Below are 72,089 nucleotides of genomic sequence, written 5' to 3' on the forward strand. Positions count from 1 at the left end.
GTGCGCGCGTTCTCTGCGTGCGTGTATCCGTTCTGCGTGCTTTCACCGTGTAGTCAAATCATGCACTGAGCTCTCGATTGTTTTTTTCCCGTGTCCACCACTAAACGAGCTACATGTGACTGCACAAAAAAGATGTCAAAGCCAAAGCGACAGTGCAAAGAGAAGACTTGCTTTGTGCCAATGTGTAAAAGCGGTTACCTCTCGAACAAGGAACGTGTTTCCATGTTTACTGCACCATCTGATGCTACGCGGCTTGCAGAATGGGAAAGAAACATCAAAAGAGAGGACAGAAGGCTGACGCCAGCTGCTGTGGTTTGCGAGAAACATTTTGAGAGCAGTTGTATCGAGCGCACATTCAGTGTCAGCGTAAATGGTGTTACCAGCGAGCTTCCCCCCGATAAACCGCGTCTGAAACCCGACGCCGTACCTTCGATATTCACGAATTACCCAGAACACATTCTTCCTAAAGTGTCAGCTAAAAGAAAAACTAGAAATCTGTGTCAGCAAGAGCCTCCAGCAAAGCGTCACAGGCGTGCTGCGTCGGAAGCCTCCGGGTTGTGCTCAGGCATTGATAATGCTGAATCGGTGAGCATGGAAGCATCTGACACCAACAGCGGAGCTGCCGTAACTGAAAAGTGCACCACCCCATGCTGTGTTTCTGCAGAAGGAAGCGCTGGCGAAGCGCAAAATGCTGGTGACGAACGACCACGAACAACCAACGATCGTCTCCATCCATTCTCCAACGTCGCTATTCCAGTGACATGGATGAAAGCGCCATCCGTGACAGTCGATTCATTAGCGTACGCCTATTGTGAGGCTGAAAAAAATAACTTCGCTAACCTCTTCATTGAAAAGATGGTAGCATTTGCAAAGCCATTACTTGATGGACAATCAGTGGTAGCCACGGTTTACCTCAGAGGAAGGGAAAAGTCAAAACAAATCGTCACAACTTGCGAAGAGGCCGAAACTTTGATCAAGGAAGTTGCCTTGACAAATCTTTGTGATGGATGCGGCATAAAGCCGGCCTCAGGAATGCACACCTCCTAAAAAGGCATGATTTTTTTCTGAGAAGTGTTCATTATCTATGAGGTCTGAAGGTGAATCCTGCGCTTTCTGCAAGTACCAAAGGATTCTGGCTCAAAACCAAGTGTGCAGAAAAAAGCAAAGCACAAGTGAAATTGCCAGAAAATCTGATGAAAAGAAACAGTGCAGGAACATTGCTCGAAGCCTGTCAAGAACCAAGAAAAGATTGGCAAATGCAAGGATACAGATGGCTCACATGAAAGAGCGAAATGAGGCTCTTAGTGAAGAGACATTCAACCGCAAAATTAAATCTCTTCCCTCAAAGCAGCAGCTGGTTGTAAAGAGTTGTTTCCTTGCTGCAAGGCGAAAATCACACAAGGGAATGCGATACGATGATTAGTGGATTTTAGAATGTATGCTGATGATGACGCGGAGCCCGAAGTTGTATGAACATCTCCGCAGACAGTCTATTATGGTTCTGCCAGGGCGAACTTGCCTGAAAAAATACCTACAGCGCTTCAAAAGTGGTTTTGGCCTCAGTACAAAGGTCTTCGATGCCCTAAATGAAAAAAACAAAGACCATGGATGCTTACAGTCGTCACGGTGGCCTCGTCATTGACGAAATAAAGCTTTCAGAGCACATAAATGTGAAATCAGCTGGTGAGTATAGCTGCAATGAATTCTTGGACCGTTCTGTGTATACGGTAAAAGCTCTTTGATTCAAACCCCGCAATGCGAAAATCCGCATAATTCGAACTGCCGGCGCGGTCCCGGCCAACGCTATGCAAGTCTATGGCATTGCACGCTCGCTGTTTCGGAAGCTACGGGTCTCGCACCGGTTAATTCGAACGGGCTCCCAAAGGAGGTTGTGTACATACAGGTATCGGTTCGGCAAGGGGTCGTCCAAATAGCCCCCCTCAAAGCTGAATTCTGTGCTTGAGAATCACTCGCGCACCTCTGACTTGCGCTGAACGGCAGGCGTGATGGCGGATGGGCGGCCTCATCTACAAGAGCGGACACACTGATAGTTTCGATTTTGCTTTTCTGAAACGTACGCCCAACCGCACTAGCCAGCCAGCCAAACCCAGCTACGCGCCGTTTATAGCGTTGGTTGGCTGTTTCGCTAATCTTCCCTATCCACATTTTTTTCTTGCCGCTTCGGAGCTGCTGAGAAATGCCGTATTCATCACCCGAGAATCTTCCGCGCTTGCGGCGTGCGATTCACTAGCGGCAGAGCTCCACCGCTAAAAATAGTGATTGTTGCGCCGTTCTCATCTAAAATAACAAGCAACTACTGCCAAGTCTTTCACCAAATAAATTTACCGCGATGCAAGCGGGTCTTGTCAGTTTTTTTTTTCGGGGTCGTTCGATAGTTCGAACTTAATTTCAGACTATGCGAACATTTTTTCCGGTCCATTGAAGCACGAATCAGCGAGCTTTTACAGTATGAGAAAAATGCGCTGTTCTGCTAAGCACTACAATATTGCTCGAGCCGTGCAGTGCTCTGGGAATACTCGATCGTCAAGTCTTTTAGCACGTGTTTCTTTTTATGCTGGTTTAGCACCTTTGCCATATTCTGATCTGTGTTGAGAGATGTCTGCGCATAAAACAAGGTGTTTTTCCTGTGATTTTTTTTTTACAATTCAGGTGATATTGAAGGCTTTGTTGACCTTGGAGGTCATACACCTGCTGACCAGAAGAATGTGCTGGCAGACCATGAGATGATTGTGCTGTTTCAGCCATTTACTGGTAAACTTTCTTTTCTCTTGGTTAAAGTTCGCAACTTTATACGTAAAACGCACATACATTTGTGAGAGATTACCTTTCCGCAGAAAAATGGATGCAAATCCTCGGTGTTTTTGCCTCAAAGGGCAATGTGAAGGCCCCACACTGGCGAAAATCATTTTGGAAACCACAGTCCTTGCGGAAAAGGCTGGTCTGTTCGTGGATTGCATAACATGCGACGGCGCCAGCTGGAATAGGAGCATGTGGCGACTGTTTGTAATACAGGGTAAGGCTGTAATTTCACGCAAAATGCAAGATTGTTTAGAGTGTGCATGGTGATAGTGCAGATTTCATGTTTCTAATGTTTAAATTTTGTGATGAAGAAATTGATCGCAAGCAAGTTGTTTTTTTTCAAAGGTTCTCCAAGCCACGTTCGGAGCAGCCCCAAACACCCAGTGGATCCTAAAAGGCAGCTCTATTTTTTGTCAGATTTTCCACACCTTTTGAAGAATGTGAGAAATGGATTTGTTGGAAAAGGATACCTGACACCAGCTGGGCATGTTCACATTGGTATTGTACTAGCAGCCTTTGAAGCGGATCGAGAAAATGTTACACTGAAAGTTATGCCAAGCCTGACAAATGCACACCTTAAGCCAAACTGCTTTGAAAAAATGAAAGTGGACAAAGCATTGCAGCTCTTCAGCGAGCAGGTCATCAAAGGACATTTCATTTATAGAGAACACATTGAAGCCTCACATAGGACCGTGCAGCCGACCGTAGATTTCGTAAAAGAAATGAATCGCCTGATTCGTGTTATGACATCGCGAACAAGCGAGAAGGCACTCAAGCCTGACAGTCCAAATGTGCAATTTCTGAAAGGCTTCATAGAGTACCTGCAGGAATGGGAGGAAACTTCAAAACCAGCTGGTGGTGGTTTTCTTACAGAAAGCACGTCTGCTGGGCTAAGGGTTACCATCAAGAGTACACTTGGCTTGTTGTCCTACCTGACGTCGACTGTGGGTTTCAAGTATCTTTTAACATCCAGATTAAGCCAGGATAAGCTTGAAAACCTTTTTGGTATAATTAGACAGCCGTCTGGCTATAACGACCATCCGACAGTGTCACAGTTTCTGATGACTGTGAATTAACTCGCATTCTACAACCTGGCAAAGCCACCTAGAGGAGTGAACTGCACCCCTGACGTAATCAAAGCACTGCTGAGCCCAAAGGAGGTGTGTGAAACTACGAGTAAGTTCCTTTCAGACAAAAGAGATGACCTTCTTGACCACGGAAACGTCAGTGAAGCTGAAAATGTAGTTCAACCTGTCGTGTCTAGCAGTGACCATGCATCGTGCATAGAGAAGAAGAGCCACAGTGCTTTGATCTACTACACTACAGGCTACGTGGCAAGAAAGATCATTGCTAAGAACTGTTGTCCACAGTGTGCAGGCTGCTTATGTGTAAGCAAAGCTGAAGCAAGTGCCGACGCCGCTTCGTACTTTACTCGCCATTTTGACAATGGGGGCCTAGTGTACCCCAGCCAGAGCTTGTCAACTGCTGTAAAGGCCATGGAAGACACCTTTACTGTGTTTTTAGTAAAAACAAGCTCCATGAAATGAGTTTAGTTGAATTTTTGAGTCAGCTACAGACACTGTCTTTTCCTCAACTTGGCTGCTCATAGCATGAAAAGGCAGTTTTATCTACCGTTGTAAAGTTTTATGTTCTCTTAAGGTTTCGTTTTTTTTGTCAAGGGCCTCAACAAAGAGAGGGAAGCGCAAAGGCAGCGGCATAAGTTTCTAAATCTGCGTCGCTGCCAATAAATGCTTCTCATGTGCACATATGGGCCCTGCTTGCTGTACTTCTGTAACATGTCCGCGATTGATATTGCACGCGAATAAAAACGAGTGTTGCACGACTGTGTTTCCTGTGTTATTCACATTGCATGTGTTTACTCGTTCGCAAATGTAGTACGTACACAGCGAGAACACCTAAATATAATCCATTAAAATTAACCGAAGCGTTTCGCCTACTTTATTAGAGAAAATGTTACCGAAAAAGTACTTCATATATATATATATATATATATATATATATATATATATATATATATATATATATATATATATATATATATATATATATATATATATATATATATATATATATATATATATAAAGATATCTATGTACAGCACAAGTTTCGTGTTTCGAAACACCAAGTTGTGCTGAATTTCACAGCAGCTTTCGCTCAAGAGACAAGTGCTAAATGTGCAGCTCCTCGACAGAGACTCAAAACAAACCCTGAAACCTATAGTCAGCTGCCTCCATGACAGCTTTGGTCGATTACAGCTGAACGAAAGCAAAAATGCACTAGTCCTCTTGCCGATGTTGCGAAAGCGTTGCGGCTCGGCGGCACCCTCCCGAGTTGCAGCGCTCATGAGGCGATCGCTCGCGGTGCCACCAGGAAGGCCACGGTCGGCACACTAGCAAGTATATTCTAGGCACTATAGCCAAACGAAACGACGTCCATGTAGCCCTATCCGATACCATAAGATTACGAAGAATATGCCCTCTGGAATAAAAAAAGGAGGCAAATGTAGACCGATGATTCCGATTCTTTCAATCAAAACACAAAGTAAAGTTTGCGAGTTGTGAGTCGGTTGTCGTTTTCAAGATTCCCTTCCTATGCAGAGTGGGGTACATTGGCCAGGCTATGCCATGTTTGAACTATTCTCTGAAAGAATACAAACACGATACCTTTTCCTAAGCCCATGAACACTACCGCAAATGCAGGAACTTCCGGCCTACTTCGAAAAAAATGCGTGCTTTTCGTCATTCGCATCAGAACACCAGAGCGGTGATGGAAGCATTCCACATCACCTTGTGACATAATTGCTTTGGCATGCCATCGCCCTCACTGGTAGAGAAAAAAGTGCAATATTTTAGGATATTTAAATTTGTTTTGTTTTTTCCTTTGAGTAGACAACTTGCGCTCTTTTCGTAGTTCTTGTATCATAGTTAAGCACCTGTTCACTTTCCTAGAAACCAGTTGTGAGAACGGTGCGTGTCTTGTATATTCTCTCTTCCTCCCCGTTATGTTTGCTCCCACAAAACATCACGAACGGCTCCCATCTCGCCCAGCTTCTTTTTCTCTTGAGCCCCGACGATATCGCGAGTTGGTGTTTGTGGGCTTATTAGGAGAAGTGACAGTGATGGAGGCAGGTTCACGTCATTGAAAATCTGCTAACCACCATCGCAATTTGGTCCATCCTGTGCATACATGTTTATGAACGAAAAACGCGAGGAGGGCACGTCCGCGACAAAAAAAGACACGCTGCGCTGGCTCACAAGAAGACATAAAAGAGGTGATAGCTAGCGCAGTGAAGAGCACGTACATTTACACCGCTGTGACATGTCGACTCGACATAATCGTAGACGACCTTAACCCTGCACATCGCTGGCGGCTCTTATCGCTGGAGACGGCCGTCTTATCTCAAACCTAGAAATCTGCGGGCATTGACCAGGGTTCTTGCGAATTTACGGCTTACCTTAACAGCCCGCTGGCGACCAGCCTCCTGCGCACTCTCCGAATCCGATGTCCTTGAAGAAAATGTCGCAGTGAGCGGACCGCCGGGCAGTCGAGGAAGGCATTTTCCGCGAGAAAGCATCGCTGAAGGCTGCTCTGTTCCAGGTTAGTTTTGTTTTTCCTCGTGTGAAACCGGTCATAGCTTTGCATGGTTACAGGCGAGCTTTCTGGTGCTCGTATATGTGATTAGTTTCTGATGGTAGTGAGGTTGTGGTAATGTAGGCCTAGATATATCCCTATATGTAATGATTTTATTATAAACATACTGCATGGAGTGACACGTCAATAAGATTACAGGTGCGTGTTTTTTGTTTCAGTCTCATAATCACTGCCGTGCTTGATCTGAGCACTTTATATATTAAACAAGAGCTCTACAAAGGCTGCACCGCGCCGTATGCCAGCAAAATACAATCCAAGGGCGAATGGGTATAGATGTTTTTGTGTTTGTGCAGTGCATCTTTGCATGAAGGAGAGGTATAGAGGCAGTTGAGTGTGCGACGCAGCAGTCTCTGATGATTATGTATGAATATGTTAGGCTCTGGAGATCAGAAGGTAATTTTTGAGCCGCCCCTTTTAATTTAAGGCGACTAGCAGCCACAAAAGTTCTAGAAGCGCACCACAGCAGATACTAGTTGTGAACGCTTTGACCAGCTATATTATTTACCACTGTTTTCCGCTACATGCAACCTCAGCAGCATATTCGGCTTTATTTCTCAATTCACTTTCTGCGTTTGTAGACGCGACGACATCTTACACCTGGCTTCGAATAGAGTAATATTTTAACGTCGAATTTAGAGAGCATAATTGTGATAAAACGGTGGACCTATAACCCACTTACAAGGTGATATTTGTGCGAAGCCTTGACAGGGTCGTCAGTATTATCATGAGCCTTAGTCTTCCATTGCAGAGCAAGCGCTTCGTCGATATCGCTCGATAGAGGTTCCGTAAAAGTGATTTATTTAATATACTCCGTCATCGAAATCGATGTATTCCACGAGCAAAGATGTTTTTTTTTTCATTGGATATGTAGGTTTTCCAAGTTTACTCGGTTTCTTTGTGTTGTGCGGGCAAGCAGTGCCTTGAGCCCCGGCTGCGATTTGGATTTGGGTCTTCTGCAACGGTTTGCCTTATTCTCTGTAGCGGTTCCGTGTTGCCTCCCTTGCCAATGCTTTTGCAGTATTTCTTTACGAAGTGCAGTCTGTTCAAAATATGTGCAACTACGTTGCATACAAATGCTTTACACATCACTCATCTGGCATTTCGCAAAACTTTCTCATGCACTTCCAGAGACAAGATTCTTTGTCGCTTTGACTTCCAGGGCTTCGGCTTATTGACATCTTCACCCTTAACATAGGCGGGGCTAGAAACAGCCCAACTACATCACAATGCTCATCTGGCACAGCGCAGGCCTAGTTACAGGTGAACGGGAGAGTCATTTGTACCACAGTGGACATACTTAGGCAAGGTGATAATGATAATGTCATCATTCCTTGCCCCTCCTAATTAACTCAGTGAGCTAACTGGCATACGGTCATTGCAAGCCAAAAGTCTTCGAAATTGCGCTCTTTCCACCTCGAATTTATTTTAAAATTAATGGAAATAACGCACCTTGCGTAGCGTAAGCGTAAAATGTTTTTGGTTGAAAAAAATAATTCTTAGGGTTTGCTCTTTTTCGAACGCTTCCAAATGGCGTGAAATCATGCCCCGCTCAATGATTTATAAAAAAATCTAAAAACCACAGAAAAAATTCGAGATGCCGTTCGTTATCTGTCACCTTGCTTTTTCTTTACGTCGCGCTTCGTTTTCGAACGCTTCAAGGACCCCTTAGCCACGAACGTTATGCTCTCACTCGGCTGGTGATTTCCGTTAGGCTCATGACTTCAAAAGCGATTCTGTTTTGTCTTCAATCACAGCACGACTTACTGGTGAGCTGCGGCATTTAAGAGCGTGGAATACCATGACCATGGAGCGCTGGTATTAAAAGATATTGTGAGGCGTGTGTGTCACATATAATATGGAGTCTGAAATAAAAGTATGAAGGAAGTAGTTTTGAAGAAAACAAAGAGGATAGCGATAAGGCTGACGAGGATTAACCGAAGAATAAAGAAGATGAAGAAGAGTTCGGTAAGGTGGCTGGAGATAATTGGTGTAGAAGAGAAAAAGAAGAGGCCGACGACAAGGCTTACGTGGACTATCGCCAAGGCTACAAAAGACGAGGGAGAGCGAGGCATGGGGGGGGGGGGGGGAGAGATAACAGAGAAGCGGAGGCTCCGGCGGGTCAGGGACGCTTCGGCTGGAAGAGAGCGACGCCGTCGACTGCTCCCATGAGCTCACGTTCTAAGGCTTCGCATCGTGGACTTCCTGCCGTTCCTGAGCCCGTTCCGGGGAGTCAACGGAGGGAGGACGCTACCACATGCTACGGGCAGGGGTGTCTCCAGCGCTGTTGCCATCTATCCGGGTGGTGCCCCCAACGCCAACATCACCGGCAACACCTCCACAGGCGCTTTGACCGGGAGCTTGTACGACGCAGCCAGCGACGCCGCCTTCGACGCCAGCCGCAGCACGTCGAACGCGATCTCGACGCCGGCTACTGGACCCAGACAATGCCGCAGCCACACCGAACCAACCGTGAGAACGAACGCCGACCGCGGTTTTTACGCCGTTTTTACGCATACACGGCGTAAAAACCATCTTTTGCTCCTGTGCACGCTCTTCTAGGTTTTTAGCGGCAGGTTCTTCTCTGCTGTCCCAGAGCTGAGCTGATTTGGCGGACAACTAGTATCACACAGTCACTTGAGGGCGGTAGAAAAACGCCAGACAAATAACAGCTGATATTCAACTTGATACACACGCTAAAACGGTGACACAGGCAGGACGTGTGCTCGAAAGTAACAGACACATATTTAACACCGAAGAACTCAGCTACGAAAGCTGACTGAAATCTTACAACCTCCACAGCTAAGATTATTTTAAACTCAGCTACCAACGCCAAAATGACTTCCCAAAAAGCCGCGGCTCGTCTTCTTTCACCTCGCAAAGCCTGTCTGAGAATCAATGAATACAGCGCTACACGCTCATTTATCGCAACGCAAGAAACTTCCAGAAGCGAGCACAGACGCTCGGAGATAGAGTACCCATTGCAGAAGCCCTTGCAAAACTGCGCCTCTCTTCTCGAGAATATCCCGTTGTGCTCGGACCTTCTGAGCTCTACAGGAGAGCAGGACACGACCGCGTTCGAGAGCATTCAATTATTTACCTTCAGTTTCTTGCTTTTGTAGAAGCGCTAAAAACGCTTTACTTTGATAATAGCGGTCTTTCAGACTCCACCATGAGAGTCTATTGCATCCGTGTACGTGTCTCCGCAGAAGAAGGTAACATTAGATTTGTTTCTACAGCAGCTCTGCGACCGCTGCCCAGCACCTAGAATCATCTGCGGTGATTTCAATGCCCCTCATGCCGTTTGGGATGACAGGAACACGGATTCCCGTGGACGCACACTTGTAGAGGTTATTGACAGTTTGGACCTGTGTGTTGCCAATGACGGAAGCCCCACTTTTTTCCGGCCTCCAGCCTCAGCTACAGCTATAGACCTGACACTGCATTCACCTGACGTCCGCGTGAGTTGGTCAACAGCGCCTGACCGCATGGGAAGTGATCACTATTCATTTTTGTGTTTGCTGCCGACTTTCGTATGCATGGTCCTAAAATTAGCAACGTGGTCAACTAGGACAAGTACAGAAAGCACCTAGAACGTGTTTCTGGTGATGTTGACAAAATGCTTTCTAGTAAGCTAGCAGCAACTACGGCGGTCAAGTTACCTGATCATTTTCCGGCCCCGGTTTTAAAACTCGGGAACCGTTGCGCAGCGAGAAGGGCGGAGCGCCAACTCGTGCGGAAGAAGGACGACAGGCAACTGAAGACGACCTTCAATAGGCTGAATTCTGCTATTAGAGGGCACACGAACAAGCTGTACAGGTCGCAATGGGCCTCATTTTGTGCTAGTATGACTGTGTTCTCATCGATAACGAGAATATGGCGAGTTATTGGCAGCCTTGCTGGAGAATCTCGCCCTTCGAAGCCTTTTGAAGCTCTTGCAATACTCAAGGAAAAACCTATTGCGTGCTTTGGAGAGGAATTTGCAGACGCACTCGTACGCGCTGATTCTGGAATAGATATATATATACACCACCTGCTTCCTCCAGGTCTATCATGGACGTCTCGTTCACGCTTCGTGAGCTTCAGACTGCGCTCAGTGTCCTGCGGCGCCGGTGTTCACCAGGTCCCGACGGCATCACCAATCAAATGCTGAATAATCTGTCCTTGCAACTCAGAAAGAGCTCCTCAACTTCATCAATCGAGTTTGGGAGACTGGCGGTGTTCCTCCGACATGGAAGCTGGCACATGTAGTTCCAGTACTGAAGCCTGGCAAAGACATGAAAGACCTTGCCTCGTATCGCCCTGTGTCATTGACCTCCTGTGTAGCTAAGTTGATGGAGAAGCTGGTAAATGAACGCTTATCATGGTGGCTTGAGGACAGCAAGGCACTGCCATCATGTATGACAGGATTCCGCCGAGGTCTTAGTGCCCAAGATAGCTTCTTAGACTTGATCAGTCACATTGAACACAAGAGAGCTTTCGGCCTTTCCACCTTAGCCATTTTTCTTGATGTTGCGAAAGCTTACGACCGCGTGCTTCAGAGCTCAATTCTAAACAGTTTGCAAGGCATGGGCATACAGGGCCTAATGTTAAGATTCATTTACAAGTTTATAAGTGATCGCGTGGTTCTTGTACGGTTAGGGAGTACGTTAAGCACCGAAAGGGTTCTATCACGAGGTGTGCCTCAAGGAAGTGTTCTTTCCCCCACGCTCTTTAACGCCGTAATGGCTGGCCTACCCGATTCGTTGAAAAAAGTTGCAGGCAAGTGCGTATGTCACTTTATGCTGACGACATCTGTATTTGGATTACTGGCTACCAGCACAAGCGATTAGCCCTTATAGCTCGACACGCTATACATTGGGCACAAGCTTACCTTCAAGGTGTGGGGTTGTCTCTGTCAGTGGAAAAATCCGGCTTTATTCTGTTTCCGCGGTTGAAGATAGACCTCGGTCACTCTTTCATTCGTCAATTCGACCACGCGCGTTTCCTGGGCGTCATTATTGACTCCCTCTACAGTGGCGAAAAGCTGTAGACGCGATTGTTTCATCTATATCTTATCTTCTCAATGTGATCCGTAGAATTGCACGTGAGCAACGGGGAAACCATCCTTCTTCAATGGTCAAACATCATGAAGAGCTGGTGGTCAGCCGGATAATGTATCAATTACCTTTAATTTCACCTCGGCATCACAACTTGAGCGTCTCGAAGTTGTCCACAGAAAGGGCCTAAGAAGAGCCATTGGAGTTCTCCAGGCGGCTGCGAATGAGGCAGTAATTCATGAGTCCCTATCGAAACCTCTTATCCTTATCGCTTCTCAGAGACTATTAATGCATCTTGACCGCTTAGGAGAGACGGTAGCCGAGCGATCCCTTCTCCAGCGGCTCTGCAAGAGATGGGAGTCGAAGGCTTACTTGGCACACAATACTCTTAGTTCTTTAGGCATTAATGTCTGAAGGCAAAGGACACGGTTGAAACCCCCCTGGTCTTTTCCCACCCTCGACTGTAAGGTCACAATTCCCCATGTGAGCACAAAGCGCAGCTCTCCTTGGGCAGCAACGCGTTCGCTTCTACTGGAATACTTGGAAACAGAGTACGCCTGCCATCTTCAAATTTTCACGGATGGCTCTGTGGACAAGGTCAAACAAGCTAGCGCAGCGGCTTTTTACATTCCTTCTTTTGACTGTAAGTGGTCCGTACGCTGTACTGCTGTCGTATCCTCCACAACGGCTGAAAGTGTTGCTATTGAGGCGGCTTTACGGAAGTTAGGGTCATGTCCGGCTCAACCTGTTCTCATTTTGATTCAAAATCTGCCCTTCAGAGGTTAGAGTGCGGATTCCCTACTGACGCCTTGTCTTTAAGCTCTCTGCGCTTGGTGCAGAATCTGCACAGCAGAGGCTTTACTCTACTTTTCCAGTGGGTGCCCTCTCACATAGGAGTCAACGGTAATGAGGTGGCAGACAGACTCTCCCATAGAGCTCTCTCAAGGATTCCATCAAAAAAAGTACCTCAGGATGGGAAACGTCTCTGCAGGAAAACGGTGCTCGATCACTTCAGTACCCCGTGGAGTGCGTCCCACAAGCCATGTGTGACCAAATACTGAGAAGATCTCAGGCGACCCTTCTACATCGAATTCGCACGGCCTCTGCTCGTACTCCTGCATGGATGCATAAGACCGGCATAGCATCGTCTCCGCTCTGCTCTTAATTTGGTGTGTGCGGGGATATCAAACATTATATTATGTACTGCCCAGAGTACAACGCGGAAAGGCATGTGATGTTCGCTTCCTTCAAGAAGACAGGAACCCGTCACAGCACAGCGCAGGACATTTTCTACCCGAGTGGAAACCAGACATGCAGAAGGGAGGCTGCACGCATTCTTTTAACATTTCTGCAGAACACGGATCTTGTTTTAAATGGTGACAGCAGGAACGGACTATGGCCTACTGTGATTGAATGTGTGCGTAGATGGTGTCTTCCGGAGTGGACTACTTTATACTGTGAGTGAATGTGTATATGGAGTGTGGCACTACAATGGCCTATGTTCTACTGTGACTGAATATGTGCATAGATGGTGACTTCTGGAGTGGACTGGGATGTGAACTGTGTGGATTGATTGTGTGCATAGATGGTGACTGCGGGAGAGAATGTGTGCTATTATAAGGGACTGTGCGCTTAGCGGGGTAGATGTGGCATTGTTAATATTGAAGGGACGCTGCGATGGAGCAATTGCCGGCAGATAAAGCAAGGCTAACCCCACCTGTAGCATTCAATACCTCAATCTCAACCTCAACCTCAACTGCTGGGCAGTTTTTGCAAAATATCAGGACACTTACGGATAGTTGCCCGACGTCTCCACACGCTTGGTTCACCTGCTCAAATCTCATGATTTGTTCTCTCGTGACATTCAGAACAATTGCGGATATCACAGTTCTTGCATTCCACTGCACTTCGGAGAGTGAACTTGTTGTTCTAGTTCTCGCTAAAGGGGCGCTTTTCGATAGCGGGCATATTTTGGCGGGAGATGGCCCAAATCTGCAGAGAAAAAGCGCCCAGTGTAACAGCACTCCTGAAATTATAAAAAAACATAAACAGCTATTACTAATGGTCCGCTACGAGTAACGAAGATCAACCATTCACCTGAAGGTAAGTTCAAGAGATTACTATAAAAACTTGGTTAATTGCTCTACTATCAAGCAAGAATCAACTTTCCCTGATGTCCTCTATCACCGGAAGTATAACGCTGCAGTTGCCGGCAGAGAAAGCAAGGCTAAGCCCACCTGTAGCATTCAACACCTCAACTCAACTCAACTCAATTAACAACATTATTTAAAAATTATTGGCGGGCTTCCCTGAAACACCTGGTAGAAGTGACGGCGCAAACTTGTTCCCATTACTGCACTCTTCGCTCCCCTATAAGAGGGCACACACTAGTGCTGCACACACACACACACACACACACACACACACACACACACACACACACACACACACACACACACACACACACACACACACACACACACACACACACACACACACACACACACACACACACACACACACACACACACACACACACGCACGCACACGCACGCACGCACGCACGCGCACACGCACGCACGCACACATATATATAATGTAACGTGAAGATGTGCACACCAAAAGGGAAAAATATATTTACAGGGAAACAGCTTACAGCCACGCAGCCGAACAACCCGGCACGCGAAGCCCAGCCGCAGAAACGCACTTCGACCTCTTCGCGTTCCAAGCGCGAGCGCACCAAGCACGAGCGTTCCAAGCACAAGCACAACCGTAGCATAACTCCCGGCGGCAAAAGCACCGTCCCGGTGCTAAGTGGATGATGTAGCAGGCGTGTGGTACGGTTTGAGACGGACTACATGAACGACGTCAGTCAAAGGGCTAGTGGACGACGTCGGAGCATGAAGAGGTGTAATCTCGTAGGTCACGTCGGTCACCTGACGGAGAACTCGATAAGGGCCACTGTACTGACGTAGAAGTTTCTCAGAGAGACCTACACGGCGAGAAGGAGACCAAAGGAGGACGAGTGAGCCCGGCGGATAGTGTACTGGGCGATGCCGGCGGTCGTAAACTGACTTCTGGTAGGTCTGAGATGCGGTGAGCCGGTCTCGGGCGATTTCACGGGCCATAGTTGCTCGGGAGATGGCGTCACGTGCATACTCTGAGGTCGAGGCAGTAGAACTCGGTAGTAATGTATCCAATGGCAGCGCAGGATGCCGACCAAACAGAAGGTAGAAAGGAGAATAGCCGGTGGTATCATGCCGCGACGAATTATAAGCAAATGTTACATAAGGCAAGGCAACGTCCCAATCGCGGTGGTCGGGCGAGACATACATGGATAGCATATCGGTCAGAGTCCTGTTGAAGCGCTCGGTAAGCCCGTTCGTCTGGGGATGGTAAGCTGTAGTGAGCTTATGCTGCGTGCCACAGGACCGGAGGATATCGTCAACTACTCGGGACAAAAAGTAGCGGCCGCGGTCCGTCAGCAATTGGTGTGGAGCGCCGTGGTGAAGGATTACGTTCTGCAATAGGAAGTCGGCGACATCGGTTGCGCAACTTGTTGGTAACGCACGCGTGATAGCGTACCGGGTCGCATAGTCGGTCGCGACAGCAATCCAACGGTTGCCGGAGCAAGACGTCGGAAAAGGTCCGAGAAGGTCGAGTCCAACACGGTAGAATGGTTCGAGAGGTACGTCAATAGGCTGTAGAAGGCCAGCAGGCAACGTTGATGGTCTCTTCCTGCGTTGACAGAGGTCGCAGGAGGCAACGTAACGCCGAACAGAGCGGTAGAGACCAGGCCAAAAGAAGCGGCGTCGGACCCGATCGTATGTGCGGGAGACGCCGAGGTGGCCTGCGGTCGGTAGGTCGTGTAGTTCCGCTAGGACAGATGAACGGAGACGGTGGGGAACGACTAGCAGGAGCGGAGGTCCGTCAGGACGAAGGTTGCGGCGGTATAGGACGCCATCCTGAATGACGAACAGTTGCAATGAAGGATCTCGGCTGGCACAGTTGAGGCGATCGATGAGAATACGCAAGGAAGAGTCTTGTCGCTGCTCGTCCGCGATGTTAACCAGATCGGAGATAGCGAAGAGGCACGGGCCGAGGTCGTTGTCTTCAGGATCAGGCGGCTCTACAGGGTGCCGAGGCAGGCAGTCGGCGTCTTGATGGAGACGCCGTGACTTGTAATGAACAGTGTAAGAATACTCTTGGAGGCGCAACGTCCAACGTCCGAGCCGGCCTGTGGGGTCTTTCAGTGAAGACAGCCAACAAAGGGCGTGGTGATCGGTCACTACGGAGAATGGACGGCCAAACAGGTACGGTCGGAACTTAGCTACAGCCCAAACAAGAGCTAGACACTCGCGCTCTGTAATTGAGTAATTTCGCTCAGCTGTAGAAAGGAGGCGGCTGGCATATGCAATAACGCGTTCTTGCCCTTGGTGACGTTGGGCTAGCACGGCGCCAATCCCATAACCGCAGGCGTCTGTGCGAACTTCAGTCGGAGCCGACGGATCAAAATGGGCCAGAATAGGTGGGGAGGTGAGTAAGTCGACTAGCGAAGAAAAGGCCTCCTCTTGGGCAGGGCCCCAGGTAAAAAGGGTGTCTTTCTTTAGAAGGTCGGTCAGGGGGCGAGCGGTGCCGGCAAAATTTTTGATGAAACGGCGGAAGTACGAGCAGAGGCCGACGAAGCTGCGCACATCCGTAGACGACTGGGGAATAGGGAAGTCCTTGACGGCTTTAACTTTAACAGGATCCGGGCGGACACCAGAAGCGTCGACTAGATGTCCGAGAATGGTGAGTTGGCGGCGACCGAATTGACATTTCGACGAATTGAGCTGTAGCCCGGCTCTACGGAAGACAGAAAGAATGCTCGCCAGTCTTTCGAGGTGCGTGGTAAACGTGGGCGAAAAAACCACAACATCGTCGAGGTAACATAGACATGTGGACCATTTAAAGCCGCGAAGCAAGGAGTCCATCATTCTTTCGAAGGTAGCTGGCGCATTACAGAGACCGAATGGCATAACTTTAAACTGATATAAGCCGTCCGGTGTGACGAATGCCGTCTTTTCGCGGTCATTGTCATCAACAGAGATTTGCCAATACCCGGACCGAAGGTCAATTAAAGAGAAAAATTTGCCTCCGTGAAGGCAGTCCAAAGCATCGTCTATTCTTGGGAGTGGATAGACGTCTTTTTTTGTTATGTTGTTTAGGTGCCGGTAATCAACACAAAAGCGCCAGCTGCCGTCCTTCTTTTTAACCAGCACAACTGGTGAGGCCCAAGGGCTCGACGAGGGCTCTATGATGTCTTTACTGAGCATCTTGTCCACCTCTTGCTGTATGATGGTGCGTTCTGTACTGGACACTCTGTAGGGTCGTCTGTGAATAGGAACTGCGTCACCGGTGTTGATGCGATGCGTGACCACAGATGTTCGAGCCAAAGGGCGGTCATCGAAGTCAAAGATGTCGCGAAAAGACGACAGAAGATACCGAAGGTCGTGAGCTTGCCCTGGTAAGAGGTCAGCAGCAATCATTTTTGCATATTCATCAGGTGGTGGGACGTCAGAGTCGCGGCAGTTCGACGAGGGTGGGACGCTTCTCACCGCCGATACGACGCATTCGGCAGCAGGGCACAGCGTGGCGAGCGACATACCTTGTGGGAGCGGCTGAACGTAAGAGGCAAAGTTGAGAACCGGAAGGGACGCTTGATTTGCCGACATGGTGACAACTGTATGCGCAAGGGCAACACTGCGTGTAAAGGGCACATCAGGAACCGGAGTAATGATGTAGTCACCATCGGGAACTGGCGGGACAGAGGAGAAACGGACATAAGTGGCGGCATCGGGGTCCAGGCGGACAAAGTCGGCGGTGCACAGTCGCTGAACAATTGGATCCGGTGGCTCTGAAGGAACAGGTAGAGCGAGTTGAACGATGCTTGTGGCGCAATCTATAAGGGCGGAATGGTCGGTGAGAAAGTCAAGGCCGAGAATGATGTCATGAGGGCAGTGTTCGAGGACAGTGAAGAGCACAGAAGTATGGCGGCCGGCTATTGAAACACGAGCAGTACACATTCCGACGACAATAGATATACCGCCATCTGCAACACGGACCACAGTTGAGGGGGCAGGAGTGAGCACTTTCCTTAGGCGACGGCGAAGACGAGCATTCATGACTGAGACGTGCGCTCCAGTGTCGATCAGAGCGGTAACAGGGACCCCGTCCACGTCGACGTTAAGAATGTTCCGATGAGCATGAAGAGTTAAAGGAGGGTTTTCTGGTCGGGTCGTCAGAGCAGCATCACCCCCAGACGCTGCAGCCATCAGTTTTCCGACCGGGAGCGGGCATATGGGGCCGGCGACGAAGGGCGGCGAGGTCGGGGCGATGGAGATCGACGGCGCTGAGGTGACGACGAACGGTTGGTAAGCGGGGTCTGAGCGTGGTGGCCAGAAGAGGTCGTTTCCGAGGGCGAGGGAGAGCGGCGGGAATATGCAGAACCCGGCGGGTAGCGGCTGTAGGTCGAGGACGGACGGCTTCGGCAGTGTCGAGATATGTGGCCAACTCGGGAGCAGTTAAAGCAGATGGGCCTGTCATCAGGTGTTCTCCATTCATCTGGATTGCGGCTGCGTCGAGGGTAGTATGCACGTTCAGAACCGAGCTCCGGGGACATGCGGCGAGCATATGGGGCACTAACTGAGCAAACAGGTTGAATCCCAAGATTGGCAAATTCTTTGCGAACGACAGCCTGTATAAGGGATACTGCTGGAGTACTGTCTGTTGCGGGTGGATGAAACGCAACGGGGAACATTGCCTCTACTTCTTGGCGCACAAGTCGTGTCAGGCTCTCAGATGTCGGCAGACGGCTCGGTGGAGTCGAGTCTACACAGGACGACGTCGCAGTCGTATTCGGCAACCGCGTGAACTGCGGAGAAATTCGGCGGCTCTTCGCTTGTTCGAACCGGCAGCATTCCTTGATGATTGCGTCAACCGTTCCGCAGTCCTTGTATACAAGAAGGTTAAAGGCGTCATCTGCGATGCCTTTGAGCACGTGACCTACTTTGTCGCACTCTGACATAGTGGCGTCGACTTTCATGCAGAGAGCTAATATGTCCTGAATGTATGATACATAGGACTCTGTGGACGTTTGTGCACGGCATGCGAGCTCCTTCTTCGCAGCGAGCTGACGCCCGAATGGCTTACCAAACAGGTCACAAAGCTTGCGCTTGCAGAGATCCCAGCTGGTGAGTTCATCCTCGTGGGTCTCGAACCATACCCTGGCAGTGCCCGTCAGGTAGAAGATGACGTTGGCCAACTTTAGGGTCGGGTCCCACCTGTTGTGTGTGCTCACGCGCTCGTACATTGCGAGCCAGTCCTCCACGTCGACGCCGTCCGTTCCGTTGAAGGTCCCAGGATCTCTCGGATGGGCAACGATGAACGCCGGGTTGGCGGACGCCGACGGAGCGGCCCCTTCGCTGGTCATGGTTGAAGAGCCGGCGAGCTGACGACCGCTGCGGAGTTCCGTTCTTGCTGTGGCTGTACCCCGCACCTCCACCAATAATGTTACGTGAAGATGTGCACAACAAAAGGGAAAAATATATTTACAGGGAAACAGCTTACAGCCACGCAGCCGAACAACCGGGCACGCGAAGCCCAGCCGCAGAAACGCACTTCGTCCTCTTCGCGTTCCAAGCGCGAGCGCACCAAGCACGAGCGTTCCAAGCACAAGCACAACCGTAGCAATATATATATATATATATATATATATATATATATATATATATATATATATATATATATATATATATATATATATAGCACCTTATTAAACTTTAAAGTATAAAAAAAATATAATGATAATATTCTTTTTTCCCAAGGGGATGATGGAGCAGGTTGTAGGTAAAAGCTACTCGTAAACGGCAGCTTGACAAAGGCCCACAGCCCCCCTCCACAGGGCAACAATGGCAAAGCAGGCACTCACAAATATACATAACGTCTCTTCGCAATCTCGCAGAGCCAAAAATAAGGGGATAAAAAAAAGAACTAGAAACAACGAAAATAGGACAACAACGAATACAATAAATACAGAGGGTACAAAGCAGTACAATAAACTCAGGATTAAATATAGACATTATAGGAATACAGGTGCAGATTTTAAGAATGAATGCAGTGAAGCGGTCGTAATTCATGTTTGGATATTTTAAGCAGGTCAGACCTAGATTTTTTATAGCTGTTTGTTAGTGTTGAAAGTGTGAAGGAAAATGTTTCCATTGCATAGTTGGTTCTAGTAGTTCGTACAATCCACTCTACTTTATGACGGGTACGGTAACACACAGTGCTCTTTTCCAGTTATGACAACTCTTGCAGAGATTCAAGATGATATTTTAGTTCTCGCTGGAATGCAAGTGGTAGCTTATAATTGTAAAGATTGAATACTGGTATTATGTTTGCTTTGGGGAAAAGGCCTTGCGTGTGACTGTTGCATGGTGAATTAAAAGTATTCTGATAAGCTTTTTTTGAAGTATAAAGATCTTTTGCAAATTTGTATACGTGGTTGTGCCCCAGACAGGAAACAGTAATTATGATGAGAGTAAAACAGGGAATTATAAACTTGACGCGGGAGATATGATCTGTAATGAGAAATAATGCCAACTGCTCGAGCTTAGTTAAAACAGCATCAATGTTACTCTTCCATAGCATGCTCTTAGAAAATGTAACTCCCAGAATTTTAATATAATTTGTGATTTCTATTGATGCACCACCATAAATTAAGCTTACATGAGCATTTAACTGCCTGGATTTAGGTCCAAATATCACAAGTTTTGTCTTATTAACATTTATGTTTAAATGGTTCACGATTGACCACGTTTTAATCTTGGTAAGGAGAGAATTCGCGCGATTGTGTAAGATATGGCAATCTGAAGCAGATAAAGTTATACTACCGTCGTCGGCATACAAAACGTATTTACGCTCAGCAGAGCGGTTAGTAAGATCATTGATGTAGATGTTCAAAAGAAACGAACCAAGAATTATGCCCTGAGGAACACCGTAATCTATCGATGTTAAATCAGTATGGTAGGTTGAACGAACTGCTGTCGAAAAACTGAGACATGATTTGATAAGTTCAAGAAAATGTCCTAGGATTCCATAAATTTCCAGTTTCTTCAGCAAAGTGGAGTGATGAATACAATCGAATGGTTTAGAAAAGTCGACATTAATGCCTAGTACTATGTTCTTTTTTTTCAAATTTGGACAAAATAAATTCTTTCTGTTCCAGCAAAGCTAATTTTGTCGATTTGTTCTCACGAAATTCAAGTTGAGTCTCTGAAAGAAGTTTGTGTATATCAAAGAACGAGCAAAGCTGATAATAGATAAGCTCCTCCAAGCCTTTTAAAAATGAGGGTAAGACAGATACGGGTCGGAAATTACTCACATCATTAGGATCACTCTTTTTGAAGAGCATAGATACTTTAGCGGTTTGCATTCGTTTTGGAAAACATGCACTCGTTAGGAAATGATTGGTTTGGTTTGGTTTATGGGGGTTTAACGTCCCAAAGCGACTCAGGCTATGAGAGACGCCGTAGTGAAGGGCTCCGAAATTTCGACCACCTGGGGTTCTTTAACGTGCACTTACATCACACCGTACACGGGCCTCTAGAATTTCGCCTCCATCGAAATTCGACCGCCGCGGCCGGGATCGAACCCGCGTCTTTCGGGCCAGCAGCCGAGCGCAATAACCACTCAGCAACCACGGCGGCTCAAAGATTAAAAATATTGGTTAAATATGGACATAAGAGATTCAACACATATTTCACCGGACGTGTCTGAACTCCTTCAGCGTCGCAACTTGAACTATTATTTAAAGAAGAAAAAACTGCTGTAACTTGGTCCTCTGTTACAGGGCTTAGAAAAGCAGATGAATTATTTCTAACGGGCATAAAATTGTAAAAATCATCAAGTATCCTATGATCAGAACAATGAAGTAAATACTCAATAAAGCAATCTGCAAGGGCGCAGCCAGACACTTCACAGTCATTTATTCAAAACTTCTCGATTCCAGATTAAAGTTTCGTGCGTATAAAAACTGTTCAACTTTTTCATACGAGGTCACTTTTCTTTAGGCAACTCTGGAATTCAGAATAATTGTATCTAGACCTGCTTAGTTTAACCTGCTTGTTTTATTTTTTTCGGAACTGCTTAAGTTGCTTTAAGGTATCAGGATCTTTTCCTTTTGTGAAATGATAGTAAAGCATATCTTTAGCGTTGATTTTTCGGCGTAGTTCTGGAGTTATACAAGGCTTGCGGATTTTTTTAGTATCTTAAAAGTTTTTATTGGAAAATGTCGCTTGTAAACCTGAAGGAACTGGTTCATAAACTTTTGGTATCCTTAATCGGCATTTTTTATCTCCATTACCGAGGTAAAATCTGACTTCAGTAGATCAGTCTGGAAGCTGTCTAAATTTTACATACTAATAGATTGAAAAAATTGGTGGTCGGCTTTTGTATCGTTCTAAATTCTGCTTCCTTACCATAACAAATATCGGAAGATGATCGCTAAGACCACATGATATAGCTCCCGCTGTAATGTCTGTATTATCAAGATTGGTCACAAACAGGTCTAGCAGTGTTATATCGTCTTTCGTAATACGGTAGGTAATGTCATTGCATTACCGCAACCGTTTGATGAAATAAGCATTGCCATGTTTTTTGTTCGTTAGTGTTTGCTAACGTATCTATATTAATGTCGCCGGCCGACGTGACAGAGTAACTGTTTGCAGAAACAAAATCGAGAAATGGCCTGTAAAATAAGAAAAAAGTTTGACACATTTCCATCTGGGGGCCGGTAACAAACAGAAAACACATGCTTATTTACACGAACTGATAATATTTCAAAATTTTCTCGTAGCACACAAAAAGAAGGAAGCAGTTCACAGATTACACTAAGCTTCATCAATAACATGACTCCACCATCACGACGATATTTACGATTTAAGCAGGACTGACAACATGAAAACCGAAAGTTATTCTGATCGTCTTTAAAACAAGTTTAAGTTACCATGAAAGCGTCGAACAAAAAAGAAATACTAGAGATTAGACAATCCATTTCTGTCCCTTGTTGCAAAGTGATCGACCGTTTAAAGGAAGGCATCTGTTTCAATGCTAGCTACAGTTTCCTTAAGCGGCATGAGCTCGTCTAATTTTTCATTTAGAGTAACAAGTAGGGATTTAATGTCAGCTATCTCGTGAACAGCCAGCTTTTTACATTGATTGTCTCCTTTTTGCATGTGGGACTTGCACATTTCTGCTTCGCTGACTCAGATTTACTTTTGTACTGCTTTATGGTCAGCCGAGCCGAGGTTCTGAGATGGTACACTTTGTTACATACAATACATGTGGCAAATTTCATCGGGCATAAATTTGTTATTTCATGAGAAACAAAAGTCTGTCGACATCGGGCGCTACAGACAGCAGTTTCAAGCGAAACAAAAAAAAAACCGATAGCAGAATACTAGTGCGGCGGCAGTGGCAGGAAGCAGCACATACTCATAAAAGCAATCGCAAGGGACGACACCAACCTGCGAAAAAGCAGAGCAGCGTTCAAGCAGTGGTCTTTCATGCTGCCGCTGCCGCAGAGTGCTGGGCGATCCGAGCAGTCCGTAATTTATCTTGAAAGGTGGTCGCCTGTCGCGTTGCTGGTGGTTGCAGGCAGTTCGCAGATCCGGGTAGTTCAGCCGCACCTGCGCAGTCGTGTTTTTTCGTCAGCTTCAGTGTGGGCCGCGATGGAGGCGAAACTGCAAGAAAGCAGAGCAGCGTTCAAGCGGTGGTCTTTCGTGCTGCCGCTGCCGCCGATTCGGGCTGAGATCCCTCAAAGCCGTTGCTTTGGACTTCCTGGTGAATAAAATCTGTAAGAATGTCTGCATTTGTATTTCCCAAGAGTGATTGATTGATTCATTCATTTATTGAATGAATGAATGAATGAATGAATGAATGAATGAATGAATGAATGAATGAATGAATGAATGAATGAATGAATGAATGTGTGTGTGTAAAGTCCCTTTGCTGCATGTCAGTACAAAACCTCTAAGATCTTTAAGCATTACCGCGCTATGGCGCGTGAGAGCGTGGACTTGTTCGATCTTTTTCGCAGGAACCCCTAGTTCCGCACTGGAATGGAAGGCAGGGTGCCCAAGAAGGGGCAGCGGAGTCTCTGGAAATGGGGCACCGGAGTGCGCCAGCACGGTCCAGACAGCGTTCACAGCTGGCTTGTGGCTGGTAAGTGGTTGAATGCTTTGAAGCAGCATTTCTCGCAGTGCACCTTTTCTTGTCACATTTACTGAAGTGCCGCTCAAAACGAGTTTTCGCTGCTCGAAATTTTTTGCCACGTTGCAGAGCTTACAATGCGCCTCTTTCTAGCTGTTGCATTTCGTGCTCGAAAACATATTTGTGATCGCGCAGATAGGAGTTCCTTAATAGAGGCTGACGTCTACTACCGCATCTGCACACAGAGGAATTCCTCTGAGACTCATGACGCCGCTTTGCAGAGGCATTCTGACGAGGCGTTTGCCCTTAGATATTTCGTCTCCATAATTCCAAGCGCTGGTTTCGGGGACTCCTTACGTAGTTAAGGGCATGCCAGGCCTCCACCTACACTAACACATCGTTTTCCCTGACCGCTGCATAGGCGAGTGCCCGTGGTGCGACGAAACATCGACACATACCACGTAACGTAGGAGTGTAAGGGTCCGAAACCCTCGGATATCACAATACAATGGGAGACCACTCTTCTCTGCCCGGACCTCACGAAGCAACGTGAGATCGTTGCACAAGCAGAAGCATCGGCCAAGGCCACTACTGATCCGGCTGCTGATCCGGAGTACCCGGGTTAATTCGAACCCGACCGCGGCAGCCGCGTATCGATAGAAGCCAAGCGCTAAGGCGCCCGTGTGCTGTGCGATGTCAGTGCACGTTAAAGATCCCCACGTGATCGAAATTATTCTGGAGCCCTCCACTATGGCACCTCTTTCTTCCTTTCTTCTTTCACTTCTACTTTTATTCCTTCCCTTACGGCGCGGTTCAGGTGTCCAACGATATACGAGGCAGATACTACGCCATTTCGTTTCCCTCAAAAAACCAAGCCAAACCAAACCAAGCCAAGGCCACTGAGTCTTGAGATGAAGACTCCAACCGTTGTACATTTTTCTCACAGTCGCCATTTTCATGCATATAAATGTTTTTTACTGCTACTAATACTATAGGCTGGCAGATCAAGTGACATGTACTGAAACACACCTGTGCACTAGAGTATGTCCCTTTTCAATAGGGCCCATCAGGGCTGAGCCATTTTGCCACTGCGTTCTGCCTGTTGCATTATAATTAGCGCATGTGACAGACGATGCTTAATGAACGCCACAGAATTCCGTCCACGTCTAGAATGAAGAAGGACCGAGAACGATGGAGAATTACCTTTGATTACGGGTTGAACGTGCGCAACAATATTCGCGTTAAATTATGTCTTCTGCATTTAGCACGCAAGCTGCGGCGCCATGTGTCAGCAGGAAAAATGTGAAGGTTCCAGGGCAAGACTTTTCACCTGGCCAATGATAGTACGCACAATAGATGGAAGAAGACAGTGCGGTTTCACAGTTGACGTCGCGTGCATATGCGCACCTGCATCAGCAGAAAGTGACGAACAGAATAGACATGTCCTATAAATGAAGGATGTTTAAGGCCGGTGAGCAGGGGCCGTATTCCGAGTTTGTGTCATAATAAAAAGCGTCATAATTTGCCGCAGCGGCCAAACCTGATTGGTCGAAACGCCCGAAGCGGATGTTGTGGTTCGCATGTGGCGGAAAGGGTCGAAGGAACCGACGTCGTGACGTCAAACACGTAGCGGATGCTCAATGGCAGAAAACTTGGCGGGACGCTAGTAAGTGGAGCCTCTCGCTCCGAAGTGAAATCGTCGATTTTACTTCGTTTTTTGGCACGTGAGCTGGCTATAAACTGGGCACGGGTCTTTCGCTTCGTCTTCTCTTGCCTATAACAAATTTCATGGAAGATAAATTTGGCCTGCCTTTCATTGCGTTGAACGATTTGTTATATCCAAGGGCTAACGAGCACCGGTTTGTTGTGGCATCCGCGGCGCCTGCGGAGATGATTAAGGAGGCCAGGTTGTTCTAGAAATAGTTTTCATTCAAACCGGATGGCGCCACTATCAGCGTAGTTATCTCGTCTGCGCACGTTGAATGATTTAAAATCAACCATAATGTCCCTCAAAATACTTGCGTTTACTGCGCTCAAACGTGCATTTCGTGTTCTAGAACACTATATTAGCTACTGAAATTCCCTGCATCATGATCGTGTACATGTGTATTGCTTCGCAGTGTGAAAACGCTCTTGTGCACGGATGGTCAGTAGCCAGTGGGGCGCTACTACACCAACGCGTTTGACATGCCAGAGGTAGTTTTTCAGCGTCCCTTACGGTTATCGATAGCCGCGGTGGTGCGATTTTGCATTGAGCTCACGGGTTAGCTTACAAGTTAACAGGCTTACAAGATTTAAGGCATCAGTGTTGGCATGTGTGCGCTTCGCATTAAGTGGAACCTATGAAAATTCGTCTGCGATGTCTGTGAAGAGAAACAGGGAAAGAATTTTTTTGGTTCATCCTTTTATTTATTTGCTACAGAAAAATTAATAACCTAACAGCGGCATCACGTGGTTCTTGCTGTGCCTGCATAAAATGAATGGTAAATGTAAATTACCGTCTGCGCATCCGTCCGATCACACCAACAACTTACGTTGAGCGATGTTGCAGACGGCAAGCCGTCACGGCGCCTTGGTACGGCACAACGCGGAGCGCGAATTGTGCAGCGAGTGAGTGCATACCACAAATGTTTCTCTCTATTCTCTTTTACCCTCAAAATAAATGTAAAACGCCGGGTTGTGCGAACACGGTGGCTACCGTTTATGTACCATCGACGATCGACGGCTGTAGCCGCCGCCTTCTGTCACTGCAAAGCCATGCGTATTGCCTACAATACTATCTGCTGTAAGTACACCTCCAGCCTTTACGGTAAAATAAAAAATGAACCTTATCTATTGCTTTATTTGTTGCAGTCCATTTGGTAAATAAAGCAGTTTTGATAATACCTGTCTACTGGGAATTTGATGTGAAATTAATCTTGTGGCGGAAATTTTTTCCTGTCGCATTGGTAGCGTTCCATTTCTCGGGAAAGAGCAATAGCGACACTGGACGTTTCGCTGCGGCTGCCGCCACGCAGTGACATCCTGCCGTCGCTCACAGTAGCAACCGAACCGACATCCGCTTCCGGCGTTTCGAAAAATCAGGTATGGACGCTGCGGCAGATTATGACGCTTTTTATTATGACACAAACTCGGAATACGGCCCCAGCCCGAGATGTAGTAAACTTCAAAAGAAGCGCTCCCGCATGACTGGCGAAGATCACCACAGATTGCCAAGCCATGAACCTGTGAGGAAGCGGCCGCCAGTCTTAGAGATCGCCTCATCTTGACCCTTCAGTCGTCGAACTGTCGTAGTGCCTAGTGAACAATTTGCGCTTACTTGATCTACGTCTCTCGCGCTTTAGGGTACTTCTGGTGCAAGATCTCTCTGTGTATTTTTGTCTCTTATGTAGCCACTTGTATGTATTGATTTGCTTTGTAGCATACTTGCACGTTTTTGATCAATGGTTTACAGTTCACCTGTATTGCAACTCCGCTGTATAAACTTCGTTTTTGTTTGTGAACATTTGACTCCTCCACCCTTCTCCATCGCGACCGGCGAAAGCTATGCATGGAACGACCACCTCCTTAATCACTGTTAGTGTACTTCCGGTTCAGCTTGTCAAGTCGAGGGCATCGTGTGAGGGGCCGGAACAGCTACCCCCCCCCCCCCCCCTCGTTCTAAGCACATCTGAAAGCGTACACCACCAGTAGGCATCTGCACCTAGAGTGCGTGGCGCAGTGTGTAGTGCTGGCGCGTTCGGTCTTGTCGTAAGCAGTATAAAAGGGAAATATTTAAACTTGACAACCCGCACCGAAACCATTTTAATTGGCTATTAAGGGTGTGGTCGTTCTGTGCATAGCGTTCGCCGGTCGCAATCCAGAGAAGTGGAGTCAAATGTTCTCTAGCAAAAGCAAAGTTTATACAGCGGAGCTGCAGTACAGATGAACTGTAAACTATTGATCCAACACATGCAAGTATACTACAAAACAAAACAATACATGCAAGATCTCTGTCGGTATTTTTTCCTCTTTTATGTAGCGACTTGCATGTATTCATTTCTTTTGTAACATACTTGCATGTGTTGGATGAGTGGTTTCCTGTTCCCCGTGCACGCAACCGCTCGTTTCAAAGTTGTGGTCATCAAGCTGCTTCCACCACTGCTGTTTCTTAGGAGTGCTGAAGCTTGCCCTCAGCACCAGGAATTCGTGGACGTCCGGAGAATCCACGCATGGCCACAAGCTTATGTGCTAGACGCAGTCGCTTGCCAGATGCGTAAGAGGGTCAATCCCGGTTGTTTCTTCTTTCTTCTTATAACGTTGTCTATCGCATTCGGATAGTGCGTCCCTGCATAATCGGCAGGAACCAGAGCCGTCCTCTTTGCAAACGGTTAGGCTGCTTGTGGTGCGTAACTTACGAGCAGTTATCACGTTCATGCTTGCATTGGCGGGGCATGCTGGCGTAGCAGCTGCGGCCATTGTAGCAGGCGTCTGCTAAGAAATACTGCAGCGCGCCGCCGCCTTTCGTGCATACACCTTATAGGATGCGCAGGCTTTCATTAATTCTCATCATGGTGTCTTGCACCAGCATCTGAGGTACTATTCAGTTACCGTTGCGAACAGTCGGCCTTGCATTAATAAGAATAGAGAATGAAAAAAAGCGTGTCTTCACTAGCAAGAAGCCTGATATCTCATGTCACAGCTTAGCATCATACAAAAATTGGTAGCACAATAAAAACTGCACAAAACATGTCAAGTGGCAATGCAAGCAAGGGCAAGAGAAACTAAAAAATACCAGAAACCATTGGTGAGTGCGGAAAAGGCAGGTCTGTGGGTAGGGCTCCATGCCTGGGAAGATTTCCGAGCTCGGAGAGTCGCCGGCAGCACAGCTGGTGGCAGGCAACCAAGAATAAGCAACAAAGTGGAAATAAATACACAAACCATCACCAGCGGCAAACGATTTGAAAGCGGGCCGCGCAAGCGAGTCATAGAGCAAAAAGCTAGAAATCCTAAATAAGTGTGCAGTTGCATCGCCGACAGTTGCAGTGCTCAGAAGAAGAAGCATCGACACCTACAGCTCAGGAGAGACGCTAGACCGATCTCACATTGACATAAGACTATCTCAAATCCTGTTCCAATGGGAGAGCACACATAAGGCTACAAATTACAAGGCGAGCAATATGCACCAGGCTTTCAAATGCGATTACAGTATCCGGAAAATTTAGTGTATCAAATATTACAGCGTGAGCACTAATCATGAGTACCAATCCTGAGCAAAATAGTGCGCTGTCTGTTCGCAGCTACACCCTAGTACGAGCGCTCCGTCGCGCGGCAGTGCCCGCTCATCGTGGTCTTCTATGTAGAGCAAAGCCATCCGATGGATTTGAGCCCTGGACAAAATTGTCCGTTGTATGTTTCCTTGTTTATTCGCAGGTGGTCTAGCGCGAGCACTCCGTCCCGCGGCACTTCTCGCTCATCTTCGTCTTCTACGGTGTGCAAATCCATGATTTCACACTGATTTTCGCAGCGCTAGCATGCGACAGCGTAACACTGTTGTGATATCTGGTGGCATTTTTATTTACCACGGAACATTACTACTAAACGCACAGACTATGAGAACAACACTTGTCATGCAGGATATATGGCCTTCTTTTTTGGCGCACATAGCATGCAGACTGCCTAGCCCGTGTGAATACAGATCAGTAGTAGAGAAAGAGCGGGACTCATCGGTCATGTGAATCATCAGGCTTAGTAAAACCGCACAGGAGTCTTCGGTGCCTTTCCAGGTGAGAAGGTGTCGCAGCGCTGCCTTTGTTCATGGCTTACCCGTTGAAACTGGCCAATGTTGAGAAAGCGTAATTCTTGTCGTTGGCTTCCAAAACACACTCCTGCTCACCTTCCTATTGAATGAGTTCTTCTTCATACTTGTGCGCCGTGCAAGCACTGAAACAATGCCTCAAAGAGAGAAATATTTCAAAACGTGAGGCGTCGTTTGCGATGTGATGGCACCCACGGCGGCACTTTTGCGCCGTTGAAAAATTGCAACTGACGAACGAGCTCTTTTAAATCATCAACATTTAATATATGTTCACAACAACGGCTTTCTAAGCTTTAAAGTTATTTTTATATTATTTACGAATAGCAAAGCGTTTTAGTGACTTCAGCTGGCATGCCGTTTGTAGAAGATGCGATGCTGTGATTCATTACCCGGATTTAGGGTGGCCTGGATGTCAAAGCAGAAGACTGGGTGCAGAGGACGCTAGTGACGGAACGCAATTTCGTTTTATGCCAGCGAAAATCAGTAAGTTGCGCAAAAAAAAGCGAAGAAATGCACCGGGTCTCAATCTGGCGAATGTCGCGCATATTTTGGACGCGAGGGGCACGAAGAAGAGCAGCTGCGATGCATTAAATTGCGCGACACTGACACGCTCACCGGAGATCATTAAACTTAGTTTAACGAGCGGATTGCTTTGATATCAAGAGCGTTACGAATTTACATCGATACTTGCGTCCCACTTTAGTATTATATGCAGCGGCTCGCACTCGCCGCAGCCTGTGCGCGTGTAGCTTCACAAGCAAGAGTCCACAAGGAAGCGCTTCAAGGCAACCGTGTTTTCGACTGCATATCGTTGCGAGAAATATGAGTATCTTGTTTTGGCACGTACTCGAGTTCAAGTTGTCAGCCTGTGCGGCTGGTAATTGTTTTGGAAGTAGCTTCGATCGTTCCCATGATTTGATTCTATAACGAGTCATGTTAGGGGTGGTAGGGCACCAAAATATGCTTGTGCTGTTTTTATCTTACACAGGTGCCTGCGCGCTGTCCAGCTGTTTTGCAATGGCCGGGAGGCGTTCTTCAGGGTTCCTGTTTGTCGCTATACAGGAAGCCTTCCAGACAAACAAAAGCGATGGCTCGTGGCCTGTTATGGTCATGGGTGCGGTTGTTTACCTTGCTGGTAAGAAAAACTATTCTAATTTCTCGACATCAAAAGCAGCCCTTAATATTCTCGTGTTAATCTTGCAAACGCACTTTCTCAAGCGACTTTTACCTGATGGCCGTCCCATCATCCCATTATTCACGAAATTAGACAAGTTATGATTATTGATATTATTATTATCATTATATAAGTATATTTACTGAGAGGTAAAATCTAAAGGCTGCATGGGCCTGCGCACTGACGTGTAGCCACGCTGACGCGGTGATAAAATTGTTATACGAAGAGTTTTAATTGAGAATGTTGGGATAAAAATAGTTGTAAACTCATTAAAGTTCCCTGCAATGCGAAAGTAAGCAAGAAGCACGCAATAGGACAATATGTATAGATGCCAGCAATATTAATGGGAAGTTTTTGTTACTTCCTTTTCTATAAAGGAAAATCCTAAGGGGCATAGGTACCGTCTCTGACAAAGGCAAAAAAAATGGCAGTGGTTCAGCTCTGGTTAAACCTGGAGTGACGCGATAGCTACAGCTGACCGAGTGGAACTTGGTCACGTGACGAACCACGTGATCAGCCACGGCGCGGCGCCGCCGGCAGCTGCTCCGCACCACGTGCTCAACAACGCGACAGCGTGGCGGCGCAGCCACAGGGTGGCGGCGCCGACACGCTGAAGGCTCGAAATGCTACTGTAATGTAGGTATCACTACAAAAATGATTATGAAAGAGCGCGAATAGGGGCATTCAAACTGAAATAAACTGCAATTAATGTCAAACACCTCTGCATCGTGCAGTGTCTAGATGTGCAAGGCAAGGTGAGCTGTAGCGATGGAGACTAGGAAAACTGGGAGGAACATAACTGAGTTGTGATAACGGCGGAAATACCGCAGTTCAGAATTTTTATGCAAACATTCTTCCTTAACCAAGGAACAAGAAACCCTGCAGGTTATGAATATGAGGAGGAGGAGGAGGAGGAGGAGGTAGATGAGCAGGATATAAAACCAGGGATCGCTGAATGGAATGAGTGAGTGCGGAATGAACGAAATGACTACAGCCAAGCCCCCCCCCCCCCCCCCACCCCCCGCCCCTGGAGAAAAAGATCTCATTATGAAGCCCCAGAACATTAAAGTCTGAAAGAGGCCTAACAAAACTGTCACAGCTATACGTAGGTAAAGAAAACCTGCGAGAAGTATTGTTATCTCAAGCAAAACGAAGTTTCTAACGCGCCTACCGATAACCTCAAAATGAAGGAATTAGGCCTCCTGGGCGACTGACAAAACGCAGCTTTTCTAGATGAAAGATTGCTATACACGGGTCAGCAAGAATTTTCATCCTTTCACGCTATCATATTCTGTCTTTTGGCACAAAGAGCGTGAAAAGACACAGAATAAAGAGACAAAAACACAGCACTAGCGAAGACTTAACAAACTTTATTCGCCACGGAATACTGTTCATACGCATGAGAGGCGGATGTCGCAACGTTAAATTTATATATGAAAGGTTTACAGACATGCAAGAATATGCATGACAAACAGTTAACATTTTAGCTGTTAAGAAATGCGATTTCACTATCGGTTAAGTACATGCTCGGTTTCTTGATGCACATGTCCCGGTTTTTATTGATGTGATATGATTATGATGACGTGCTTCTTCAGTCTATGCTTTTTCGCGATTTTTGTTCCAGTGCATCGTTACGAACTTGCTCTACTTCTACAACACATATTTTGTCTTGCTTTCAAGTCAAATAGCACTGAGAAGCTGCCGCCCCCGTTATAGGCCGCCACTGTTTTTGGAGCTGTCACGATGTGCTGCAGGAGATGTGCGGCCATAAACTTGCAGTTCTGCGTTCTCAGCTGCAGTAACTTTGCGCTCCCTCTTGTTTCCGCACTTCATAGGCGACGACCTGAACCCGGGTGACTCAACTTTGTAACGCTCATGCTGACTTTTATTCATGATGAAACGCGAGGAAGACAACGATTAGCGAACCGGCTATCTGAGCCGAGTCGCTAATTTTGAGACTTCCTTCTCAGTCTGAGTACTCTTACATCTTTCCTGGCTTGTGTATTAGCCGCGCGACGAGCTGGGGCTCCAGGCTCACCGGGAGAAACACGTCAAGCGATCCTCTGGGCGCTCGGCGCCGTACCCGCCCCGACGCGGAACGTCTCCTCTGGCTGCCCTCCATGCTGCACTCATGGAAGCAGTGGCACCCTCTGCTCTGGTGGCCACTGTAGCTCCGCCAAAGACAAAGACGCCGCAAACAAGAGACTGTGGGAAGAGCAAGCCACCTGCTAGCTCTTGGGCGATAGTACAGAAGAGATGGACCAGCTATCTTTCACTGTTCTATCCTAGAAGAAAAAAAAAGAGCTATTGGTGTTCCCGTAGTCATCAGGCCTGCCATGGAAGGAGGAAGATTATTTGAAAGTGAACCCCAACATCGTAGCGTCGGCGGTTGTATCGGCGGCTCGAGAAAATATCAGACATCGAACTAACAATGATGAAAGCCTCATAGTTACAATTTCGTCACTACACGCCGCCAACCACCTGCTTCCCGTCACTCAACTTTCTGGAGTAGCTGCGGAGGCCCGCTTTCCTTAATCATACATGGCTAATTATGGGAAAATTCAAGATGTTCCAATCACGTACGCAGACGAAGACCTACAAGAGTACTTTCGCAACCAAGGCGTCATCTCAGTACGGAGACTCACCGCTTACGTTCCTGAGGATCCTGGCAAGATCAGAGAGGTACGTCGTAGAACAGTTATCTTGGAGTTTGCCAATGATTCAGCACTGCCTAAAAAGTAACGCTTGGTTTCTGCACTTACCCTGTAACTGAATATGTTGGGGCAGCAACACAATACCACAAATGTGATAGGCATGACTATATCTCTAAACATTGCACAGGCCTTGTTCGTTGCAAAGCCTGTGCTGGCCCCCATTCGCACAAGCAATGCGCATCGAGAACACAACCTGAGTGCGCGAACTGCAATGACCCGTACCATGCTCCATATGGATGGTGTATTAAAAAGAAAGCTCCTTCACTCGCACGCACTAGGGAGCATGTTCAAGAGAAACCGCCCAAGCTATATGAACCATCACCAGACCCTGACATGGTGTTCACGAATACGCCAGACCTTAACCAAGATGCATCAACGTAAAAAGACAAGAGAGCTGAAAACACAAATGCAGCAGGAGCAAAAAAGAAATATGGCAATCCCGCGGATATACTGCCTACTTCAGTGATGTAGGAGCACTCGACACAAGCCCCGACAAATGGCCACTCTAGCTCTCAGCCTAAGGCGCCGCAATCCGAAATTACAATCAACGAAAGGCAGTAAAATGGAAGCACTGAGCAAGTCCTCACAAGTCTACTGATTCCGACGCTTTTTGCAGCCATCAAAGCTCTTGTCCGCGCCAACCCCTCATCACGAGCTCCCGCAGAAGTAGAAGCTGTCCTTGCAATAGAGCCGTTGGTATCGGCCTCCTACGCTCCGCAGGGGGTAATAAAAAACATCAATAATCATGGCTTCAACAGCGAGAGCTTCACCACAGCTGACCATCCTCAGTATCGTTCGCACATGCACTATTTCTAAGTGGAACGTTTGCGGGTTACGCTCGAAACTCTCCGATTTCCGGCAGCACTTGCGAGCGTACCACTTTCCTTTCATAGTCATCTCTGAATCGCACGTGGAAGAAAATTTTCTATACGGATGCCACTTTCACCATTAACAACGACCAGATGACGTCAGCAGATTGCTAATAGGCTTTCGCAAAGATGTCCGGGCCTTCTAGGTTGATGCCTCGCCTCATTGACAACGAATAGGCGTGCGTGGTAACGCTAATTGGAAAACAAGCGTGCACTCTGACTTGAGTCTATATTGAGCCAGGCAAGCCATTTGATGTTCTGAGGCTTCAAAACTTGATAACAAGGACGCCCTCTGCGCATACTATTTGCGGAGACTTTAGTGCCCTTTGTTAGCACATGGCGCAGTCCACTAATGTACGCGCAGTGGAGCGTTCCAGGAAATCTAGGAACTTCCCCTCTGCGTATGTTAGTGGACTGCGCCACGTGCTAAGAAAGGGAAAGCGAAGTCAGCAACCCGCTGCTGCTGCTGGCACACCTTAGTCACCCCTGAAGAAGGAACCGGGTTGGTCCCAAAATGCTGGGTAAAGTTAAAATTATTGGTTGGCGGCAGTTTTTTCTCTCAACTAAATTTGGGGCCGCTCACATAAATGTGCCCGAGGAGCCAAGCGTGCAGAGCCTCTCTCAGCACCCTCAATTGAGCCGCTAAATTATGGCAGCATATCCTACCTCCCAGTCCTGACAACTGCCAACAGCATCGATGTGACCTTTATAAGTTCTTCATTTGCCAACAAGTTTGCCTGGTGCGCCATTTTAAAAGAACGTGGAAGTGAGAATTACCTAGTCCTCATATCAGCTATCCGCCCACTGATGGCAAAAAAGAAATTCCTTGCAAAATCTACACACTGAGATGCCTACAAGGACAGTGGATGCAGAGGAATTACTGCCGCAACCCGGAATGAGGAATTCGCTTGTACTTTCAGAAAGAAAGTACAAGCGTTAAAGCTAAACTTATCGCAAACTTCAAATGATGAGCTATTCCAAAGCTTGTGTGCTATTCGGAAGCGAGGTGAAAAAAAAGCTTTGCGCACGAAAAACATTGATGACATTCGTGCCTTCCAACAGGGACACTCACACATTCGGCGCTATTTGGATAAACTCAATCGACAAAGATGGCGTGACTTTCGTTCTACGCTGGATGTGCGCCAACCAGTAAGCAAAATTTGGCGGATCGTTAGAGGTATGCGTACGCCACTTCAGCAACTTCGCCCCTTCGCTGCGCTCTCTCTGCAGGAACGAAAATCCCTAAAAAGTTTCAGAAGAATACTGCAGGCTGCTGCCAGCGGGATTATGGCCTTTGACACTCTCCAGAGTTGCTCAATCAGGCATCCCACAGGCAACACCGCCAGCGTTGGACCTGCCTTTCACAACAGAAGAGCTAGCCACAGCTTTCGCGGAATCAAACAGACGCCAAATCAAGTGACCTATGACGCAATTTCAAAGCTACCCCACAAATCCCGTCCTCGACTCCTGGAATATTACAATTCTTCCTGGATGACTGGTGAATCCGCACAGAGTAGAAGCTGGGTAAAATTGTGCCTGTTTTGAAACCTTCCAAGCAGCCAATAACCTACGCGTCCCTCCGGCCCATCGCCCAACTGAGCTGTGTAGGTAATCTTATGGAGCGAATGATCTGCAAATGCATCACTTGGTTCTTCGAAAGCCGAAATGAGTATCCCCAAGAAATGAACGGGTTCCGTTAAAATATGTCTCCGACTGATGATGTCATCGCCCTCGTCTCATCACTAGAAGAGTACCTACAAGCTGGGTACATCTCGATAGCCGTTTTCCTTGACATACGCGCCGTTTTGACTATTTTTTTCACCAAGCAATTCTCGCAATCATGGCGAGTCTTCGCCTTGGAGGGAAGCTGTACAAATTGTTTGGACACTATTTAAAAGAATGCAAAATTTTTATGAGCCCTCCAAATGGCCCAACGCTGTTTCACGCGGAGGAGAGGGGCCTACGTCAAATACCATTGCTCAGACCTCTCCTTTTCATTACTACTCATATACACATAACAGGAAACCTTCTACGAGGGGTGCGCATAATGATTTATGCAGATGGCATCTGCATCTGGAACGCGTCACTTTCATGCTATCTTACCCAGCAATATCTTCAGAGAGCGTTATTGCACGTCTCGATGTACCCGGCCTCGATGTCTTCGTCTCTCGCGTGAAAAAAGTGTTGCCAGGGCTTTTACAAGAAAACAAATGACGAGATATCCGGTCCTCTTAGGTGTACGACAATTACCTTATGTGCGATCACAGCGATTCATAGGCGTTGTGATTGACAGTGATCTCTCGTGGTCACCTCAGATCAAAAAACATCACAAGAGGTTCAGTGTAGCGTCGCAAGTTTTCATGTTCGTGGCGAGAACAGGGTGGGGCAGCAACTGTCGTTCAATCGTTCTGCTTGAAAAAGCCTGCGTTATAGGAAACTTGCTCTATTGTCTACCGGTGCTTCAAACATAATCTCCAATAAGCAAGAAGATTCTCGGGGCCTAGCGAAACAACGTCATGCGGATATATTTCGGCCTTCCAAAGGGTTCCTCTGCATCAGGAATAGTTGCGGAAGCAGGCTGTCTCCGGTTGAATGTGATTGCTGCCCAGGAAACAATTCGTACCCACCTCTGCGTTGTAATCCTAGCGAAGAAACACTTTTAACACTATGTCCACCTAACTCACTGCAACTCTCCCTTTGGCCGAGCTGTCCAGGGCCTACCCCTGCCCATTATTATTCAGCCATAGAAGCTAGTATCCCTATCCTTTCCTCGCTGTACCTTCTCATCTCTAAATGTGAAGAAGTTTATTCCAGGTGCCAATGCAAATAGCTGCATGCCACAGGCAACGCTTCTGCAAGCTACTCTAGCCTACTTAGCCAAGAAATATACGCACCACACCCACACTTTCATCGAGGGTACAGCTACTCAAGAAACCTCTTCCTGTGGCCTTTATGTGCCCTCAACAAGCCATGTCCTTTCTTACCGGCTGCAGCGGAAGACATCCTCTACGACAGCTGGGCTTCATGGCGTTGAAGAAGCTGCTTCCTATACCTTGGGCCGAACCCCCGGCCGATGGATTATCTTTACCGCCTCCATACCATCCCTGCAGATCCGGTCCAGCCAGCTGAGGAACACCAATCACCAGCCTATTTCCCTTCACATCATTTGGTTATTGTCGTAGGTCACTGACTAATATCTGTGGCATTATGGGCAATGAAAAAGCGCACGAAGCGGCCCGTAAAGGACACCAACATCGGAGATACATTCGGATCTCCACGAAATCTGATGTACCCCAATTGGCTAAAATATTTGCTTCTGGAGAAACGTATCGGCTCTGGAGCTTGCCGACACATCGGTACCACTTTCTGTGCTCAGTCGACCCACATGTTAATGTTGAAGTTTATTTGCCAACAAATAGTTACATAGTAAAAAACCTGTCCGCACAAGCATTGATAACTTTTTGTTCAACAGCGCAGCATGGCAAAGTGGCAAGAGCAGACATACTACACATTTCAAATGAATGCATAACTTTATTTCCACAGCACATCATACAATTGCTGAAGAAAAGAAACAAACAACCAAATAGTAAAGAAAACATAGTGACCTTTAAAATAGATGTTGCATTCTTTTACAGGTGGCTTTCACCGACTAGCAGGTATACGACAAGAATGCTCATATTTATTTATTTTGTTATTTACCTTTTATCACCCTATCTCCTACCTTCAGAAAGCTGAAAAGTTAAGAACAAAGCGCACAGTCAAAATACGCACACAGATTTAAATTATTGGGCTCTGAACCCGTTTCTGAACTAGGCTCCTTGCCTTAAATACAGACTGTGGTGGATTTCCAATAGGTGATTTATTAGAATAGAATCAAATGCGATATCCCCTGGTCCTTTTCCGGTAGTATGAAGCCACGCTTGGTAAAACAGGTCTTTCCACCACGCGTAAGTCGCCTTGTTGAGCTTTTTTATTTTGAAAGGTTTGGAGAAGTTTTTATGTAAAAAATGGACACAAGAGACATATGTAAAGCCAAAATGCGTAATATTTGCATTATTCCTGTTCAAGTTTTACTTGTGTCACTAGTACCATATGGCACGTTACGAGCAATTCTTTGCAGTATACTATTAAGGACATAATGCCTACATCTAGAGGACCAACTGTACACTGTTTCTCCATACCGCAATGCTGACTCGCCAAGCTCTTTAAAAATCATCAAACATAGTTGTAACTTGCACACTGATCTCAGCCTGTATAAAACAGCACCCACTGCTCTCAGCTTTTTCGCTACATAGCGAATGTTGTGAGTCCAGGACAAAGTTTCATCAATATGCATTCCTAGGTATGTAACCACAGTATACCTGCACAAACTACTGCAAACGCAGTTCTCACAATTTTCTTTGCGCATATTCATTTGTCCTGAAAATTCAACTTTCTTGTGGGGGTGGCGAAAACAAATAAACCGGGTCTTATGATTATTAACAAAAATACAGTTCCTGTCAAACCACGTCAAAATTTGGTACATATCATTTTGCATGAAGGAAACATTGTCGTTGTAGTTGGATCCAGAAACAAGGAGCGCAGAATCATGAGCACACTGGAAAATCATTTTTAGAAAGATTAAAAAAATGGCCGTGGTTTAGCTCTGGTTAAACCTGGAGTGACGCGATAGCTACATCTGGCCGAAAGGAACTCGGTCAGTCGAGTTGCCTTTCCCCGCTCCGTTTCGCTGGGCGTTCCTTCTTCATCTTCGTCCCACTTGACATGGCGCATGCGCGCAGCTGTTGCAGCTGTTAGTCTCCGCTCCGCCGGCAGCAGCAGCAGCTCCGCACCATGTGACCAACCACGTGACAAACGGCCGCACCACTTGATCAACCCACGTGATCAACCCACGTGAATAACGGCGCCGCCATGGAGCTCAAGTGGCGCCACGCTGAAGGGTAGGTTGAAGATGTAGCGTAGTGTAGTTATCGCTATAAAAAGAAAGGCCCCAAAAATTTACCCTTAGAGCATCCCAGATTTGGGTGGCAGTAGAGGGCTGTTCACATTTCTTCATTCTGACAACTTGATACCTTTGGTGAAAATAATCAGAGAAAGAGCAACTAATAAGGTCCACGAAAACCCATTGTCAACAGTTTGTAAAGGAATATTTGGTGATCTATAGTATAAAGCGTCTTTTTCAGGTCTAGAAAAATGCCCAAAACAAGTTTATTAGCATCAATGTCCCAATTTACAAAGTCAGAAATTTTCCAGTAATGTAATAGTACTGCGGGAAGTACGAAAGCCATGCTGCACATCACTCAGGAGGCGGTACTTTTCGCAACATTTTCTCAAGAATACAATCCTCTAAAGGCAAAATAGCAATGGGTCTGTATTTTCGCAGTTCTGCTTATTCCCACCTTTGTATATTGGTCTGTGTACTGAGAATTTCATTCTTGCAGGAATTTTTCCAGATTTTACAATGTCTGATAGTATATAAGAAAGTGTAGGTTTAAGCTTATCAAAGTTCATAATAAGATCTCTCATTCTAAAGGCATCATAACCAGGAAGCCTGACACAAGAAAAACTGATAACGGAACTCCTCAGATCTTCTTCACTTATGTCTATCATATATGGCGAGTGCAGATTCGGGGTGGATTCAGAAATAAACTCAGTTCCTAGAGCGCTACCTTCTTTTGAATTATTGGTAACAGAAGCGAATGATTTGTTAAAATCTTTAGTTAGTTCCTGTATCTTTTTACCCGGAAATTTTTTAATTATAGTATCATCAACGCTATTTTCATCTTCCTCCAACCAAATGAATTTAAAATATTTCACGATTTACGAGGATCATTCTTAGAAGCATTAAGCTGTAATCTATAATTTTAATTTTTAGCCCTTCTTAACAATGCTTATCATTTCTTCCTAGTTTTCCGCAGTTCCTGCTGTAACAGTAAGTTATCCGGGTTCTTCCTACATCTTTGCCAATTTTTCTCTTTCAGGAAACTTGCTTCCATTATCTCTTTATTAATCCATGGCTTATGCACTTTGCTTCTTTTAAAGTTAACTTTATTTACAGCAATCTTATAGAAGGAGCGCAAAACAGAAACAAGCTTTTCATATAGCCTGAGATGGTCCAACTCAATGCGTGTATTCCAGTTATATCAGTTGATCAGAGCATCTATTTTCTTATCATCCAGAATAGTAATAGTGCCAGATAAACTCTGTATTTCAGAGTCGATAGAGGAAAACAATGTTAGTGCTAAGAAGTAATTATCCGCCACTTTTTGCTGAACAACTCCAGCTATCGCCTTTTGGCAAGCTGTACGGACCGTTAGGGGATCAATGCATGAACGTGTGACTTTATTACCAAGATGTTCTTCTCGAGTAAAGCTTGATATTTTATTCTGTAATCGCAATGCTGAGATGACGTTTAGGTAATCGGCCACACAGTGGCTCTCCATGTAGGATATATCAATATTGAAATATCCCACTAAGATCAGGTCATCCAATTTATCAAGCTGCGCTAAAAGTGATTCCAATTCATCTAAAAAAATCACAGATTTTCACGGTGAGATCGCACATATGACGATGCATTCAGAAGCACTTTACATTGTGAGAAGAATGATCTCAAATTCGTTCACACAAACAGTTTTCTATCGCATAGCCAAGAATCTCGAACGTAAATTATCAGCCCACCACCCTTTCTGTCTTCACGACAAATACTGAACTGCTGGAAATGATCCATTTGATAAGTTTCCTCTACGGAACTGTTTCCATTAGTTTGTTAAAATTATGACATCGAAATTATGACTATACTTATCCAAATATAGATGTAACAAATCCTAGTGATTTTTAAAAGCTTATGTAAACATGCATTGTATTAAGGTTAGCTTGAAGGTTTTCTGTAGTAGCACATTCCTGCCTAACCATAAGCCAGTCATGGAATGGACTTAAAGCTTGGTGATCTATACTTATGCTAAATTCAGGAGACTGTCCTCATCTCATATCTAATTGAGTTCACGCCGTCCTCTTTCCTCTCTAAAATATCACCATTGCGTGCCCACACATACTTATAACAGTTGTCTTTTGCCCATTTTTCCGCAAGCCAGAGCAGTTTCTTGGTGTTTCTGGTTATGTTCTCATTGATATAGATATCCTCTTTTTTTCAGGTGAAACCGCTTACTGGTCCAAGCATTTCTAATCTGTTGTTTCGAGAAATTCACAATTATTGGCGGGACGCCACTTTTTTTTGTCTATGAACCGTTTCACTTTCTTCTGGTTTTGTTTGCTCTATATTAATTTTTCCAGCCACATGCTCAAGAATTCCGCAAAGATTTTCATTCTGGTCGTGCTCTGCACTATGAACATGAATATTTCTTCGCCTAGATTATTCGAAGTCATGCATCATTGAGTTCACCTGCGCTGTTTCCGCCTTTTGCTTTTTCAGACTCAATTCCAAGGTTTTACATTTCTCCTCAAGCGTCGTTACCTCGTTGCCGTAGCTGTTTGCAGTGTAAAGGATCTCGCCGTATTGCGTAGACATATAGTCCAGTGAGCGTTCCATACTATCAATCTTTTTCCCTCAGATTAAATCTCAGATGAAAACTGCCACCAAAAATTGCTCGCCATCTGCAGACAATTTATCACTGACTTCGCCTGAGCGCTGCATTTACCAACTGCTTGCGATACCGCATCAGTCAAATGAACAGTCCGCTTTGTGACAACTGCGAATCGATCAACCCTCTGGAACATAGCGTGCTTGAGTGCTCTGCATATGCTGGCGTGCGTGCGTACTATGAACACTGCATAGAGAAGCTCTCCCCAGTGCCTCTAACAATGGACAGTGTTTTAGTGCCGTTAGCCTATGATAGGCAACAGGGACATGCAAATAACTTATTTGTATATTTAAAGGGCACTGGACTTCATGAGAAGCTATAAAATCTCCTTGTTATCATCACACATTCTTGGCAAAGTGAGCTTTGTTATCTCGTTTTTTTGACTATGCACTTCATCATTGTATATATACCATCATTACTCGCCGATGCACATTTGTACGCGTTTAACGGCTGCATTTTTTCTTATCCCCTTTTTAAATGTTTTATTTTACCTTTTCCGCACCGCTCCCTTTCCGTCTTTATTTCCCTAATTTCCTTCGCCACGCCGACTAGCATGCCAGCTATTTTTAAGCACCGGCTAAATTGTGTATTTTTTTCATTAAAGGGCTTCTCTATCTCGTTTCTATTCATAATAAACGCCAAGAAATGAGCTCGATGAGCGTGTGGTCGCCGGCCGACAAGGCGGCAGTATCTGGCGGAATAAGCTGAGTAGATGCGATGACGCATGTTGACGCGGGCTTTTCGATGCGGTGAAATAAACAGCTCGCAGGCCCTGAAGTTGGCGTCGAGTGTCACAGTCCGTCGGGGTGTGAAGTAAAAGAAGCAGACATAAAAACGTTACACAGGAGTTTAGAAATTGCGGCGATGCGAAAGATAAGTCTCATTGGCGCCTAGATTAGGTCATTGCCGCTGCGTCGCGTAGCTATAATCAAGGTTCCCGGCAAATGAACGGACAAACCACAGCCTAAACGACCATTTTGAACAAAGCTCAACACTGTAAAGCCGAGGCAGCTCAAGGGCAGCCGCCATTTTCAGGAAGGCGCTCACCATTACCCTTTAACACCAATTAGCATGCTGGACTTCAGTATTCCTTCATTGTAAATAACAGTTGAGTGACTTACGTTTGCACGTTTATCAGGTTACAACTTGCAGTTTAGTGAACAACGTTCTCACGTGAAGACGGGAACGGAGCTGGATGTATCCTATAAGGTTATTGGGTGATCATTCATCACAAAGCTCAATGCACAGCACCCGTTTGCGAACACATTGGTTTGAGGTTTGTCATCACGGTAAACCAAAGACAACTTCGATTTCATTCTTGCAGCGGCACAAGCACGCTTTCCGCATATTGACTGTTCGCGGCATCTTCCGCTTCAACGCAAAATATGTCTGTAGAGCAAGTTTTTAGTAACCTTTCCGTCTATTAAAATAAATGTGTTAGCTTTAATGTACGTTGTTTTTGCTGCTGGTGATTGGTGGTTATTAACTCCCACCTTTAGATTTTCGAAATTCAGGAGTACGGAGGCTCACAGTATGCACCAAGAATATTGATTGTATTTCCTTCCAGGGCTGATAACAGGTCCTGTGGCTCACAGGTTCACTGCACGGCCAGTGATCATAGCGGGGGCAGCTACTGCAAGCATAGGTGCCATCGTGAGCTACTTCGCCACAAGCATTGGCTTGATGACGTTTACATTGGGCGTTGTGCATGGTAAGGCTTTAAATGTAGCCCGGTGCTGTAACACAATGCTAAAATTCTAAATTATGCTCCCCCTGGTATACATTGATGTGGGCTGACATCGCGGAGGAAAAGGAGGTTTTTGTAATTCGCGTCTACACAAATACCGCCACCGCGACCCAGAACAGGCCCGCAACCTTAGATAAGCAGTTGAACGCCAAAGCCACTTAGCCACTACAGGATCCGCTTCAGCAAAATGGGATGTTTAAAATTAGTATTGTGTGAACAAAGCAGTGGTGTAACCAGTCTCTACTATAAACGCCATTCGACTAACTATGCCCGTGAAATCGAACAAGTAATATGAATTTGTTGTCGCTATTTAAACTTACTTCTTTAGGTTGGTGTGATGCTGGCAAAAAAAATTACTGCATTATCTTCTCGTGTTTCGTCACTGGTTTGCTGTTTGCGGTGTGCGCCACATATTTATCCTAAGCGCGTTAAAAACTCACTAGGCTGTATTCAAATTGCTTTATCTGTTATCCGAATAAACACAAACAATAGTAGCTTTTAACTCATGCTGATTTCATTGCTAAAAATTGTCTATCGCAGCCATCGGCACAGGCATGGTGTTCATCGTTGCACCAACAATCATCAGCGAGCACTTCGACAAACACAAGGGACTAGCCACGGGCCTGAACTACACGGGCGTCACCATGGGGCTGTTCGTGTTTCCCAAGCTGCTCGAGTACCTCACCGGAATTTACGGCTTGCGCGGCTCCCTTCTCATCTTTGGAGCCGTTATTATGAACGGTTTAGCATTCAGCCTGTTTCCGCGTACTCCAAAGGTGATAAATACTAGGACCCAAAATCAGGAGATCGCTGAAAACCGATCAACGTCCAGGACTGAAAAAACAAAACGAACACTGAAGTATGGGCTGACGGTCTTCAAAGAGCCTAGTTTTTACCTCATCATATACAGTTTCATCGTATATAGTCTCGTCTTTGAGTGCTATATAGCGCTTTTTGTAGACTTCGCCATCGACCGAGGGGTGAATGTGTCCAGCGCTGTGACGATCTCATCAGTGGGAGCCATCACCGAAATCTTTGGGAGACTCATGATCCCAATCGCTGTTGACCGTGGCATACTTGGGAGCAAAGCCGCGATGCTGCTTTTATTGAGCGCAGAAGGCATTCTTCTTATTCTTCTCCCAATAACCACCACTCGAGGGCTAATCTTTGCCACAGTGTTGGGTGTAGCTTTTCTCGTCGGAACTGGCATGGTCCTTTTTCCCATGGTCCTGGGGTCTTATTTCGGACACGAAAGATTGTCCATGTCGTTTGGAACGGTCGTCGCTTCTGCAGGTCTGCTGTCATTTGTGAAGCCTTCTGTCATAGGTATGTACCTACTTATGCTCATTGATGTAGTCTACAAGACACTGACACACAGGAAGCTATATGAACAAGGGTAGAGAGGGACGTCAGCCCCCTAGCCAAAGCTTCGACAAGAGCGCTTTTCTTGTGGACCCAGATGAAGTCAAGATCTCTTGTCGAAGAACTGGCCAGCGGACTTAGACACTCTCACGAAAAAGTTCATTGGTTTAGTGTTGTCAAAAATGCCATGAAAAGAGACAAGAATATGTACCGATCATTCGCACACGTGGTATTTGACCAAGCGTCATCAAATAATTAAATGAACTATTGCGCGCAAGGTGATCAGCAAGTGGTTCCTTGAGGAACTCTATTCAGGGGCAACATTATATTTATAGCCACGGTAACTGCTGGATGATGAGTACGTAAAAAACAAGGTCCTGAAAATTGTGCCGCCTGTTTACTAGAAGATGTAACTTCGTTTCTATACTATAACGTACTCGTAGATAGAGACGCGAATGCCTGAAAGAAGTTACGAAAAAAAGTCGGATATTATCGTGGCAAAGTCTCGAACTGCGGACGTATTAGCTACAATAACCATCTGCAAAGATGCAGCCGCCGAGGCTGTCAGGTTCACGTGTGAACTTGTTAGTCCAACAAAACGGCTGGCTCAGCCACTGGACCACCATTGCCTTTTCAGCGCATATTCACAGGTTCCTCAAAGACGTCCAACGTAAACATTTTGCGCAGAAAATTTTTACTGTGCAATTGGTCAAGCAACACCGAGTCTTTCATATTGCGCTTACTTCTTAATCACAGGAAATGCTGTAGTTTGGGCTCAAAATGCTCAAATTTTCCCTGCTACTCAAACCCACACCTACACTATACCCTGTGCTGAGGAAAACTTTGGAGATAAAAAGATACAAATACGAATGAAAATTGCAGAAGTGTTGGGCACCATTCGGTTATGTACCTTCTTTTCACGTCAACGTTTTACCTCTTGAACAAATAGAGGACTCCAATACATTGCACCCTAACTGCACTGGCCTTATAGAGTCGTTTAATTGTGTGAGTTTCTGATACGTGCCAAAATCGACCCACGAAATAAGAGATAGAAAGAATGGGCGGCGGCAACGAATCAGTTAAAGAAAATATTTGTGGAAGAAAGCGCGTATTGTCGACTGTATGGCAGCATATGCCCGTACATTTGTCACCAGAAATTGAACGAATTTTACACTTCAAACTGCTTCACAGTAAGACAGGACGTGGCGTTTCACTTGTAGTAAGCAGCTATACGTTAGGTGTTTGTTTCGGAGGTACGAGGCTAAAGGAACGAGGTCGCGTGGAAGGCAGAGGTCCCTAGAGTCAAGCCGAATGACCTACAAAGCAGGTGAAAAGGCAGGACAAAATAACGGAGTGCAGAGTATGATGCAAACCGTAATTCGGGGCTATTACGTAGATTTTTAGCTTTATCCCGATATAGTTTTAATTGTCCTTGAAGGCAATGATGTCATTGGCGATGTCCGCAGCAGCCATGTTGGCGACCAGCAGCAGGAGGCACTGGTATATGTACAGTTTGTACCGGTGCGGGATGCGAAAAAAGGGTATGTGGTAGCGGCCTCAAAGCACCGCCATCTCCACACAAAAAGAAGGCTGCCCGATCTGCGTCGGACAATTTTTCAGGACGCGCCGAGCAGTACACGCGTTCGCTCCCGTGGTTCAATTTTTTTTGTACCTCCCCTCGAAGCCCTAATGACTATGATGTGGTACGACTTGGTATTATAGGTATTGTTTTTCGTAGTATGATGTGATACGTATGGCATGGTGCGGCACGCTGTGATATTGAATTGCAGGGTATAGAACTGCATACAAAGGCATGTAATGATGTGGTACAGTATTTTATGATATGGTGTTGTACAGTACGAAGTTTAACGGCGCAAGGCTACACATGCGCTAAAGCGGATGCCTATAGTGGAGGGCTCCGGATAAATTTAAACTTCTTGGGGCTAACGTGCATTTACATCGCACACTACACGGCAATCGCATTTTAGCCTCACCGAAGCGCGGCCGCTGTTGTAGGGAAACAACCAGCTTCTTCGGGTTCAGAAGCTGTGCACCATTACCCGCTGAAGTTGTCAGGAAAACGTAATGTAATGAAGATGTAATGAATGACGCTGGTCTGTCGTTTGCGTTCTAGATTTGCCCTCGTTCTCCGCACCGTTTTCGCTACATCTCCAAGCATGAATCAAGTAGCCCTATCAAGAGTTTTACTTAAACACTCAGCCACCGCGACAGATAAAGTACATGGTCTGACAGCGCATGATATGGCATGGTATGATATAAGCATAGTATCCTAAGGCACCCTATTGTACGGCACGGTGTGTTATGTGATATTATGATATGGTACGGTACAGTACTGTATGGCACGGTGTAGGCATGACATGATGTACAAGTTACTAGGGGTGACTAGTTTTACTACATAACATAGAATGTTAATTCATAACTAAAACGTGCACTTCTGTAGTCAGAAGCCTTTTCAGTCATTATTTGGCGCATATAAGGCGCGAAATGCGTGAGCACCAACCGAAGCTATCCGGGGCGCTGGGGTGCTGGTACTCACGTAGAGGATGCATCGCTCGCGGTTGTGGTAGTCTAGCAGGGCGCTGACTGGGACGAGCGCGTCTAGACGCAGCTATCGCACGGTGTTGTCCAGCATGTAGAATACACGGAACTGTTGCGTCCGGCTTAACACGGCCTAATGTGGTAGCTCGTAGTGCGCCAGCAGCTCCACCAGTGGCTTGGTGCCCTTGCTGTTGCGAAGGTCTGCGCCTCACAAAGGATGCATGGTTCATGAAGATGTTGGAAAGACAACGCGAGGACATACCACTAACGCCGGTGCGAATGCAGCTCTTACACACTACACCAGCGTCGCATTAGAGGAATCATAGGCACTGTGCTAATGACATAACTAAGGGCGCATAGACACTATAGCAATGGCGTTAGTACAGGCGCCTAGTACAGACAACAGTGCGAATGCAACTCTTGCGGATTAAGGGCGCATAGTAGAGACAATGGTGCGAATGGCCTAGCTCAGAGCAATAGGAACCATACCAATGGCGCCCCTAACGGTATAAGTACAGAAGATTGTGCGAATGCGGCTATGTTTAAAAACTCTCGCGCTAAACATGATAACCTTTATAATGATGCACTGTTTTCAAATTTCTTCGCCTGTAAATAAAGGTTATAGCAATGTACCCTTTAAACATTTAACCTTTTGCGAAGGTTACAACTGCAAAGGGTACTTTTAATTCATATAGTGTTCATGTCTTTTTCAATAATGTGGCCTTTACAAAGGTACACACCATCGCAAGGAAAATATCGGCAGACATTTAGGACTGTCTACGCGTGAAAAGGCGAAAACCCGCCCGCTCACTTCGTGAACGCAGTCATTCGCTGTCCGTAACACACGATCGAACAGCACCTGCCGCTATGATTTTCGCGTTGAACTTACGTGTCGGAAGGAACCGTGTTGCCACGCACCCGGAAACGTCCTACCTCTCTATCGCTGTGGAAAGAGGCCGCCTCGGCGCCTTTTCAGCCCTTCTACTGCACGCGCAGCAGCCAGACACAACACGATGACACGCAGCTTGCAATTCTACCTTCAATCGTCGGCGCGATGCCACGCTATCGTAGTGAACACAGCCACCGCCACACGCTGCTGGTGACCCCCTACCCCACCACCGGGCGCGCGCGCGCACACACACACACACACACACACACACACACACACACACACACACACACACACACACACACACACACACACACACACACACACACACACACACACACACACACACACACACACACACACACACACACACACACACACACACACACACACACACACACACACACACACACACACACACACACACACACACACACACACACACACACACACACACACACACACACACACACACACGCACGCACGCACGCACGCACGCACGCGCGCGCACGCGCGCGCGCACACACACACACACACACACACACACACACACACACACACACACACACACACACACACACACACACACACACACACACACACACACACAGACAGACACGCACGCACGCACGCACACGTGCACACACACACACACACGAACACACGCACACACACACATACGCGTGCGCGGGTTTTTGCTCAATGCGGCAAGTAAGGCTTCCGCCTTATAACTATGTAAACACAGCTTTACACACTATATTCCCCGAGGCGGCAGTAGCAGGTTGCATATTTCACATTACGAAGCGGAAACCAAGCACGACAAATGGGATACTGTGTACAGTAACAGTTAAGCAAGGGTTAGGTTGCTTGCGAAAAAGTCAGTACTAATCATATTAAACATTTATTATTGCTCATAAGTTATGTCTTCAACCTAAAAATTAAACATAATGTCACATATAATAGGGAGTCTAAAATAAAATTATGAAGGAAAGAGGTTTCAAGAAAACGAAGAGGTTGGCGATAAGGACGACGTGGGTTAACCGAAGACTAAAGAAGATGAAGCAGCATTCGGTGAGGTGGAGAGAGATGATTGGTGGAGAAGAGTAGAAGAAGAGGACGACGACAAGGATTACGTGAACTAACGCCAAGGCTATAAAAGCGCTAGGGAGAGCGAGGCACGGTGGAAAGAACAGAGAAGCGGAGGCTCCGGCGGGTAAGGGACGCTTCGGCTGGAAGAGAGTGACGCCGGCTACTACTCTGGTGAGATCGCGTTCTACGGCTTCGCATCGTGGGTTTCCTGCCGTTCCTGAGCCCGTTCCGAGGATTTAACTGAGAACGTTACCACCTGCTACGGCCAGGGGTGTCTCCAGCGCTGTTGCCACCCATCCGGGTGGTGCCCCAAAGGCCAACAACACCGGCATCGCCTCCACGGGCGCTTGGACCGGGAGCTCGTACGACGTAGCCAGCGACGCCACCAGCGACGTCAGCCGCAACACGTCGAACGCCATCTGGACGCTGGTTACTGGACACATACAACGCCGCATCCGCACTGAACCAACCGTGAGCACGAACGCCGGCCGCTAACAGTAGAACGCTTGTGTTTTGTGCTAGTTTGTTAGTTGGTTTTGTGTGCTTGTGTGTGTGTCACGTAGAATGTATAAATGTGCGTCTGTGTGGGTACACCTGTCGCCTAGTCTATTCTTCCGCTCCGAGTGTTCTCCGGGGAAATCCGCGACACATACCTATGACATAAAACTGACATGAGAATGAGCATGATACGTGCTAAATGAAATGCAACCTTCTTCACTCGGCTTACTCATGAAAGGAATGAAAATTTTATTATGCTATTGAAGCAGGTCAAGAATTAGAGATATTTAATACGTAACTGCCCCTATCTATTTGCAGTGAAAGTAGTTATTTCTATCAAATCTCCAAGATAGTCGAAACTCGCTCGCGATGACTGATTTTCGTTGGAGACGAAATGCAAAACAGGCGTACTCTTTACCATGTCATAGATCCTTAGTGGTCCAGAAATAGTCGAAATCAATTTTGTATTCATCCGTAGCTGCGTTGCTCGTATTGTAAGTCTTGCTTGGGGAAATTAAGTCGTATGTACTTCCTTCTCCCCTCCGGAGCAACGTCAATCGTATGTCATTCAAATTCTTTTTTCAATGATGAATAATTTTCATGCCTTAAAAAATAAGAAAGCACTCTACATCTTAAATAGTTTTTCTTTAATATTCGGCTTTAATAGCTGCACCACCTGGACATTCGTTGACAAAGGAATACTAGCTGTAGTTACGGCACTGAAGTTTCCCAGGAGACTTTTCTCGCTGAAATTCTTTTCATAATTGCCCAATATCTTTGTGACGTTCCCTACTGTGCTCAAAGCACTTTCATCATGTCACCTCATCCTTATATCAGTCGTTTGGTGTGAGTAACCTTTGCACTGACCAGGAAAATAAACATTTGCTGAACTGGTATATACTAAAGCGCAAAATTCATCAACTTGAAACGGTCGTCATCATCTTGCATTCAAATATGGATCCGGCAGACAGCATTCAATTCCACAAACTTGAAAAGCCTCTCTTCGGTTCAGGGTTACTTGAAACAAGCATTCATGACTACAAACTTAAAAAACCCTTTCTCTGGTTCCAGGCTATATGAAACAAGGGGGGCAGAACACATTCTTTTATTCCCCTTACCTCTATTCATTGTCGACAACTGAAGAAGTATCTGTTCGTCTCTCGAATGAGACTAGGCGGCGTTCATGGAAATGGAGCCACAGGTTGTATAGATTCGCCCTCCAAGGAGCTGAAATGTGAGTGCGCTCACAGGAACGAAACATCTCTTCGAAGAAGTCTTCACAGGAGCCGAAAGGCTGGCTTTCGGACGTTAGGAATAATTTGTGTCTTCCTTGCACTCGGGACTCGCCACAGCCGCCTACTGTGGTGGCTCCCTGCCTTTGGCGTTAAGGTGATGAGCCAATGGTCTCCGAGAGAATACTGGCCGGGGCTGCGACGTTTCAATGGAGCTTAAATGCGAAAACGCTAGTAGTTGTACGCGGTTTTATTAAAATGATAACAGAAAGGAAGGAAAAGTTCTTTGCAAGCCCTGGCATCTGCCATCGATGCTGAAGCACCTGAGCTGGGGCAGCGGAAAAAATAGCGGTGGTTTAGCTCTAGTTAGACCTGGAGTGACGAGATAGCTACATCTGGCCAAGTGGAACTCGCTCAGTCGAATTGCAAAGTCATTCTTTCGCCGCTTCGTTTTGCTGGCCGTTCCTTTTTCATCTTCGCACCAGTTAACACGGCGCATGCTCACAGCTGTTGCAGCTGTTGCGCGCCGCGCCGCCAGCAGCAGCAGCTGCTCCGCACCACGTGACCAACCACGTGACCAACGGCCGCACCACGTGATCAACCCACGTGACCAACGGCGCCCCCACGGACCTCAAGTGTTGTCACAGACCTCATGTGGTGCCACTCTGAAGGGTCGAAGATGTGGCGTAGTGTAGCTACGCTACAATAAAGGATAGCAGGCAGAATAAAGAAATGAAGTGAAGGAGGTGAGGGGACAGGTACAGAGTATAAGAATAGAAATAATATACACAACCTGTTTACACAATAGCAAAAACGCCAGTGCGAGTTTTTCAGACCATGTGTAATATCCCAGGGGGTCTAAGTATTCCGAGAGCCCTCCACCACGGCGTCCTATAGTCCATGTGTCGCTTCGCGATGTTAAACTCTGCATACGTAAAAACATTCCAAACAAACTGTGTTTAGAGGGTCGTTATCCAAGTGTCCTGTCGCCGAAAAGGGGAAGAGGTTGAGTTCTTGACGCGTGGTTAGAAGCATTGATTTTTTGGGAACACTTTGCTTTTGTGAGATTGAAGAGAACTTTTATTAGCCGCTTGTAACAGTTTCAAGCTTCATGTGCTGAGACGGACATCTCAATTCTGCGGAGAAAAGATTTGCGAATATTGTTTCGTGGTATTCGGTGCCTGAAAAAAATGATTTATTGAGAAATTTTATTGAAAATTTATTTATTGAAAATTTTAGAGAGAAAGCAGCAGTGCGTACACAGCACGATTTTAAGAGGCGCAAATGTGCTCGGTAACTTAGTGGTCAAAGGAGCTCGATAGATGTTTAGAGGTGGAAATGTAAGCTGCTTGCTTGTCAATGAGAGCAGAGGCGTAGGTTTCAAGATTAAACGACAGAGCGACAAATGAGAGATTTCCTTATACTAATCACTATAACGCCCTGGAGGGGGATATCGGGTGGCGTGGAGTTAGACGTAAATTATTGTCTGTCCGGCACATCTTTTCTCATTAAATCCTCTCACCACTTTCCTTTAGGTCTCCTTCTGAAGTCAGGGCTGGGGAGCCTTCTCAATTGGGTGTGACAGCGTGGAATCTTCTTTTTTGCAGGTTTCTTCAGAGATAGATTTGGAGCCTACGATTGGCTCTTCGTGGTTTGTGGAGCCCTCAACCTTGTCGGCACCGCTTTCTGGGTTGTTGTTCTGACACTGGAGGCAAAGAAAAAGAAGAACCTGAAAATCCAAACAGCAGACTATTTGAACAAAACCACAGTCATCGTTGAATGTATGAATGCATTTAAAAGCCAAATAATAGCGCGATAGAAAAAATATAGTGATTTCATATTTACAACTTGCGCATCGTGGTGCACTTCTCGTGTAGTGCACTGCAGCAGGCGTCTACCGAATGCAAAGGAGGCCGAGATCTTTTCACACACTAGGCCAAAGGCGGAATGCAAAAAAAATTAATGAATGTAATAGGAGGCATGGCAATTCTTGACTCACTTCACATGCTTCACTTTTGATGCCTGAAGAACATGAGGAGCACGTCAGTGCGAACCCGACGGCTGTGGATCAGTCGCTGTTTCTTATGAAGCCGAATTTCAAACATTCGCATTTGATGGTCCTGCCGAAAAAATATCACAATTCTATTCAACTTTCGTAGGTGGATAAGTGAAAACGAACGCCAAACGCGGACTTACTGTTTTCGTTGTGCTGATTTATTGCTTAATATCTGTGCAGTGCAAGAGACTTTTATATCCCTTTTGTGTTGTGGAGTATTATAAATTTTCGGAATATTTCTACTTGGTCTCAAATTGCGTTCAAAGCATTAGGGTCCGTCACTAGAGTGAATGATATGGCGAAACAAGTAATTCTTTGCGAATGAAACTACCGCAACCTTCTCTTCTTCATGCCAACAGAGTTTTAATTTGCTCCTTTTACCTTGCAGGAGGCAGCTGGTCAAATCTGTGTGGCCATTTTTAGAGGCACGGCCAATAGCAGAAGCAATCCTCTACTGCGCGGGATTGAGAAGCCGCTTCAGCCGAAACGGCCAACATTGCCCGATGGACGCCTGATTAAGGTCCGTGCATACGAAGCCGAATCCGGACTTCCGAAGGAAGCACTAAGCAGATTCAAAAACGGACATCCGAATCAGGACGTCCGGTGAGCTTAAGAGAGGCGCCCTACTTCGGACTTGTTATTAAATGTGGGCAGAAGGGAAATATCTTTTTCCCAGTCGGCAGTAAACAGGCAAATTTCGTGTCTTGTTGTTAGAGGAGGCGGGGAGGGCTAAGGAGAGCTGCACACTGAGAACTTTTATTATTAGAAGCTTGAACTATCTCGTCCACCTCTAGTCTTATTTATTCTGCTTATTAACACTTGACTTTGCTGCTGAAAAACTTATCCATATTGAAGGCTGTAAGAGCAGCACATGTAATTATGTCTGCTTTGCACGCTTTAGCATAGCTGTCTGAGCATAGACGCCATGCTATCTTCGTATTCGGCACGTACGTGGTGGCGCCGCTTGTTAAGAAGAAGCCGTCTTTTCGCGTAAGCGTGACACCTTTCAGATGGAGACAAAGTATTTTTACTAAAGAATCTGCGAAGCGCCGCTCGTTGATTGGATCTTGCACGTTGACATAACATTCCCGGCGGTCTAACTCGCTGTGAGGAGGTTGCACTGAGAATTGGAGTGGGCGCTGTGTTGCAACCTGTACATCACAGGCCCCTGCACTGGCATGTCCTTTCTGCCCATGTTCTGCCCTTCTCTAGTCCAGGAGGCAATGCTTAGTAATTTTTTGGTAGCTTGCTCCGGATTTAGTGTAGCGCCGGACTGACATCTACGCAGACAGAGCTACTACTCAAACCGCCAGCCAGATGCACTCATGTGGATTGTGAGCACAGATGCATTTATTTTGGACGTTCTACCACTGAGTTAGAAAGGGCTCGAAAAACGGTTAGCTGCCTCTCCGCTCGTGGCCGAAGGCTCTCTTCTCGCCCCGTGCTCCCGCCAAATAAAAGCGGGAAGTCAGTTAGGGTTGCCGGACTGCTTCGGAGCTTGGCTGTTCCTGGCGGCGAGTGGCTTGCATCTCAAATCCCACCCTGCTTGGAAGCCCAAGTCCTCTTCGACAGGAATAATAGTCAACCAACGTAAATTCATAGTCAAGCAGTCGTTTGGGTGGTGCACGGTGACTCTTGGATCGCAACCTCGCTAATCATTTGGCTGATCGCGCTAATTGCTCGTAGGAGGCATTCGCTCGCCATCCTATTCATCAGGACTTGGGGTTGATTGCGCGGCTTCGCATGTGGGCTCCACTAGCGTTGGGTCAAAGTACGGACGGTGGTCCTGTTTAAATTGGCTTATGTGCACTGTACGCGCATCTGGTGAGGATGTGGCGGAGTTCGTTTTGCGCCTAACGTCGTAGGCGACGGGTGTTCTTTTCTTTGTCACCTAATTGAATCCCTCGAACTTTGGCGCCAGCTTTTCAGTTCCGCAAAGTACTTGCTCTTGCCTTCGCACCCAAAGTCTCCGATGTCCAATGAGGTGCTGCGGTGAGTGCGGTCGTCGACTGTCTTACGGTTTCTTTGAGCTTCCTTGGAGTTACTGGCAGCCTCGCTGCGAAGGTTTGGCAAGTTCATAAACCTGTCACGAATATCGACGGCTTGCACTGCGCAGACTTTCTTATTTAAGAGTTTTGGCAGAAATCCAAATAGAAGCTCGAATGGCGAAAATCCTGTGCTTCTGTGGCAGATTACATTGACAGCGAAAGCTGTTTCGTCGAGTTTGGAGACCCACAGTGCCTTGGCATTGTTGCACAGTTTTCGGAGGACAGTCACAAGTGTGGCATTGACACGTTTCGCCACTCCGTTGCTAGCTTCCCTGTAAGCGACTAAGAAGTGCATGTTCACACCATGAATATGCATGAAGTTTCTGAATTGTTGGATTCAAATGACTTGGCGTGATCGCACAATCATCAGGTGCACCGAACCTGTAAGACACTGAGTGGAGATGTTTCAAGGCTTCTGTTGCAGATGTTGTAGGCGCAAGAGCTAGAACAATACATCTTGACGAGAAGTGAATGACATTAAGTATATATTTTTCGTCAGCTGTGGTCATTGTGATGTGATATAAGGCTATTGCACTGAATGGAAGTTCTGATCTCGGTACAAAACACAAGGGGCCAACTGAGCGTGTGGCATGACGGTTGTACACATGATATATTTGAAAGGCTTCAACGTAGTCCAGTGTTGTCGCGGACATGTGCGGCCACCAATAACGCTCTTGCAGCTTTGCCACCGTACGTGAGTCATTCATGTGACCACTGGCGCCGTGTACTAGCTCGAGGACCTGCTGCTGCATCTTGGTGGGAAAGATGATGGTTTGTATTGCCGGGGTCACAAATTTGCACCAAATGTCATCAATAACGATAAAGTCCTTAGTGCCTTCGTCTGAAGAAAGCATGACACGAATGGCCTTGCAAGTTTCATCGTCTGCTTGCATGGCAGCAAGAGTAGCTGTGTGGGAGACCGTAGCACAGGAGCACCGCGATAGCATGTTGGCCACGCAGTTCTGGCGTCCTACTCTGTGTTCAACCGAAAAGTCAATCTCGGACCGGTCGAGCAGCATTGTAGTGAACGGCCGTGAAGGCTTGAAGTTTGTTGTTAGGCAGGCTACTGACCAATTTTCGGTCAATAAATGAAACCGGCGGCCCAAAAGATAGTGTCGAAACTTGTCAGTAATGGGCCAGTGTACCACTAATGCCTCCCAAACATTGCTGTGAAGTTTTCTATCAGGCTCAGTGAGTGACCTACTGGAGTATTTATATTGTGGACCACCGCGAAACGGACAACGGACCTAGGAAAGAGAAGACGACACGGGCGCTCCTCGTCGTCTGGCAGCGCCCATTTCGCCGTTTTTTTAGCCCCGTTGTCCGTTTTGCGCTGGCCCACAATATGAATTACTTCCAACTTGCCCAACCCAACGTACTATTGCGTATTCATTCACCACATCCTTGTCGTCTCCTCGCTGCGTGCGTATCGCTCCGAGGGCTGTTGCTGATACGTCTGTGGTGACTTTTGTAGGTGCCTCATTGTTGAAGTGTCCCAGTATAGGTGCTGTTGGAAGTGTGGGAGGAAGGTCTTCGAAGGATTGTTGACACTCAACTGTCCACTCGAAGTCAGCCTCTCGGATGGCGGCTTGCATAGGTGCGGCAACTCTCGAGAAGTTCGGGATGAAGCGCCTGTAAAAGTTAGTCTGAAGCCAACATAATCGGTGCTTTGACGAGCGTGGCCTCGGCATGCACATGACTGCGGCAATTGTTGACTTGTCTGGCTGTTTCCTTTGTTCCGAGATCATAAATCCCAAAAACTTCACAGTGGGGACAGCAAACTTGCATGTGTTCAAAGAAACCTTGAAGCCGGCTTGTAGAAGGAGAGCGATGGTCTCGTCTAAGAGATAGAGAAACACTTGAAAATTATCAGAGAATACAATGATGCCGTCAAGATATGAGCGTACACCACATCATTATAGTCGGTATTTTGAGTCGAGAAAATATTTGGTGCATTGCTTTCTGAAAGGTAGCTAGTGCGTTTTTAAACCCAAATGGCATTCTTGTCCACTTGAAAGTTCCGTGGTGCGCGATGAAGGTGGTTTTTTCTTGGCTTTGATCTTTTACTTTAATCGGTCAATAAGCGCAGCAAAGGTCAAGGAATGCGAAGAGGGAACTTCCTGCAAGGTCATCAAAAATGTCATCGGCCCGAGGCAGTGGTTGGAGTACATTGATGGTCATTCTAATAAAAGGTATGTTGTTGACGCATAACCTCTTTTTGTCTTTCAGCGTCACGACAATTGCGGGAAATCCCCAAGGTTCGGATGAAGGACGGATGTTGCCATTCTGAAGAAGAGATGGCTTTTCAGGTTCGAGGAGCTTCCGATCACTGGCTGTGTATCGGTATGGTTCCGGTCCGTAAGGCTTTGCGTCCGGCACTAAGTTGATCTCGTCCTCGCTGTTTTCGTACCGATCAGTGTCATCAGAGCTGGCAGCGAAGAGATGTGAGTGGCGGTGCATTATTTGCTTCACTGCTTGCTGTTCTTCCGTCTTGAGTTTGGTCCCAATGGCGATGTCAGGGAAACTGTTGTTGGGCGTGGACGAACATGGCTCAGAATGGAATACGCTGCATGAGGCTGGCTGCGCGGGGCTCTCGTAATATGCTGGCTGAGTTTTAGTCTGGGCTGCCCTATTGACCTTACTGCACAATGGCGCGTGTTCGCCTGGTTCAAAATCCACTTGTAGACGTTCGCTGGTGGTATGTGGCGGGTCGAAGCGCGACAAAGTTGATGCCGTATCAATGAATTCTACATTGGTGGTAGTAGTTCGTCTTTGCACAGCCCGACAGTGTTTGTAGAGGGTTTTCTGATAACAAGAAAGTGTGGCGGCTTGAAATGAAGTTCCGCTTGTGCAGCATAAAACCAGTCCTCCGTCACGGTAACGGGAACGGCATTCCTCTGAAGGACAGCGGCTTCCACATTCGCAGAGAGGGGGCCTGCGCTGATTCGCAAGAAGAGAGATCCCTGTGGCATGACGGAGCCTCCTCCTAAATGAGAACCCCCTCTGTAAAGCAAAAGCCCTGAGGGTAAAATAAATGAAATGAAATGCAAGGGGTGGCTTCGTCTACGGCTCTAGGCTGAGATTTTCAGCCAGGCTGGCAGCGAGGATAGTGACGTTCGCGCCATTGCCTGAAAAGGCACTGATATCTCTTTAAGGCCCTTGACGTGAGCAGTGATCATCGCAAACAAGAGCATGGATCGAAGCAAAGGGTCTCATTGCGGTTGACACAGGCTGATGGCGCTTTAGGGATTGTTTGCGTCTTGTATCGGGAGGGCTGTCTGTTCTCAGTGCAGTTGCTAGCCAAATGGCAGTGTTTCTTGCAGCTGTAACATACCGCTTAAATTAAGTCTTGCCCTCGTCTGTAGGCAGGTGCACCATACTTGCAAGAGATTGCCTCGCAACGATGTTCTTGGTCAGCAGGTGGTAGGTTGGATATTCTCGGGGGCGGCAGACTTTCATGGTTTCTTTGTTGGTAGACTCTGTATAAAGGTCGGGAAGCCTGGTGGATGTCTGCAGCGCGTGACTGTGGAACTGGAGGTGATAGGACGCGGCTGTCGACTCGAAATTGGCTCGGATGGTTTTTTTTTCAGTCCAGTCATGCGAGAGTGGTCTATGGCACTATCAACTTCCGAAGCGATGCTGACGAAATCGTGGACAGTATTCGAGCGTTGAAGAACGATCGCTGGACCCACTTGCTCATCACGGATGCTCTGAATTAAATACTCAATGCACTCTTTGTCAGTCAATGAAAGCGGGCACCTTCGTATGATCTTGAGTTTGGCAAGAGTATAGTTAACGAGGCTCTCACCGTGCGTTTCCTCACGCGCAGCGACAAGTTCCTGCCACTTATTTCGGGACAGTCGCTCGCCGAACCGCGTCATAAGCGCATGCTTTCACTCCGACCAAGTTGTTAGCTAGTAGCCAGTGGTTTCCTTCAAGTCAGCGGCTGGGCCACGAAGTTTTGAGAGGGTGATAGCTAGGAGGCTTACGGGTTCTCACGAGACAAGCTGCTGGATGCGTGCGACATCGCCTATCCATCGGGTTACGGATAACCCTCCGTCGCCACTGAACGTCGGAAGCGTTGATGGCAAGTCCGGCAATGGTTTAACGTGCACTGCTCTCGTAGAGGCTTGTGACAATGTCAAAGCTAGTTGATTTTGAAGGTAGAGGGTCAAAATTTGCATATTCTGTACGGGTTCGGCGCTGAACACTGGCATTAGAAAAACTGGTCACCTTGAGTTGGAGCGGGTTGTGTCTCGATAGCTGGTGCAATTGTTTCCGGTGGCGGGAGCTCGTTTTGCGGCAGAGTCAAGAAGGATGCGAGAAATAATTTCGTCCTTGGAACCAGTATTGTCCAAATTGCATTGCGAGAATTCCTCTCGTAAGAAGTCCACTGTAAACCAGCGGGGTCCGAGGCGGTGGCTTTCTCTCAGTTGATGAGGGGCATGGCAGAGGCGGTGATGAGACGGGAATCAGGCATTGGCTGCTTGTGCTCGACACACTGACTCCGGCTTTCTGTGAAGTTGCTAGCGGCTACGAATGGGTAGGCTGCACCGAAGTTCGGGACGTCGACTGCGCCATATGTAAGTACGAATGCAATTATTTGAGATGTTCAAGAACTGAGCTACAAATGGCGCGAAAAACGGTTGGCTGCCTCTCCGCTCGCGACCGAAGGCTCTCTTCCCACACCGTGCACTCACCGAAAGAAAGCGCGGAGACAGTCAGGGTTGCCGGACTGCTTCGGAGCTTGGCTGTTCCTTGCGGCGAGTGGCTTGCATCTCACAGTACACACGCGCCTCAGCATCGAGTGTTCATGCGTGACAAAATGTTACTTTGTGCAATGAGCTAAATTTGAGCCTCGAGTAACGCGAACACTTGAATATGGTATAGTGCCCCATTATTCTAGAGCGCTTTATATTGGTCCACTATGTTTGTTTATATTTATTGGGTTCTTGCTAGACTTGAACTGACTTGACTCTTGAATCCAGCATTGCTTAGAAATACAATTTTAAACATTTCACAAGCACACTTTTACACTTTATTTTTATTCCTGGTTAATACAATTTTAAACATTTCACAAGCACACTTTTACACTTTATTTTTATTCCTGGTAGCAAAAGAAATAGCCGCCGTAAAACAAAAAGTGCAACGATAGCGTCACAAATAAGCCGAAATTTGCCAATTCCGATCGCTAGCTGCGCTGAAGTAAACAATTAATATGGCCGGCCTGCTTATTGCCTACGTTCACATTGAAGTCACCCATTAGTTCAGTATACTGTGATTTTACTTCGTTAATTGCCGATTCCAAAGCAAAAGCAAGGAAGCGTAGAATGCCATGGAGAGAATAGGACCAGCGAAGCTATGAAAGTTATAAAATAGGCGCAAGTTAGTCGAAATAAGGAAGTTTAACATGGAGAAAATCGAGCATGCTCCAAAGAAAGGCGGTAGCTTAAAAGGAGTGAATAGAAAACTAGGCATAGGCAAAAATGAGATGTCTGCACTAGGAGACAAAGAGAGAAATGTCATTAGCATAAATAAGATAGCTAATGTAGCCGAGAGTACTACTCAAATCTATGCAGTAGCCAAGGTAATCAATGTTCAATGTTAGAGAGCCAGTAGCACCCAGCAGTACATCTTCCAGCAAAGAGGAAGTGAAGAAAACCTTAGAAGCAATGCATAGAGGTAAAGCAGCTGCTGAGGATCACGTAACAGCAGTTCTGTTGAAGGACGGAGGGGAGATTGTGCTAAAAAAATTAGCTACTCTGTATACGCAACGCCTTATGACCTCGAACGAACCATAAGCTTGGAATAACACTCACATTATCTTAATTCATGGGAAATAAGACGCAAAGAATTTAAAAAATTACACACCGATGTTTCACGGTCCGTTGCCTACAAGGCATTGACTACAAAGTTGCCTACAAGGCAATCGCAAGTAGAACAGAGACAACTTTAGACTTCAATCAACGAAATGATCAGGCAGGTTTTTGGAAAAGATATTCCACACTAGACCGTATTCACACAATCAATCAGGAGATAGAAAAATAACCAACCCCTTTATATATCGTTCATTGCTTACGAAAAAGCATTTGACTCAGTGGAAACTTTAGTAGTCATGCATCCATTGCGGATTCGGGGTGTGGAACAGTCTTATGTGAAAATACTGGAAGATTTCTATAACGATCCCACGCCAACCAAAGCCCTTCACAAAATCAGCAATAAAATTCTAATAAGTAAGGATGTTAGGAAGGGAGACAAAACCTCGCCAATGCTATTCACCGCCTGTTTACAGGAGGTGTTCCGTGGCCTGTATTGAGAACAGTAAGGAATAAGAGTTGATAGAGAATAATTAGGTAATTTGCGGTTAGCTCATGACATTCCCTTGATAACTCACTCAGGGGATGGGCTGAAAAGCATGATAACTGAGTTCGACAGGCAAAACAGAACGGTACGTCTTAAAATTAACATGTAGAAAACCGAAGTATTATTCAACAGCATCGCATGGGAACTGCAGTTCGCAACTGGTAGCCAGGTGCTGGGAGTGGTAAGGGAATACGTGTGCACAGGGCTGGTAGTGGCCACTGATCCGGATCATGAGAGAGAAACAACAAGAAAGATAAGAATGGGGTGGAGCGCATATGGCACGTTCTCTCAGATCATGAATGGAAATATAGCAATATCCTTCAAGAGATAAGTATACAACAGCTGTATCGTCCCGGTACTCACTTAGGGGGCGGAAACTGGACGCTAACGAAAAAGGTTCCGCTTAAGGTAAGGACAACGCGGCGGGCTATGGAAACAAAATGATAGGCGTAACGTTAAGAGACCGGAAGTGGGTAGAGTGTGTGAGGGAACAAGCGCGGGTTAATGACATCCTAGTAGAAATCAAGAGAAATATGGGCTTGTGCAGGGCATGTAATGTCAAGGCAAGGTAACGGCTGGTCGTTAAGGGTAACGGAGATGATTCCAAGAGACAATAGCAGCAGGGGGCAGCCGAAAGGTGTGCCCATGAGATTAAGTAGTTTGCGGCGACACTGTGGCTGTAGCTGGCAAAGGAGAGGATTAATTGGAGTGCGATGGGAAAGGACTTTGCCCCGGAGTAGTCGTAGTCAGGCTGATGTTGATGATGATGGTGATAATTTCTTATAATAAAGAACTTTTCAATTTTGTTTCATTATTAGCGAATTCGTTCTAGTTGAGCTGAAACAAAATTTGGAGGGGACACGTAAGCTCTGCCTTAAGGGCGTTACGCAATAGCGTGAATTCGTTAATGCCTATATCCCCTACAGGCGCTGGGTCCACATACGTGGACGGGTCCTAAGCCTCCTCATATTTTCGTACGCAAGGCGAATTTACACCTTTGATTACTGAGCTCTTGCCCTTTTGTCCCTTCCTGTCAAGTCTGTGGCGCCATCTCCTGCAGCTACAGCGAAATGCGCTTGTAAAAAAAGAAGATATGTGTATCACGTCGTTTTTTGCCGGGACGAGTAAATAGCTTTTCATTTTGCATTCTATCTGTACAAATGGTCATGAATGATTGAATTTAGGGCTCGGAATATGTCGATAGGTTAATGTAGAAACGGCAAACCAATTTTCGTCGTCATGGACGAAGACAAAGTGCTGCGGTGGACGTTCAGAGTGGCGCATCCACATATGTGGACATGGCGGCTAAATGCCAAAATTATCAAAGTGGCGTTTTCTCCGCACAACGCGCCGTTTCTTTTGTGTGAACGTATAGTACAAAATGGGCTTACTGCTTACGGACGTTGAAAACTATGCTTGTACAAAGAGAACACTGTAGGACTCCAGCGCTGAAGCGTTTTCATTAAAATTGCCTATGGAGAAGCACCTCGAAAGAAGTGCGGCCGACCGAACAATGAAGACCCGCAGATGGTCGCAAAGAACCACAACTTAGCTGAGCCGCTGCTGAGAAATTCAGCGCACTATGACCAGTGCTTTAAGTCAGAGAGGTCGTGTTAGATTGTATAACGCATGAATCCGAAGGAAGCAACCATTTTCACGGGCAGTCAGAACATTTTTCTCGACCGTTTTCAAAATTTCGCTGCGGTTTTTATCAAGAGTTCTTACAGTTTGTATGAAATCAAGACGGAGAAAAATACAAATTGGAAGCAGTGCACAACTACAGAAGAAAAAGGGGAACCCGTGCCCTCACACCATGGTCAGTTCAGAGCTGGCCGCCTAGCTACAAGGCTAAATAGCAACAAACAGAACATAGGTAGAGCGAGGGGACAGTTTGTTTCAGGACTCTGACATAAATTGAGCAAACATCGACCTTGAAAATGATTTCTAATTTTTGCAAAAATCATGTGTAAAACAAGCCGCAATATGCTCTCTCTCTCTCCCTTTCCACCTGTGCCCAGATCATTCAAGACCCCTGCGATGAAGCCACACTTGAAGCATTACTTATTATGGAAGCAGCCATTATCCCCACTTTTGAACACTTTAATTGCACAACGGTGCCGACGTGAAGGCTCCCCATCTATAAGCCACAATACAGAATGACTGCGTTTATTGCTTTTATTAGTCATGAACTACAGAAAAATTCTTTGAAGCGTACATTCTCACAGCTAAACATTTATTCATGTCAAACGATCAGTTAGAAAAGGCAAGCAAATGTAGTAGCGTTTACGTTCATGTATCAGCTTTAATACGCTGTGTCCACAAGTGTGGACGCACATAAAATATGCTTAAATATGTTTATTTTTGCGCAATTTCTTGCACATTTTTTCTGCTTAGTCTTGTGATGGTTAATTATGCAAAAAAAATTCTTTATTCAGGTTTAATTGGCGCCTGAAGGAGATATATTCGTAATTGCTCATTCTCTACATTCATAGATCCTTGGGGGTTGTTATATCACTCCTGGTGTAGTGGTTCAGTGGTTAAGCGACGCGCCACTGGCCTTCGATAGTGGGTGCTGTCTTCGGGTCAGGTTGAGGCGCAGATTGGTGTTCATGCGTAGCCTCTCATGGCCAATCATTTACCTGCCTCCTGCAATGGTGGGCATGCAGCTTGCCCACAATCCAGTTCTTGGGTTGCCGCCTGGCACCTGTCTGCTCTGGAGGTTTTTCATGGATTTATCGCTCACGACCACGACGGCGACGAAAACGCCGGCGGGTCTGCGATACGGACTCCGTAATCCTATCTCGGTAAAAGCGTCCATGGGCTGTCGAATAAGTGTTGTCTCATCTGAAGCCTTTGACAGCAGTAGCCCTTAGAGCGACGTCATGGATCGAGGAAACTCCGGCTATTTTCGGTTTCAACTACTACATCACAGCTGGCGACTCGTGGTGAAGTGCTATTAAACGGGGATAATTCCTGCCCACGCACGTAGCGCGATAAGGCTGCGGCCGTGGCTGAATTGTCTGAGTGACCGGGATACGAAGCTGCTCATTTTTCGACTGCGGCGGTTGGAATCCCGCTCTGCGATGCAGTTTTTTCGGTGCTGGATACCGTTGTCATGACGAAAATACGACGGTCTAGTTGGCTTCCCTTCGGCCGCTATGGTAGGAGTTGGGACTGACGTCTGTATTTGCTGGTCAAAGGTGTATATGGAAGTTTTCTATCCCTGGCGACTTTTCGGCGAAACGTGGCGTTCATCCCTAGACCTAAAATCCTTGAACGCTCCAACAAACTGAGCTTGCGCGGGAAAGGGAAATACAAGTCCTCTCGTACAGAAGCACTTTACAAGAGGATTCCTCAGAACCACATCTCACAATCGTCTCAATCCTCTCCTCCAAACCATACACCAAAAGAACGCCTCTACAGCCTTTTTTAACAGCACCCATTTGATCCCTATGCTTTCCACGTTTCTTGGACGTTACATGTAATTGTGAGGCAGCTGTCGAATCAAGTAAGATGTTGTTATGCACTTATTGACGGCAATGATCTAACCTTCTGGTGGCTTCCACCCATAAGTTTGCCCTGCATGCGTACCGAACAGTTATCATGCCGTAAAAAACCAACGAAGTGGGTCTTTGATAATAAATAGCAGAAAAGTACCATCGTTCCCTAGATTGACCTCCTCATTTATTGGCTCTTATGGTGCCATCTTGTCATATGCGAAAAAAATGCGTTCATAAATAGCTTGCGTGGAAAAAAATGCGCATCACGAGTATTTCCGGATGTGGTAGGTACAACTACTGCTTTTATTGACAGCACACTTAGAGTTACCGTCCGGCGGCATTTTGAAACGTGATAGAACTGAAAGATACTGTAAAACCATGACTTTCAGAAAACTTTGCTGCGTGACTTTTGCTGAGGGAAACCAGTGACACGCCAATACAGCGGCAAGTGGCTGTCACAAACACAGCGAACGGTGCGGCTTATAAAGCCGTGGTTGTTATTCCCTTGCTCTCGTACGGCTCACGCGAAGTGCCAGGAAGGACAGGGGGCAATATAACTGAATTTGTTTGGATCAATTTCATTGTCATGTGTCAAGGAGGGCAGCTGGCTCCCAGTCTGTTGGGTAACTTGCCAAGTGCCATGGAGGCCAGGTTGTGATGATGTTGCAATGTGACGTGACCCCTCTAGACCAACAATGGTTCAACTGCTACTTCTCATGATGGGCAGTTTGCTCACAAATCGATGGGCAGGTCCTGCTTCTGCAGCGACCTCTTCGCTTTCTTATCTAGACCTAGCTTTAGCGCTGGCGCATGCGCGCGGCGCACTGGAACGCTGGCCCTCCAAGTTTCATCTTTGGTTCCGAAAGCTCAAGGCACCTTCAAGGGTCAGTTTCGCCACCAGATGAGTTTTCCAACTTAATTCGGGCTAAAAGTTACGTGCGCGGACGGTACTGATTGTTTGCAGAAAGGAAAAGAGGCTGGAACTCCTTAACCTGCATTACCTTCAGAAGGACGTTACGTGCCTTCAAAAACAAGATGGTGCCGGACAGCCCACACTCGGTCTCTTCAACCCCACCGCACCGCTAAACCGAACAACGAACCCAATCAACACGGCGCGCAGACATAGGCACGCCTGCTACCCTTTACTCCGTAAACTTCGCTGCAATACCACAGAAACTTGTCCGCTAGTAGACGATTTTAACCACAGAGTGAAAATATCTGTTGTGGAGAATGCAAGGCAGTAGGTTTATACCGGTGTCTTTTTTTTAAGAGTGTGACTGACTGACTTCCTTTTTGCAAAAGGAGAATGTATTCAGGCGGTAATAAAACGCAATGACAATGCACGTCACGATATTTACGTCACAGGTAATCTGTAAAATGACCCATGAACTGTCTCCCAGGGCGGTCCAGAAAAAATGCTGTTTCGTTCATTCGGCGAAATCACATTCCGCAGAGCGGACGGGCAACTACAGGGAACTAATTAAATGTCTGAAGACGCTGAGAGCACACCCCGGGTTGCAAATTGAGGAGGACGAAAGAGCTGCGTGGTTTATTCCTTTCTCCGGGGGGGAGGGGGGGGTGGGAAGCGGTGTTTGCAGCCAATGTTAAGTTCTAATCTCCTTCCTGAAAGGAGGACAAAAGATGGCCTTCTGTTATGGTTTTTTTTTGCACGCAAGCCAAGGACTTTGGAACTGCCAGCAACCCTACGAAAGCTTTGACCTCCCTCATTCCTGAAGCCTTGCTATATCCCTCACGTACATTTTTCGTTTTAATTTTTTACAGCTAAATTCAGGGTCAAAATACCAGGACAACCACGACGACAAAGGCTACAACTGTGAAGACCTGCACGCTTAGCTGATAGCAATTGTTATCTACCGCTTTTATGAGTTTTAGTATAAGGAGTTCCAGGTGAGTGTACAGGCATGCAGAATGAAAGTAAAATTAAGCTGCACGCCGCCTCTGCATCTTTCCTGCAGAGAGTTCGGTGAGTACCGACAATCGCTCTGCCATGCATGCGTTCCCAAAAAAGGCAAACAGTTTGCGTTGAGGAGCGGCCCTCCTGGCCAGAAATATTTGTTGTATGCCTCATAGCGTACTTGATGCATACTACATGCATTTTTCATTCAGTGGAGGGTCGTTCCTATTTTTCTAAACCTTTGTGTCATTACTTGGGAATCGGCCTGCACGCCTAGCTGATAGCAATTGTCATCTTCCGCTTTTATCAATTGTAGTATAATGAGTTCCAGGTGAGTGTTCAGGCACTCAGAGTGAAGGTAAAATTAAGCTGGACGCCACCTCTGGATGTTTCCTTTAGCGAGTTCAGTGCGTACCGACAATCGCTGTGCCACGCATGCGTTGTATACAAAGGCACACCGGTTGCGTTGAGGAGTGGCCCTCCTAGCCAGAAGTATTCGTTGCATTCCTCATAGCCCACTTGCCGCTTGGAGACTTTGAAATTCACATACCGAATACTTCTTGCGCTTTTCTGTGGAGGGTCGTTCCTATTTTTCTAAACCTTTGTGTCATTACTTGGGAATCGGCCTGCACGCCTAGCTGATAGCAATTGTCATCTTCCGCTTTTATCAATTGTAGTATAATGAGTTCCAGGTGAGTGTTCAGGCACTCAGAGTGAAGGTAAAATTAAGCTGGACGCCACCTCTGGATGTTTCCTTTAGCGAGTTCAGTGCGTACCGACAATCGCTGTGCCACGCATGCGTTGTATACAAAGGCACACCGGTTGCGTTGAGGAGTGGCCCTCCTAGCCAGAAGTATTCGTTGCATTCCTCATAGCCCACTTGCCGCTTGGAGACTTTGAAATTCACATACCGAATACTTCTTGCGCTTTTCTGTGGAGGGTTGTTCCTATTTTTCTAAGGCTTTGTGTCAATATTTGGGAATCGGCATTAGGCGCGTCACCGTACCGAACGCCGCTCGGAAAAAGCCTGCTCTAAATATGTTTCATTTCTGGCTCATTTATTTCAATATTCTTTACAGCGGTTGTCGCTGCAAAAACATGTTTTTTTTTCATTGGAAGTTTAGTATTGCAATGTAGATCGCAGCTTCAACTAAACAAAAGATTGAAGATGAAAAGCATTGGTCCAACTTCGATTGGAACAGTCGTATTTTTTCACCTAGTCGAAGGACAAGGTGATGTGTTTAATCTGCCGTCAGACTGTGTCCGTGTCGAAGCAGTACAACATGCTTCGCCACGTTATTTCCTGTGATCAAGACGAGTATGTACGGTGATTTCGTTGGAAAGATGTATGACTAAAAAGTGGATCAACTTCAGGCGTCACTCGGAAACCAGGAAGAATTTCTCCGAAAGCCTGCCAAAGCAGCATGATAAGAGCAAGCTTCATTACTTTCCACTGAGTTGGAAAATCTCTAAAACCTTCCACCAATGGGTAAATAGTAAAAAAAACAGCTTGCTTGAAGCCGCAGGTGCTAACTGTCCATGCATGAAAAAATATTTTGTAGACATAACTCTTTGACCAAATACGGTTGAGGTGGGAATTACAAAGACCTGCCGCTACAATTAAAACACCTTAATGAACCTTTGTGGGGACTACGAAGCCTTTTCTCTCGGCATTGACGAAAGCACTGACATTAGAGATAACGCCCAGTGGCTATCTTGATCAGGGATGTTGGCGAAAATCTCAACATGACAGATGTACTGGAGATTGTCGCGATGAAAGGCAAAAATAAAGGTAGAGAAGGGGAAATAAGTTTTTATTCCAAGCATGTGCACATATTTCAAGGGAGAGGGCAAAAGGTATAGTAAGCCTGCCGAGGTACGTCTCCCCTACAACACCTGACACAGCCACACAGCGTAACACTTATAAGAGTTATGTAACATGTAGATTTGCACATACGAATTACAATAGCAAAATTACCATAGGCACGTCAATAAATGAAAGAAAATAGTCAATTGCATCACTGATTAGGAACATTTTCACGAGTGTAAGTTTATGAAGGTTCTACTACAAACTTTTGTTAATTTTTTCCTAAATAAGCGATCATTTCTGTATTTATGAATATTTTATGTGTTTGCTAGAATTCAAAACTGTTATATGGTATAGCGTTGTTTGAGAGCCATAATTTGTCCTTATTCTGGGCAGCCTGGTACAATAATCTCTTAGCTGTTATTTTTGGTGTTGTTCAGTGCGCACGATGTGTAAAAGTATACTCTGTAAAACAAGTGGCGAGCATGACTGGCTAGCCGCTGTGTATTTAGTTTATAAATAATTGATATCTTTAAGCTGCCTCAATGTGGAACAGTGGTGTCTAGAAAAGAAATACTTGCAATCACTCTAATCGCTGTTTTCTTTAACAAAAATAGTGATTTCAAATTTGTGCTAGATGTGCTGCCCCAAAATGGGAGGCAGTAGTCAAGATGAGATTGCACTGGCGCAATGTAGTTTTTTTAACCAAATTGGAGGAATAGACAATGTTATTGATGATGCCAATAGAGCATGCGACTTTCAACCACACATAGTTTGTGTGGCCATTCCAGAACAACTTTTCATTAAATATGACTCCGAGAAACCGCACAGACTCAGCATGTTGGATAAAATTATTTTTCAAAATAATACTGTCTCATGTCTATAACTTTGTTTTAGGTTTAAAAGATAGAAATTTTATTTTATTGACATTTAATACTAATCTATTACCGGTTAACCAAACAGAGAGCTCGTCCAGCCAAAGATTGGATTCAATGCAACCGTTGTCCGTAAAGTTCTGAGGCTGAGTTATTTTGTTCTCTAGAAATGATTTCCAAAAACAAATGTTGGCGCGTTTGTCTGTAGCGCCATCCTTTAGGGCTAACCTGAAATATTTATGTTAATTTTTGTCGCTACTGCTAGATGGCACTACATAAAGAAAAATACGTTGTCACTAGTCACCTGCGCATTCTACTGTGAGTAAATGTGGAGAGATGAACGTCCACATAGAACAGCGTGTAAACAAAATTCTGGGTGAAGCTTGACAAGAGAGCCACACAGACGTATGTGCTCCTTGGTGGTGCTTCCGGCAACGAGACATTATCGCGAGCGCGAGTTTTCGAGTGGCACAAGAGGTTCTTTTAGGGGAGAACGTCGGTAGAAGACGACACAAGGCAAAGGCGCCCTTCAACCTCACGGAATGAAAACAACTTGGCTCAGAGCAGGACAATTGTCAAGCAAGACCGCACCATTAGAGTCCGCATGGTATCAGATGCTCTCGACATTGTCAAAACAACGTGCCACCAAATTTTGCGTGAGAACTTCGGGAAACGAAAGCTGAATGCCAGAATTGTGCCGCACTCCGTCACACAGGACCAGAAGGACCCGCGAGCATCAGTGAGCACTGATTTTCTCTCCGGGGCAGAGAAGAATGCTGTATTCGTCGACAGCATCATTGCTCAAGAAGAAACATCGTGTTTTCAATACAATCCTCAAACAAAGAGGCAGAGCGCCGAATGGCGGTCTACAAGCTATTCCGGCGTCGAAAAAGGTGCAGTGAGAGAGGTACAATACAAAGACGATGCTGATAGTTTCTTTTTATGCCAGAAGTGTCATACACCACGCGTTCGTCTCACCAGAGCCGACGGTGAAAGAGGAGTTTTATATCCGCGTGCTCGAACACATGCGTGATGCACTGCGAGGCCGCCACCCTGACTTATGTGCATCTGGGCAATGTAGCCTTCTCCACGATAACGCTAGGCCGCACACTGCTCTCAGCGTGACAAAATTCCTCGCCAAGCACAGCATTACTGCACCTCCCCATCCACCATACTCGCCTGACCTCTCCCCATGCGATTGTTTCCTGTTTTCTCGTGTGAGAGCCCTAAAAGATCGCTAGAAGGGGGGCGTGGAGGCCAGTCAAGGCGCCATGACAAAAGAGCTGACAGCCCTGCCAAAAGAAGCGTGTTCCAACTGTTTCCAAGACCTCAAGGAGCGTTTGAAGCTGTGTATAGACTGCAAGGAAGACTATTTCGAAGGGTTGCTGCACAAATAATTTCAATGTTGAAGGCATTATTTTTTATTGGGCTACGTCTCGAAACTTTACGGACAAATGTGTTTCTCCACTAAAAACGCATTTAGGAGTCTTTCAGGAGTCTTTGGTATATCAACAATGTCATTTATATGTATCAGAAAGAGAAGTGGCCCCAGAATGAAGCCCTCTTGCACGCGAGTACATATTAGGCCGTCTTCAGATGGAATACCATTAACAATAGCAGACTGCTTTCTCATTTTTAGATAGCTAGTAATTACTTGGAGTGCAGTACCACGTACTCTATAAAACTCAAGTTTGCTAAGGAGCGTGTTGTGATCAACGTAACCAAACGCTTTCCTAAATGCTAAGAATAAGACGAGTGTTACCGATTGATTTTTAATATTATTGAGTAGTGTGTCTTTCATATTTAATAAAACAGACTGATAATTTTCCTATTTCACAGCCGTGCCTCGCATTTACTATGACAGCATTTGTCTAAAAAGTTTACCAAGCGGGTGTTAATAACTTCTTCAGCAAATTTCGAAAATACAGACAGCACAGATATTGGTCGATAGTTGACAAAGCCATTTGGCAAACTTCTTTATGTATAGCTGATATCCTTGCAACTTCCAGATGTTGTGGCAAAAGACCTTCTTTGAGGATTAAATCACAAATACGCAAAAACGGGAGCTATGATTGTACAAACTTCCTTCACAGTTTGGGCTTTAATGTTGTCTACTCCAGCAGCAGAGTTCTCTTTCAAATGCAGTATGTATTGTGCGATTTTCGACACTGTGGTGTTGTTCAAAAAATTGTACGCTCTGGATAGCTGGTGCGGAAAGT

The 72,089-nt window shown here is 46.3% G+C and overlaps 1 protein-coding gene across 2 annotated transcripts; it reads left to right on the forward strand.

The window, feature by feature from the left end:
• Positions 1-6,320: 6,320 nt before the first annotated feature.
• Positions 6,321-54,007, forward strand: LOC144119106 (monocarboxylate transporter 2-like). Of its 2 annotated transcripts, XM_077651820.1 has the most exons (7): positions 6,321-6,439; positions 23,666-23,790; positions 30,564-30,710; positions 43,498-43,641; positions 44,218-45,003; positions 52,914-53,087; positions 53,751-54,007. In XM_077651820.1, coding segments are annotated over exons 2-7 (1,356 nt in total). In that variant the 5' UTR covers positions 6,321-6,439; positions 23,666-23,687; the 3' UTR covers positions 53,753-54,007. The 2 variants fall into 2 exon arrangements, with proteins under 2 accessions (XP_077507946.1, XP_077507947.1); XM_077651821.1 differs by lacking the exon at positions 43,498-43,641.
• The last annotated feature ends 18,082 nt before the right edge of the window (positions 54,008-72,089 follow it).

This window comes from Amblyomma americanum, chromosome 2, assembly GCF_052857255.1.
Source record: "Amblyomma americanum isolate KBUSLIRL-KWMA chromosome 2, ASM5285725v1, whole genome shotgun sequence".
Lineage (NCBI taxonomy): Eukaryota > Metazoa > Arthropoda > Arachnida > Ixodida > Ixodidae > Amblyomma > Amblyomma americanum.

Coding starts and splice junctions, on each gene's coding strand:
- LOC144119106 (XM_077651820.1), top strand. CDS start 23,688: ATGGAAGGCAGGGTGCCCAAGAAGGGGCAGCGGAGTCTCTGGAAATGG. Junction 23,791..30,563: donor TCACAGCTGGCTTGTGGCTG/GTAAGTGGTTGA, acceptor TATCTTACACAG/GTGCCTGCGCGCTGTCCAGC. Junction 30,711..43,497: donor TGCGGTTGTTTACCTTGCTG/GTAAGAAAAACT, acceptor ATTTCCTTCCAG/GGCTGATAACAGGTCCTGTG.